The sequence below is a fragment of the Zophobas morio genome, unplaced genomic scaffold (assembly GCF_036711695.1).
Source record: "Zophobas morio isolate AGI-343-1 ecotype UQ-CSIRO unplaced genomic scaffold, CSIRO_AGI_Zmor_V1 ptg000029l, whole genome shotgun sequence".
NCBI lineage: Eukaryota > Metazoa > Arthropoda > Insecta > Coleoptera > Tenebrionidae > Zophobas > Zophobas morio.
This window is the reverse complement of record NW_026972134.1, coordinates 3,588,410-3,655,154: the sequence shown is the minus strand read 5'-3', so window position 1 is coordinate 3,655,154 and position 66,745 is coordinate 3,588,410. Positions and strand designations below refer to the sequence as shown.

At 33.5% G+C, this 66,745-nt stretch overlaps 2 protein-coding genes across 2 annotated transcripts; both read right to left on the bottom strand.

Annotated features, from left to right (window-relative positions):
- Positions 1 to 16,409: 16,409 nt before the first annotated feature.
- LOC135137685 (ATP-binding cassette sub-family C member 4-like) lies at positions 16,410 to 18,305 on the bottom strand. The gene is made up of 4 exons (XM_064067398.1): positions 18,077 to 18,305; positions 17,160 to 17,316; positions 16,508 to 17,114; positions 16,410 to 16,449 (listed from the first exon to the last, which is right to left on the bottom strand). The coding sequence occupies exons 2-4, from the start codon at positions 17,207 to 17,209 to the stop codon at positions 16,429 to 16,431; spliced, it is 678 nt and encodes a 225-aa protein (XP_063923468.1). The 5' UTR covers positions 17,210 to 17,316; positions 18,077 to 18,305; the 3' UTR covers positions 16,410 to 16,428.
- A 9,314-nt stretch (positions 18,306 to 27,619) lies between these two features.
- LOC135137709 (ATP-binding cassette sub-family C member 4-like) lies at positions 27,620 to 34,155 on the bottom strand. Its single transcript, XM_064067428.1, has 10 exons — positions 33,980 to 34,155; positions 33,707 to 33,931; positions 33,227 to 33,657; positions 31,100 to 31,256; positions 29,783 to 31,051; positions 29,397 to 29,727; positions 29,194 to 29,344; positions 28,918 to 29,145; positions 28,001 to 28,871; positions 27,620 to 27,725 (listed from the first exon to the last, which is right to left on the bottom strand). The coding sequence occupies exons 1-10, from the start codon at positions 34,054 to 34,056 to the stop codon at positions 27,620 to 27,622; spliced, it is 3,846 nt and encodes a 1,281-aa protein (XP_063923498.1). The 5' UTR covers positions 34,057 to 34,155.
- Positions 34,156 to 66,745: the final 32,590 nt, after the last annotated feature.

Genomic DNA, 66,745 nt, shown 5'->3' with positions numbered 1-66,745 from the left:
TGTCAAATGCGAAGAGCAAAGAAAGTGTTACACACAGTATAGAGATATTTGTACTGTAGGTTCAAAACTAAAAAACAACTGAATAGTTGAAAATTACATTGAAATAATTTAATTTGTCGAAATTTGGTTAAACTGTTTCAATAGTTGCAACAAAAATGACACTAAAGTTGCATCAACATGAAAATATTCGTGCTAACGTTAAGGGACAAAGGGTGGTCACTTCAACAATTTGCCAGTTTTACAAGGTTTTCAAGTTGGCTTTAGACAGACGTTTGTAATTTGCAGACCACAGTTTATCTTGCAGATTGGCACTTAAAAATGTTCAAACCACTCCCTAATTTGGTTTTTCCTTATTTCTCTACACGTGAACTGCTGACACCAAATTTTAGGGTGTTTCGAGAAGCCCTTAAAAACCATTCTCAGAACAGACTTGCAGACTGTGGCTTAAAAATACTCTAATCAAGTTAAAATTCGACACTCGCTAGTTTTTCAATATGAGATTATCGATGCAAAATTTCAGCCTTTTCGGAGAAACTCTCAAAAATCATCTCCAAAACAGCCTTGCAGACTGGGGGTGAAAAATACTCCAGTCAAGTCAAAATTCGATATTTGCTTATTTCTCAATACGACGATTGTTGACGCAAAATTTCAACCCGTTCGGTAGAACAGTTAAAAACTACCCCCAAAACAGTTTTGCTGACTCCAAGTTAAGAATGCTGCAATCTGGTGAAAACACTACATTTACAATTTTTTTTATACGAGGATTATTGATGTAAAAAGTTAGCCCGTTTGGAGAAACCCTTAAAAATTATACTCAAAACAGACTTGCAGACTGAGGGTTAAAAATATTCTGATCAAGCCGAAATTTGATTTGTGTTTATTTTTGAATACCAGAATTTTTGGTGCAAAATTTCAGAGACCGTGTGGAGGAACCTTTAAAAACCACCCCCAAAACAGCTTTGCAGACTACAGGTTAAAAATAGTCCGATCAAAGCAAAACTTGCGACCTAGCGCTTTAAAACACATTTATCAAGTGAAAACTTGACATTTGTATAGTTGTTAAGGGTTTCTCCGAACGGACTAGATTTTTCCATCAATAGTCCCCGTTTTAAAAAAAATTGCAAATCTAGAGTTTTGACAACGTTGAAGCATTTTCAACCACCAGTCTGCAAGTCTGTTTTGGGGGTGGTTTTTAAAGGTTCCTCCAAACGGGCTAAAATTTTGCAGCTAATCCTGGCATAAAAAACTAAACCCAAAACGAATTTCAGCTTAATTGGACTCTTTTTAGCTCCTAGTCTTCAAGTCTGTTTTAAGGGTAGTTTTTAAAGTACCTGCGAACGCGTTGAAATTTTGTATCAACAATCTTCGTATTGATAAATGTAAATGTCTACTTTTGACTTTAAAATTGTTAGAAGAGTTAAAAAAAAGATCAAAATCATGAAATGTTATTGACGGCTGAATGTATATAACAAAAACAAATAGTTTTGAGTTGTTGCAATTTTTAATTGAAACTACGACGAATGTACAACATTAGTAATCATGGAAAGATCAAGAAGAGTATATTGAAATTTGTTCTTTACCGCCAAAAGAACGCCACCTCCCCTAGCAACACCCAAAACTCTGAAGTTTCTATCGTTCCTATGCACACTGTAGTTGCTTGAAAAAAACTCATTATTACTAATGTCCTCTGATAACCAAGTCTCAGTGAACGCTATCACATCGAATTCACAAGCTGATACAAAATTATACACGTCCTTGGCTTTTGTGCGTAACCCTCGAACATTTTGATAAAAAATATTATTAGAAATATCGTAATTGGGTGAACTTTTCAGTTTAAATTATTGACAATTTTTGGTGCACCATTGCGATACCGTATTGCAAGATTTTGTTCTCCTTGGTTAATATGTTTATTCATTTCCATCTGTATTTGTTTATAGTAAGCAATTTGCCTTGGAGTACGATCAAATGACAGAGCGATATTTTTAAATTTTTGATGAGTTTTTAATATTTTGGATTTAAGTATGATCTCTTTGGCTGCAGTTTCGTCTTTATAGGTAACGCGTATTGGTCTAGGTTTTACATTCGTTGCAGAATAGTGACCGAGTCTGAACATTTGAAGATTGTCTGTCTGAGTTGTAGGATTGATGGTGATTATGATTTCTTTTATCTGTTCAATATCTTTATTTTTGCGTTGATCATTGTTTAGTTCCTGTGGTTGTTCATCCAGATTGTAAAGTATGATGTTAACTTTCCTTTTTTCCCGCTCTGTCATCTCCTGCACAGCTTCTTCGAAGTTTATCGCCTCAGTTTGCCGACCGTTTAGTGTAGTCTTTAAGTTCGTTATTTGCGATTGAAAGTCATCTTTTAACTGGTTGATAGTAGCAGTAAATTTGGTTTCTAAAGCTGTTACCAAAGACTTGAAATCTTTAAATTGCTGAATGTTGGCATTACAAATTATTGCATACAATTTTAACTGCTTTAGATTTTGAGCGAGTCCATTTGATGTTATTTTCGGTCCTGCGACATGGAGTTGCCCTTGGCATGCATCGCAATTGATAAAGGGTGCATTAGTTTTACCGATGTTGCCACAGTTAATACAGGAGCTCATTACTTACGCAGATAGATATTAATCTAAGTAATTATCTTTTTTTATGAGGAAAGGAATTGTATACCACGGAAAGGTTTATTAATGGACAGATAAGACGTACTCAGTCACTCGCCTCAGCAAAAGGTCCCGTCAGCTGATCGAAAAAGTATTGGCGATACTACTTAGATGACCTCCATAATATCAAATATAGACCTGCTGCATGTAATGCAAAAGTCTAGGATATCTCTAACAGGCTATACCTAATGATGTATTTACCTTTGAACTTTCTCCTTTGCTAAAAATTTCTAATTATATTGTCCACAGCCCATCAGTATTACCTACGAGTAACTTTTCAGCACTAAATCACTCACACCTCGCTCAGTAAAATATGTAATTATAAAAATATTTAAACGGAATAAATGCACAAACTGCACAAAATAATTTATTAGGTTATGTTGCAGGTGCTGGTCAAGTCTTTATTTATTTAATTAGTAGGTAATTCACTAAAGGTTGGAAGTCAATTGATTTTACATTCGTTAAGCAAGGATGGAATTTTTGCCACCTGGAAGCATGTTCGTTACAAGAAATTTTTGGGAGAGAAATGTAGAACATTGACTCATCAACATTTTAAAATATTTTTCTCTATTACGAATGTGTTTTGGGATTCAGAAACTTTTGTATTACTGTTTTATTTGTTTATTGTGTTAACAGCAAAAATAAAAATAATATTTCACAAAACAAAGTTACATTTATATATTTTCAAAGGTGATAAAAAGTAAATCAAATCAGGTGGACACGACGTTTTCTAGGGACCTTAAACAGATGGGATAGAGGAGTTTCAAAAAGCATCATAACAAAAAATTGAAGCCTGAGGACTACTTCTCACGTATAGAGTTCTACGAAGGAACGCTTGAGAGAACCTAGGCTGATGGAGAGTTTTTGAGGAACATTTGTTTTACTGACGAATGTTCATTTGGTCTTAAGGGAAGTTATAATCGTCAGAACGATCAAATTTGAGCAATAGACAACCCTCACGTGGCCCGTGACTATCGTTATCAATGGCGTACAACTGTCAGTGTGTGACTGGGGCTTCCAGGACATTATGTCATTGCACCTTTTTTCATCGTATCTGGATTGAATGCTCAGAAGTAGGACAATATGCTAGCTCTGCAAATACTTCCTGGGACTCGAAGGATGCGGCATCTGCAGCAGGTCTTTTACATGGAGGACCAAATCTCCAGCCATACAGCTCGAATAAATGTTGTTTATTTGAACCAGTATTTTCCCGCAACATTGGAATGGAAAGTTTGCATCTAAACCCCTGGGAATTTTTTCACGACCATCTGTATTTGAACAATACCAGCTATACAAACAGAGACGCGCTGAAACAAGCAATCCAGCAATATTGTTTTCAGATTTCAACTCAAATGCTGATCAACAGGCGTAGCAGTTTTGAAAATCGGCTTACTTACTGTGCAGCTGCTGAGAGCAGTCTTTTTGAGCAGTCTTTTTGAAACATATAGATGATGTAATAGCAAAATCTTTTAGGATGTATGGTTTTGTTTACAGAAATTGTAGCGAGTTCTCAAATATAAAAACTTTATGTAATTTATATTTTGCGCTTATTAGATCTAGATTGGAATATGGTGCTATAATTTGGTATCCCTTATATGATGTGCATGTTAAAAATATCGAAGCTGTTCAGCGTAAATTTCTCAAATTTTTATGTTATTGTGTAGATAAAGTTTATCCTGAAAGGGGGTGTGATCATGCTGCACTTCTGAGTAGGTTTGAATTTCTAGCTCTCCAGGATCGGCGCAATATTATTGTCATTAAATTTGTTTTTAATTTATTTAACAACAAAATAGATTGTCCGAGCCTTCTGGATAAATTTAACTTGGTCGTACCTCGTATTAATTCGCGCCAATCTCAAACTTTTTATAGTCCAGCATATAAGACAAACGTATTACGTAAATCTCCAGTAGTTGTTATGTGTAATAAGTTGAATGAAATATCTACTCATTGCGATATACATTACGATTCGCTATCGGTTATAATCAAATCCTTTTTTTGTATTAGTAAGTAGTAAGATTTATATTTTGTAGTTGAGCTTTTATTATTAATAATGGCTTATGTTATACTTAAGTTCACTGACTTTGGAATTGTATGTTATTTATTTACTGTTTGCGGTTGATTTGAGCCTAAGTTAGTTAAGTTTTAGTTTTCCTTGTTATTGGGTGTAAACCTGTTAGGAATAAAGCCTTATTATTATTATTATTATTATTATAACTGATGTGTTTTTGCGCGGGCATAACAGGCACTAGCCTCTGCCCGAACGCATTTCTAATAATAATAATATTTCATTACTTCATTCATCAACAATTATTAAGTTTTGTTATTTGTAGTTATCTAAATGGTTCATTAAAAGATTCTCTTCAAAAGCGCCAGCTGTTTTGATGGTAAATCTTATCATCACATAATAAGAAAAGCGGGCCCTCGCTTTTTCATCTAATTGCAGTAAAACATAGCATTATAATGAGATTTTAGTAATAAAGACTCGACCAGTACCAGCAACATAGCCTAATAAAATTTTTTGTGCTGTTTGTGCATTTATTCCGTTTAAATTGACCTACAATAATGGTCATATTGGATAAAATAATTCAATTCGAGTCGTTCAATGATTACTGAGTGAGGCAGCGCGAGTACATTTCTAGCTTGACGGGCTCCCAGGACATGTCACAATGCTGCCGATGGGGTTTTGAGGAAGACCAGTTGCTCGAAGTCTTCATCTCGGGCTTTTTGGATACGGCCTGAGTGTAGTTCGAGATCGCTCGTTTGACGGGGTCGCCCACTATGACGAATGAATGGATCAATTTGTGCATTTATTCCGTTTAATTTGTCCTACAATAATCATCACACTGGATAAAATAATTCAGTTTGAGTTGTTCGTTGATTTTTGAGAATAATTTCTAATTACACTTTGAGATCTGGACTTTGCGTGGTTAATCGAAAGACGCGATCGCCGAACTTCGACAGTGCGATGGAACATTTCGCGACAAATCGGATCTGGCGCGAATTTCAAAATGCGATTTTTAAAATCTTTTTACAGTGAATGAGCGCGATGCAACGATTTGAAAAAAAATACTGGCCGATAGCCCTCTTCGACCTCCACAAAGGCATCACTCAATAATAGCTTTAAAGTGATCTGGCGAGATATTATAAAATAAAAACCATTTTGCCACGTTAATTCCCTATGTCCAGACTTGGATGCGGCACCCTGTATAACCTCCATGTGAATCCCAAGGTGCAAACGTTATTTTGAGTTAAAATCTAAAAAACATGGAGAAAACAAAACCGGAAATAATGTGATTTCTCTCTGGCGAAGTGTCGTGCCCAAATGGCAAAATAATCAGAGAACGGAATCATATTTAAACGGCAATAAATTCAAAATAAAATTATCGACTGCAAGGAAATTAAATTAAAATGGTTTCAATTCGGATACTTCCTAAAAACTCATATAAAATATCCGTGTCGCAAGCAAAAGGGTTAAATCCGCAAATTAAGGAAAGTTTGGAATAATTATCATAAAAACGATCGGTAATTTATCGAAAAATCCTCCTAGGCAGAGAGAGTGTATTGAATTTAATGTTGGATATTTGTAAAGTCGCCGTCTCCAAAACATCACAAATGGGTGTGTAAGGATTTAAAGAAGAATTTGGTAAGTTCTTATTAAAGCTTTCAAGCCAGTAGTCAGTTTGTTAGCAAACAAAAACCCTTCTGTTTCGGTAAACAAGTTTGCTTTTTTGAAACATTTTCTTGTTGATGAGAGTTTCGTTTAAATCTTTAAAGACAGAATTTTTCAAGTAGTTGTTTTTGTTTCATTCCAATTATTGTGTTGTCTTAGTTTATTGGGTGTGTGGACTTTTTCGTTAGTAGAGATATTTAAGAGTGTGTGGTTCAAGTTTGCCGTTGCAAGGGCGCGCAATAGTTCGTTGATGTGATAATTTAGTTTATTTTTTTTTTGTATTTCAAAATTCAAAATAGTCTGTTTGGAACTATCACAATGTTACTTATGAATTTTACAGGACTTAAATCCTGCATTATTTTTTAAATATGTAAATGACACAGTTCGCTACGTAAGTTAAGAACGTCACTTCAAAACTATAAACACTTTTAACGATTACATAAATTTACAACAGTACCTCGTTGAAAGTAATAATAATGAAATTCGTTACCTGTGCCATTTTGTAATCTTTAACCGTAAAACTATGACTCACTTATTACTTATCATTTGCGTTAATATGACAGTAAGTGCGTCACTAAAACGATGTCATGGATTTAAAACCTAATAAATGACTTTACTAGACAAAAATGCTGGAAAATTCTACCATAGTGATTGTATTCTACCGGGTTGTAATTATTTGTATAACATTCATCTTAGATCACTGCTTCCATGTTTATAATCTGTCATACCTACAGAAATTTTGAGGTGGGTTCATGTAATCACAAAATTTTTCCAACGATGAACTTAAGTTGACTTGTTATAATTTGGTGCAAGTGAACTAATAAATTAGTTAATTGAGTCCCACTTTTACAAAATTTAGAAACGGGTCGTAGATAGATAAATGTTTTTCAGAAACTTGTGTATTCGATTGTGATGAAAGTAATTAACATTCCATAAGACATTGTCTAAAGAGAGTTTATGATTTTCTATTCCTTCTCAAAAAAGCGTTGTTCTCAAATTAATTAATAATAATAACACATATTTCGTTACTATATTACCATATAAAATTTCACACAATTTTTAGCCAAGTAATTACGTAATTTGAACTGATATTTAATAGTATATTACATATCGAGGGTGGTAAGAAGCTAATTACGAACGAAGTTTATACACGAGCGAGCGTAGCGAGCGAGTGATGTAATATGAGTTCGTAATTAGCTTACCACCAGAGTTGTGTCATATACTTTTTCTACGATCTATAATGAAGAATCACTTTCAGAAGAAATTTTTTTGGGAAAGCAAATATTTATGTTGCTATGGAAACTATTCAAACAGGCACGTAATATATATATATTACGTGCCTGTTCATTCATTACATGCCAGTGGGTGTAACTATGGTTTTACGATGAGGCTAGACAGTTCGTAATTCATGGATTACTATGTGGGAGTAGAAAAATACATTTCTACGTCAATGACACAGAAAATTAAAAAAAATGCTCCAAAGATTGTATAGACAATACTTTTCTTGCTTCAGAAGTTCCGTCGAGCAGCTTCTGGAAAAATTACCGGTGTGAAAGCAAAGGCAGTAACAAAGATCTACTAGTAGGGATGAGAAGGTACAGCTGAATTTTGAATTCTTTGTGAGATTTATGTTTTGCTAAAACAAATAAAAATTTTCGCGATAGTCTAACACCGAGATGACGAAAAAACCAAGGGAGGAACACGCCTAAAGTCTCAGAAATCGACAGAAGCAGAAGGTGTTTTACGTTTATATCTATTGCCATCCGGTCATCCTCTTATCGCAACTGTTTATATCAAACAATAACAATATTTTTTTATGTACCGTTTATTTTCGAATTAAATTTGCTTTTGATAGCTTAGTTTGATACCACACTTTCACATAGGAAGAAGATTTGCGGCATGTCGAACGAAACGGTTGACAAAACGCTCTGTGGTACATACATGCACAAAATTTGCGGTAAAAAAGCGTGTTCTGTGTGTAAATTGCAAACACTATCTCCATAATAGTTGTGCGCAGAAAAACAAAAAGTGTTGCGAACGGCAGTGCTTGATGCCTGAAGAAATAGAAGATCATGAAAATGACACAACATATGGCAGTGTTGAGCTAAACAATACGATCTCAAAAAACGAAATGATACTTACGGCGCTAGAGAATGCTGAATTAAAGCAGCAAAACAACAATCTACGTAAGCAAGTAATTCATTTGCAAGATCGAATTGAAATACTTCATGACGAAAAATTTAAACTTGAAGAAAAATTTTCATCAGAAAATACTGCTTTATCAGTATTTCTGGACCTTAAATTGTCCAATTTTCTGGAGTCGATAAAGACCGAAATATCGGAAAAGATGCTCAAGCTAACGAATGATGTACAGCAGATACAAGACACGCTTCGCTGCGACAAGAACAAATCCTTTGATAACAAATCTAAAAAATCTACAAAAAGAACTGATATAGGTGCGAACCAGGGATACGAAAAAGTGACCGCTAACAACACAGGCGTCAAATCAGCGTCACCCAAACAACCGATGTTACCGGAAAAAAACTGTAGTTTACCATCCTCCAGTATCATCAAGGAAAGTAATTTATTGCAGTTTGGACGAAAGCAAAGCAAGATACAGGATGAAGCTGTTAAATCCTCAACTATAAAGGATTCCGAAACAAAACAGGACGACTCCAGGACACCAATTGATGCTGAATAATACTAGCAGTAAAGACGATGACTGGTCTATAGTCGGTAAGAACAAGCATAAAAACCCCATGATGACGTCCATTAGCAGACAATAAAAAATTGTTGGCCAATTCAAAGAACAACAGACAATAAAAACAGTCCCTAAATTGGCATTTATCTATGTGTCCCGACTACATCCGGACACATTATCAACTAGTATAGAATTATTATTAAAACCTAATTTTCCAGAAGTAAAGTGTATGGGAGAAAATCTGTCCAAATTCCCGCAACATTATGCCTCTTGCAAGTTGTGTTCATCTTGAAAATTTTAACCAAGAAAAGGACCCACTAATATGGCCATATGGATGTCATGTATCAAGGTTTTTTCACAGAAGACTAATGAAAACCCTACCAGTGTAAAAACACATCAATCTGTGAAGGATCTTAAAGATGGTGCTGCACAGCTCCTTCACATATTAATTACTAACATTCAATCGATTAAAAATAAATTAAATGAGTTAGAAGTTATTCTTCATACGGAATATATCTAGCTGGTTGGTATATCCGAACACTAGCTAAATGACTACGAATCAAACTACGTATTTGACTTTGAAAAACTACTCTGTTTCGGCACATTTTTCTAGAAGCAATGATTTGCATGGAGGTTCCATGACCCTTACGAAAAAGAAACTAACTTGTGTACCACTTCCTTCATGTATGAAATATTCAGAAGAAAAAATGACAGAAATTGCTGGCGTGTCATTGCCAACTTTGGGTATAATTTTTATTAATATTTATTGCCCCCCAGCAAGAAATTTAAATCGTTTCTTAGAAATTTTGAGTAAAGTTTTAGGCGAAATTGACATTTCTCACACAAATGTAGTGATATCAGGGGACTTCAATGTCAAATTTAACAAAGATCCTGTGATAACTAGGCTTTGTGATTTTATGAATACTTACGGTCTTATAGCTTTAGTAAATTTTCCAACCAGAAAGGCGAACTGTCTATATAACGTGTTCACAAATTTCGATCTTAAGTATTGTAATTGGAAACCACTGAATACTGTACTTTCTGATCACGACAACGCAATATTACTAATTCTCTCTGTAAACTTAAGTAATCAGACAATCTATCACACGACAAAAATGTATAGGCCGATTACGGATCTCGGTAAATTCAGTCTATATCATTCACTTCATACAGTTGACTGGTAGTAATCAAGATTTTAATGACAAATTTTTATGTTTTATAAATATATTATCTGATCATGTCAATAGGTCTTTTCCTACAAGACTGTTCAATGGTAGCAATAAGCCAAAGCGTGACAAATGGTTTACTGAAAATTTGGTCCGAATGAAAAATATGTTACGAACACTTGTAGATATTGATAAAATTGTTAATAGTAGTGAGTAGAGAGCGGAAAATATGCAGCAAAATTTTGGGAAATATGATCATATGATATGCACCAAATTTATGCAAATATGCAGTAACTTTCTTAATATATGCAGAGATATGCAGCTGCATATGTTCCAAAAACTAAAAAAAAGCGTAATAACCGAACTAAATTTTTTTACAAATTACAAAATTAGTAGTAATCGACTATTTAATTACTATTTTGGTAACAATTTATTTTTAAATATTTTTCGAAATATTCTAACCAAAAGTTTTCCGATGATCCTACTAAAGTATATTTGGTATAGAAAAACTGTGTACTACGTCCACAGATATAAAAATCCTTACCGGTTTAGAGCAGACGCGACAAAACAGTTTCTTCTTGAAGAATAGGTTCAGGAAAAGGTTTAATCCATAAATTAATTTGAGTTATCTTCGACATATTAACACACATGTATCGCTTTAAATGCTTTCAATGCAAACTCACGATGAAAAATAATAGGGTAACGTCCCTTCAACCACCATAACACATACCATTAATACACTTAAGTAACGAACAAAAATATTGGGAATGAACGGTATTTCCAAAAGTAATTAGGGCCCAAATTTACCTGGAAGAATGGCTTAACACCCAATGGATTCTCCAAACTACCATAAAACCCAAACCTTTACTAGTTATTTGAACATCAGGACAATATTTGCAATATGATTAATGAAATTTCGTCTTTCTAGATACATGCCGTTAGAATAACAATCTTTTTTTTTCAAATTGGCACAAAAATTGATAAAAATGCAAAATATGCACCCGTTACGTGAAATATGCAGCAGAAGGCAAATATATGCAAATATGCAATTTTTTTACAGCTGTATTCGTTTTTAATTAGCATGATTCGTTCAGATATTAAATATCAAGACTTATATGCAAAAAATAACGGATATGCAAATTTCATAAAATCCGCTCTCTAGTAGTGAGTCTAGGCAAATAAAGAATAACTATAGGAAAATGTATAGAGAAGAAATTAGGCTTAGTAGAATAAATTTCAATAAACAAACTATTGATTCCGCAAATAATAAAAGTAAAGCTCTGTGGAATATTGTCAACAAATATCGAGACATCACTTCTAGTAAAAATATTGATATATTGAACTGTATTCGAACATGTGATGATTTTAATATCTACTTTACTAATGTTGCATCTAATTTAGTCAATAATCTATCTCCTTCTTGCGATGATCCAATAATGTTAATGAGTGAGAGTATGTTCATTCCTAAAAACTGTAGGTCTAATTTTAGTTTTTGCCAGGTTTCCGGTGCAACTGTTAGAGATGTGATAAATTCTATAAAAAATAGTACATCTAACGATATATATGGTCTAAATTTTACGATCATAAAAAGCATCACAGACATTTTGATCTCCCCTTTAACTAAACTAATTAACATTTGTATTGTGCAATCAGTATTTCTTAGCTGTCTGAAGAGTGCTAGAGTTGTTCCCATACATACGAAAGGTGATATAAACGACACCTCCAACTATAGGCCGATCTCTATTCTTCCACTATTTTCTAAGATCCTGAAAAAAATCTTATATAATCCATTAAGTAACTTTCTCAAAATTAACTACTTGCTGTCACCTTCACAGCATGGTTTCCGGAAGAATCACTCTACGGTTGGAGCAGTGCTAGATTTTATCAGAGAGGTGGGTAATGTTTAGGAAGTGGCGAAATAACAGCAGTGTCCTTTCTTGATTTTACTAAGGCATTCGATTGTGTCCATCACCTGACGCTATTGAGAAAATTATACATGTACAATTTAAGTCCCTGTTGTTGCAGATTATTGTCATCTTTCATAGTGACAGATCTCAGTTAGTTTCCATAAATTCAAAACGGTCAGAGCAACTACCAGTTTTGCATGGGGTACCTCAAGGCTCTGTCCTTGGACCTCTTTTCTTTCTAATGTACATTAACGATCTTTCAGTGTATATGAGGACTCATTGCAAGAGCATTCTATATGCAGATGACACGACTTTGATTTGCAGCGGAAGGGATCTGGTTTCCAGACTATGGCACAATCAAAGACCGAAAGTTGGTTCGTCGCTAACAGATTAACAGTAAATACATCAAAAACTGTAAGAATGTTATTCTCCCTAAAGAAAAGTATACACGTTCCCGATGGCTTTGTAACCTCTAACAAATTTTTAGATATAACTATTGACAATGCTTTGCGATGGGATGCTCAAGGTGATGTACTGGCAAACCAACTATGTAAAATTACATTTCTCCTAAGAAATCTTAGGGACAAGGTTCCGCTGGAAACACTGTATACAGCATATTTTGCACTCTTCCAGCCCCACATAACCTATGGCTTATTAATGTGGGGGCACTCTAGAATTTTTCACAGAATTTTTAAATTGCAAAGGAGAACAGTAAGAATAATGGCTAATTTACCTTACAGGGCTGACTGTAAACACACCTTTACTAAAATGCAAATCATGGCATTGCCAATGTCTAATGTATGTTAAAGTTAATTTGAGTGATTACTTATATCATAATCATATTCATAATTATAATACACGATATTAGTGAACACTTATGTTTAACGAACACTAGACTGACAAAGTCTCGAAATGGAGTTGAATACCTAGGCATTAATTTCTATAATGCTTTACCGCAGATTATTCGGGAGTGAAATGGACAAAATTTTAAATCTGTCATTAAAAAAATTTAACAGGGTTCGCGTTATATTCATGGGATGACTACTTCCATATAAGTCAAAATTTTATGCCTACTTAAGAGTGGTTGTATATAAATGTCATATTTTTCAGGATCTTATGTGCTTTGTTTTTATATTTTATACTTGTGTCTGTATTTCTAAAAAACTAGCTTATGTCGAAAAAACTGTTTTTATTTTATCTTATTTCCAACAAAAAAAAAACAAAAACAATAACTTGTTACTTATAGGATTTTATAAGCTGAAAACAGTGGTCGAAATTGTGTTCCGAAATTTCTAAAAATAACTGAGATATTGAGTTTTAAAGATATATGTGTGATTGAAAATTTCATCAAAATTTTAAAAAGAATGATGATGATACACGGTTAAAAAACTCGTAAAATTCTGGTTTCTAACGCTAAAACATTGCCTCTCTTCTTGAATGCATTTACGGCAGTTGGATACCTAGAATGTTATATTTAATAAGTTAATAACCTTTCGCTGCGCGTTCAATTCATTCATCTAAAGGCATTTTACTAAGAAATATAATATACTTCCCACAAACTAGGGTGTTCGACAAAATTGAGGTTTGCCTAAAATGTGCCAAGAAAGTTAAAAAAAAGGTAAGATTTGACCTGAAAGTCCTGGACACAATATGGACGTTGTGATCGCTCCGAATATGTAACTCGAGTTCTTCCCGCAGAAGTCCGGATCAAGAGTCCGGTTCCTTTGGATCGTCTGGATCGCTTACACTTTCACTTTGATACACACTGCCTTGATCAAGCGTTGGCTTTTAGTAATGCAAAAACGCCTTGGTCAAATGACCGGGTTTTTTGTTGTGTGATGATTCAGATGAATGAATCCATCCGGCTCGATTGGACCCAAAAGGTATAAATGTGTAGGGGTGAATAAAACTCGTGTTGCCCCTTCAATGGTTTAGACTTCTTTAAAAATCAAATAATTTTTTTAGTTTACAATATTACTATAAAGTCCACATTTTTTTACCATCTTATAAAACAAAGTATTTTGATTTTTCAATAAAATTTTGGGATTATCGTATTCAACAATATTACCCTTATCTAAAACTAACACTTTGTCGCAATCCATAACAAATTTTAATCTATGTGCTATTTTAATAACCGTACAAAATTTAAAGTTTTCATCTATAATGTTGTAAATTAAGTTTTCCGTTTCAGTGTCCACGTGTTCGACTATTTCATCGATAGCTAGTATTTTCTTATTTTTTATTAATACTCTAGCTAAACACAATAACCTTTTCTGACTGCAACTAAACCCAAATTTTTTAATATTAGTGTTTAAAGTTGAAACAGTTTTGTTCATTCCCACAGTATTTAATGCATTCCATATTTCTTCGTCTGTATGTATTTGATCTGGGTCTATATTATCGCGTAGTGTTTCGCTGAGCAAGAAGGGATCCTGTGGAATTACAGAAATATTCGATCTAAGAAAACGTAATGAAAGCGTTTTAATATCAACGCCATCTATTGTAATTCTTCCTTTAATTTTGTACAAACGAAAAAGGGTTGAGATAATTGAAGATTTACCAGCTCCCGTGCGGCCCACAATTCCTAGCTTTTCGTTAGGTTTAATGTGAAAATTTAGATTTTTTAAAATGTATGACTTGGAATTATTCATAGACAGGTACACATTTTCATACTTAATTTCACCTAGTTTTGGCCAGTCTTCGATTTCTAACCCAGACTCAGACTCTTTTTGTACGGTGGTATATTCCATTGCGCGCTCCGTTGAAGTCATTTGTGTTTCTAAATCGACCCATTGCTGCATTCCAAAGAAAATTACACTGTTAATTACATATGACTGTGAAATTGCTAATCCTACGTTTCCAGGTAGTACGTCTGCAAATTTTTTTTGAGATCGGTGTTACACAGAACAAGAAAATACCTCTGTCAAAAATAACAAATTGCAAAATAACCACAACGACAAACATAGACGCTAGCATATCTGTCACAAAAACAAAAGCTTTCAAAGTGCTGGCGTGTGAATACGACGCCGAATTATAAAGGTTGTGGTGTGTTTCAAACTCCTCCGTGACAATTTTTTGTGCACCGGAAGCCTTTATAGTTGGCACTCCTTCTAATGTGGCGTTTAGATATCCAAGAACAGGACTTTTAGCTAAAAGTTAAAGTAGAATTTGAATTCAATAAAGCATTACTAGTGTACTTAAAACATCTAGCCTTTTCAGCGGTCTTCCTGTTTTTATATAAACACATCTTATAATTATGAGACTTACAAAAAGCAAGCCGATGGGTAAAAGCAATTCTATTTGGTTGACGAAATAAGCATAATGCTTCCAACAGTTTCAAAAATTATCTAAAACAATTCCAGATTGATGAAAGCGAGTAAAGCATTGTCTACCTATACATTACAGTTATTAAATGGTGTACCGGAAACGGGATACGTTCGTCGACACTATCAAGATCTTTCGAAAATCTATTCACAATATTTCCTAAAAAAGTCATGTCAAAAAATTTGAGAGAAGCATTAACAACGCAGTTCAGCATTCTTTTGTGTAAATTCGTTGATATTTTTCTTGAAAATAAAAACAATGCCCATCCTCTGATTAATGTAGCGATAGATAGTCCGACAACAGCAAGGGTGTAGTGATGCAAAAGTTGATTACGATCTTGTATAAAACGTGAGTACGATATGTTGCCAACGGTATGATTATTTCGTGAAATTTTGTCTTCCAAGTTTACCCTAAAAAAATATATATTGGTATGACCACTAATTCTACAGCATCCACTTACCATGTGCTTATTAATTTATCTTTGTAACTTACTACTAACTGAGTTAGAATGAAGATGCAAAAAATAATAAAGAAAATTGGACTTCCACCTCCCATACGTATATATTTCATATAAATCCCTAGAGGGACTGAACCCGATTTTTTAATTTCTCCATAAATTTTATTTGTTTTTGTTGCTTTAATTAACTGACTTCTTTCAGAAATCGAAGAAGTAGTTGTTGATATAGAATTTGTTAAAGTGTTTTGAATATTTGGAATGATGTTTAAGTCGTGATTTTTTACATTGTCCGACAAATCGTTTCTCCAAATTTTAACATTTCCATTATCTAGATTTACAATATTGGCAGCATAGTGTTTTAAATTTGAATTATGGCTCACGAGAAATACTAATTTGTCATGCAAAAATTTTAGAATACCGTTTTTAAAAATATAGTCAGAAACTAAACGATCCAAACTCGACAGACAATCGTCTATCACATAAATATCGCTTTTTTGATAGATAGCCCTTGCCAAATTAATCCTGCTTCGTTGGCCCTTGCTCAGATTAACTCCACCATCGACTACAACAGTGGAATCACCATTTTCTAGTAAGTCTAAATCATATTGTAAATCACAAACTTGTAGAACCTCTTGATAACGTTTATAATTATAGTTGTTTCCGAAAAGTATGTTTTGTCTAATAGTGGCAGGAAATAACCAAGGTTCCTGTGACGCAAAAGATAGTCTACCTTCAACAAATAATTTACCATCGGATATTTCAAACTCTTTCAAAACTGTCAAAAGGAATACACTTTTACCGCTACCAGTGGGTCCGGTGATTAGAGTTAATCCTGAATTAACATGAAGGCTGACATTGTCAAACACTGTCTTATTGTCGATTATAACTTTCACATTTAAAAATTCGACTTTTGTCTTTTCTGTTTTAAGTGTGCGACACCTTTTTTCGCTTCGCGTTTCTAATGTGTGAGCTAAAGTTTGCATCCTTTTAATTGCAATAATTACTTGCGACAAATTAAATGTCACGTGTGGAAATGCAATTGTTGTGGTAAAAGCAAGAGTTATGAAAGTGCCACTGATGAAGTACATAACTTCTGCCGTGAGGGTCCGACCCGTCCAAATGTTAGTCATCACAACGAAATAGAATGTTACATTGTTAACTATGATACCCGTCGCCACAGACAGAAAGAGCAAAATAAAAATTTTAAATTGGGCATTCATTTCTTTCCTAAAAATGTTCTTAGTTTGTCGCATTTTCCGAAAGATCACTTACTTTCTTGCCAAGGAGATTTTGTTTTCCACGTGATTTTCCCAGACGTACATTTTTGTGCTTCTAATGTTGGAACAAATTTCTTTGAATTCATTCAGTCGTTTATCAGTTTTCTTAGATGTCTCTTTCTTGAGCGAAGCGATCCAAACTCCTGCAAGAACTGTAAACGAAACAAATCAATGCATTGTCAGACATAAAATATTTATAGATACAAATTTTTAAGGAAGAAAGAAAGAAAACACTTGGATAGTGACAAAAATCTATTACCACTGGCAAGATCTTAATGTTTAAAGATTGTGTGGAAAAAATTCTGTAATTTTAAATTACTACTAGTTCCAAAGTATAAGCTTTTACAGCTATTAAAATTTGGCTAATATAAATAAAGTAAAAGTTGTGATAAGGGAATTATAAATATTTACCTTTCTTAATTTTCTAACCAGCGTTTAAATATGGGGACATACTATCTATAAGATTATATCAAATAGGTTCTCCTTCTAAGACTGAAAACGGGTTTGATGAAATGCCAAAGTCTTAACTAAATGAGTTGGTTAAATTCCCCCAGTTCATGTTCAATTTGCTCACATACCTAACGCTTCTACTAGTTCTACAAGCTTTACAAGTTTGCAATAATGATCACTTATTCCTGTACTGTGAACTCTAAGTAACTTTTTAACAAAAAATTTAAAGTTTTCTAAGACAAAGTATGGCGTGTACCTAAATAAAAAGAAAAATAGTTTTGGGCCATTCCAATTTGTCATTTAAATATATTTTTTAAAGTTTACCACAAAAATTATTATTTATGTGTGCCAGTAACTTATTTGTTAAATGTTCAAGTTTAAACCTTGAACGATGCTACCTTATATGAATCACCCATGTGTATAAAAACAATTTATTTGTCTACTACATTAAATCGTACGTACCTTGGAGCGGAATAAATACAGCAAACGAAAAAATTACGACGACAACTGGCCAACCAATACGTCGATATATGTTGTAACATGAAATTACAGTAACGATGAATCCAGACCAAGCGTAAGTAAAGTTAAGGAAGAACTGATCAAATCCACCGATGTCTCTTGTTATCAAATTTGCAACATTACCAAAGCTAATGTAACGTAAACGACTTACTGGAAGCTTAAGAATTTTTCGGTAAATCAATGAACAAAATGCAGTGCGAATCTTGATGATCAAATTTTCTATTAAGAAGATGTAATTTTGTCTACAGATGACGTCAATTATCTGAAGTGCAAGCAAAAATATAGTGTAGAGCAAAGCATCAGTTCTACTTAGACTTTGTTGTCCGGGAGTGAAAAAGAAAACCAATTGGCCAATGATTATGGGACGAGCAACGCTAAAAGTATGAACTAAATTCGTTTTCTGATTTAAGAAGAGAAACTTACTTAAGTACAATAGTGAAGAGCATAGTCACACTAAGTGTACAGTAATACTTGCCATACATTTTCCACAAAACTAAAAACATAGCATTCTTGTCTCGTTTATGTTGATTCCATTCGTGTTCCATATCATCTCCAAGTTCGGACGTCTTGAACTGAGGAAGCACTTCATACAAATCTTTTTCTTCGAGTTCTCGTTTAAACCCTTTTTTAAACAAGTCGCAAGTATACCTTAAATAAAATTATAAAATGTTTGAATTGTTTAGTAGGAGTAATTAAATACCAAAAAGTTATTCGGGAAATTAGATTTGCTGTTTGCCTGGGGTTATTTTGCCTTTCTTCCGCCTTTTCGTCATTCATTTTTAAAACATGAACACCCGTTGGTAAAAAGTTTCTGTATTGGGAGTTCTTTGTAACTCTTTATCGCTGTTTAAGTTTTACATAAAACCTTGAACAGTAGTATAAAATTTGCACTAAATCAAAGAGGTAAAAAATGAATGTGCGTGCGTTAATGTAAAGCGACAAACGTCATAAAAATTACTGTTGTCAAGATTAAGATTTAGTACTTAAAAAGTAGTACAAATTGGTAACAAATTACTACTTTGTTAAATTTCCAATAACGAATGTTAATCTTATAAATGACTGTCAGGAAAATCATTTTGTATGCAATTATTAGTTATGGTTGTTTTTTAATAATTTTAGTTTCCAAACGTGTAGTATTTTTCATCACTTGTTTAATTTTGTTCAATCAGATTATTACTATAATGTTTATATTATTATTATTATTATTAATTAATTACAAAATTAATAACAATAATTTATACTCCTAGTATTTTGGTTTTGTTTATTGATAACGCGTTTTTTAGTTTTGACAAATGTTAAATTTAAGAAAATAAACCCAAATGAACGTTTTAGTTCCGCATTTGTAGCGAGCGTAGCGGTAAGACAGACGTGTTTAGATTGCCTCATACGTATCAGCCATTGATATTATTGTTATTAAGTAAAATGCCGGAATTATGCATTATTTGCAAGAAAACGTGTTGTAGCAATGATAGTGTTGTGTGTGATATAGGTGTCTATCTAGATCGCCAAATCCGATCGACGAATGTAATTATTCATAATCTTCCTGAACCAACAGTTAACTCTTCCAATTACAGGAAACAAGAGGACATAACCAAATTCTTAAGTTACTTAGATGCTCCCATAAGGGATGGCATTTCAGGTATGCTTCAGGTTGGGAAAATTTGAGAATGGACGTAATCGCCCGGTGAAAATTACGCTGGGATCAGCAGATCAAGTTCAGTTTATTTTACGTAAATATAAAACAACTAATAATGTATACATCAATCGTGACTTGACAGTGAAGCAACAGGATTTGTGTTATAGGATCCGTAAAGAATTCAAAGGGCGATTATCTAAAGGAGAATCAAATATTAAATTAAGATATATCAATGGAGTACCGAAAATAGTTATTAAGGAAGTAAAAAAACAACTAAGTATCCAGCGAACAAATACTTTAATACCAACTCTTAATATTATTTACCAAAATGTTAGAGGTTTGAACTCCAAAGTCAATTACTTTTATAATAACATCTGTACTTGTGATGATGTAGATGTGGTCTTGCTAACCGAAACGTGGCTTAGTGATAATGTATCTAGTAGTGAACTTTTCCCTGCCAATTTCAATGTATTTAGATGTGACAGAACTTCAGGACGTGGAGGTGGAGTCCTTATTGGTATAAACGATTTGTGACGAGCCGTCACTAAATTCGTTCACGAGAAAATTGTAACCAAAAAGACTAATAACAAAAATCTTAATTAATTAACACGCATTTCCTAATCGGCATATAGTACCATTCAAATAGATAAACAAAATCAACCATCAATCCCCAAATGCATGAACAAAATTCGCGTATTCGCAAATTGCGAACAACATTGCGCTTGCCAGACATTGCAAATAACTTGTACAGAATAATACGCCATAAACATCGCCAATCGTAATTACCCAGACGCATAAACAGCCTAAAAAAAAAACGCCCTCTTCAAAAATAGCTACAACAGGCTAACCACATGTAGCGATGACGACATGAAAAGCATGACGCAAGTTGAAAAAACCCGAAGATATACGACACACTAACCAATAAAAAACGTCAGACGCGGAACCATAATTAAAAGCTAAACCCTATAAAACAACGAAACAAAACCTAAAATCGCGTACCGAGTACTACACTAATCATGAAGAAATATAGTCCACTAAAGTCGCGGGAGACAAGAATAATGAGTAAAAATCCCTATATAAGTAGTAGCGCCGAAAACGGTTTCAGTAGAAGTTTCCAGTTGTGGTCGAAGACGCTGCCGAATTTTTCGTCGAGATTTTTTATTATTTTTGCTGAATTTTGAAGAAATCTGAACTTAGAAGAATTTGCTGAGCCCGAGAGGAAGATAGAAAAATTTTCAATGCTGCGGCTGTGTAAGTCTACCTTTTAGTCATTCTTGATTTATCTTGCTTTCCATTTTTTCGTCATGTGTTCTCGAGTTCGAATCGTACATGTGTAGCGTTTAATTTATGCGTTTTCTTCGTTACGTTGAGTGTGAACAGTTAGCGCCGGCAAAGAAAGTAATCTTGAGTGCTACCACATGTTCTCGTTTGCAGGTGGCACGTTAGGTTTGCGTCGGTTCTTGATTGTTGGGGAGGATTTTTCGATTAATTACCGTTTGTTTTTATGATAATTATTCCAATGTTTCCTTAATTTGCCGATTTAACTCTTTTGCTTGCGACATGAATATTTTATGTGCGTTTTTGAGAAGTTCCCGAATTGAAACGTTTTAATTTAGTTTTCTTGCAGTTGATTATTTTATATTGAATTTTGCCGTCTAAATATGATTCCGTTCTCTGATTATTTTGCTATAGTATTTGGAAACCTCGCATTTTATTTTACTTTAATCGTCTCGCTGTATTTTAGCGCATCTATGATACTAATTTCTCAATGTTTAGCTTCATTTATAGACTATAGACTGTTCATTTTTGTATGTATTTAACTGTCCTGTAACCGTCAATTTTTCTCGTGAACAAGTGTTGCGCTCGGCATATTTAGCTAATCAATGAATGTAAAAACTCATTTATCTCTTTTTACATGTTTTATATTCATAAGTTGTCGTAGATTTAAGTGCATGATATTAATTCATTTATTTTAGTTGTTCTTATTATCAGTGGAGATTTCTCCGAATCCACTGAATTATTGATTTTATTATTATTTTAGTTGTTTTAATGATTTAATTAATATATAAATGCCCAATCGCAATTTATTAAATATTGAAGTAATTACTCGATTTCATAGTTAGTAGTTTTTTTAAGTTTATTTATCACGCTCGTAATATTAATATTGTTTAGAAGGTATCGCACTTAATTAAGGAATTATCGAATTTAATTTTAAGTTTTGCATGCTGATTTTTTATAGGATTAAATTTAATTAAAAACGCTTTAGATAGTAGTTTTGCATGTTGTTTTTTTTTGTGTTAGGTGTGTAAATTTATTTTTTATGTTTTATTTTTCCGTTCAACATTTACACATTTACTCGATTATTGTTTTGATATGTTTATAATTCTTTCAATATATGTATAAAAATGTTAGAAATGTTTAGTTATTACCTCTTCCCCTACATGCAGTTTAGCTCTTCCATTTCCAAGGAAATGGGCCTACACCCAAATAAATAATTTTGTTAGTGTCCAAAAGCTCGGCCGCGGTCAAAACTATTTGGGCACGACAGATTCCTTTATGGTGCAACAAATCTCATGTCAGTCACTAGTACCTGAGATTGATACAGTTTCTATTCAAATTACATTGCATAGAAAATCATTGTCTATAGTCAATGTATATATTCCACCCTCTGTACCATTACCATTGTATACTCATTTGTTTGAATTTCTGGATGCCTCGATCAACTTTCATCTACCAATTATCATAAGAGGTGATTTTAACATAACTGAGCTTCGTGATTGTATTGAAAGACTTAAAAAAACGCAGTTGTATCATGCTTATGACAACCTTTTAACATTAAATAACCTACTTCAACATAAGAATATTAGGGATATTAATGCTGAAAACGTAGGAATTCATGTTGAAAATTGTAATGAACCACTTTTCCAAACAGATTTACACCATCCATGTCTCTCGTTGTCTGGTCTTGTATAAATAAATGAATTGCCAAATACTCCCTTTATGTATAATAAATGTAATGCAAAATTTGATTCTACGAAAGCTGATTTTAAAGAATTGTATGCTGCAATTTCTAACGTAGACTGGTCAAATTTTAATAATTTTGAAGATGTTGATTTGACTGTGATTACTTGTATAAAAATTTACAAGACTTATTTCTGCTTTATGTTCCAATTAGATCTTACTCACCAAAAACGCAAAACAATTATCCAGTCTGGTATTCAAAAGATATAATATCACAAATAAAATTAAAGAATAAACATTGCAATCGATATAGGAAGCCAAAATTACAATATGATCTTGACAAAACGAAACAACTAAGACAGAATTTAAGGTGGAATATAAAGATTGCACACAATCATTTCATTCATCGAGCAGAGGAGTGTGTCAAGAGGGACTCGACTGACTTCTGGTCGTACGTTAATATGAAACGTCACTGTGACCGAACCCCAGGCAGCATGACTGTTGGAGGAACCCTAAGACATTGTTAACGTGTTTGCTATTGAATTCGCCAACGTATACAAAACTTTTTTCACTAGCAGCCATGACGCATGGAAATGTCGGCTCATTTAGAGGTAGCAAATTCAATTTTTGCGACCACCGGTTCAAAAAAAAAAATTGACGTTATGTACGAAATGTTTGATGTGATTATTTCTTAAAAAATTGGTCTAAAGAGTTTAGACAGTACTTCCCTCGCTGTCGGAAACGTGACGACTGCATGCCTATTATGTTTTTTTTCGCAGTGGATTTCAAAGAATTCGGTTTTGTAGTTCCTGAGTAAATCAATAAAATAAATTTACGCATTCATTAATTTTTTTGAGTCACCCTGTATATGCAAATCCAAAAAATATGAATGGAGTGATAAATTACAAGTACAGACTCATCATATTTTGTACAGTTTAGATAGGATTTATTCGGCAAACTTTCGAGCTGACGTCATCAATTTTTTGGAGGGGATAAGCAAATGTATTTTGACTAAACATTTATTATGCTCTTTATAACCTTAAAACATCTGCAAGATTTCAAAGCATTCGGTTTTGCAGTTCATGATTAAATCAAATAAATAAATTTACGCATTCATTAATTTTTTTGAGTCACCCTGTATATGCAAATCCAAAAAATATGAATGGAGTGATAAATTACAAGTACAGACTCATCATATTTTTACAGTTTAGATAGGATTTATTCGGCAAACTTTCGAGCTGACGTCATTAATTTTTTGGAGGGGATAAGCAAATATATTTTGACTAAACATTTATTATGCTCTTTATAACCTTAAAACATCTGCAAGATTTCAAAGCATTCGGTTTTGTAGTTCCTGATTAAATCAATAAAATATATTTACGCATTCATTAATTTTTTTGAGTCACCCTGTATATGCAAATCCAAAAAATATGAATGGAGTGATAGATCACAAGTACAGACTCATCATATTTTGTACATTTTAGATATGATTTATTCCACAAACTTTTGAGCTGACGTCATCAAGTTTTTGGAGGGGATAAGCAAATATTTTTTGACTAAAGATTTATGATGCTCTTTATAGCCTTAAAACATTTGCAACATTTCAAAGCATTCTGGTTAGCAGATTAAAAATTAAATTTCAAAATGTTGTTTTATAATTTTGATTTTTTTTCCAAAAATCTGGACGTTTCGGGTGAAAAGTCGATTCAGAGTTGTAAACTACATGTGTAGGACTATGTTATTTTATACAATTGAAAACCCATTTACTATGTACAATTTTGAAGTGACGTCATCGCATTAGTGGTGGGGATGATTAGACAAATTTTGGTTAGCGTTTTATCATCTACATGATATTCTTAATATAAGTACAAAATTTCACAACAATCGGTCGAGTACTTTCGGAGATTATCTGTCTAATAAAATCCGGGACAACAGACGGACAGACGGACAGACGGACGGACAGACAGACGGAAATGGGAGACCTATTTCTTCGTCTTCTAGGGGTCATGAAAGATCGAGAAAACGTAAAAGTAGAGAGTCGGCCGACGGACTCGATTACAATACTTCCTTTGTTTACGCTCGGGAAGTAAAAATGAACAAATGTGTGCTACAAACATTACTTGAGTATAGGCATGGTAGGTGGTAGACGGTAGAAGATAAAATGATTAACTCAGCGACAAGTATAAACGGTTTTCTTTGTGTTGAAGATTTAGAGTAAGTTTGATTAGAAATCAAAACAAAATCATGTTGCGTCAAAAAATTGAACGTTTATTTTTTCAGTTTATTGTCTTATGGTTTATACTAGTGAAAAAAATAGTATATTAACCACGGTTGCAAAGCCATTTCTAGACCTCGCGCTTCAGAGCCCTCGACGCTGCGCGTCTCGGGTTCTAATTTGCGCTCGGTCTAGAATGCTTGTCTCTGCAACCTTGGCTAATAATATACTATTCTACTCGCTTGTTAGGTCTAGACTTGTTCTGTTCTGTGGAATCCGTATAAATTACTTTTAGAACAAGTTTCATGGATATTTTGTAAATTTCTGCATTTTAAAATGTATGGTATTTACCCGGTACAACACTGGTGACCAAAACGAATTGTTGGTACTTCTACATGAGACGTCGCTTGAAGCTAGGAGAAAAACGGCTCGATTGATATTTTTACAAAACATAATTAATGGTCGTATTAAAAGTTTGTTTCTTTTATAATTAGTAAAATACTATGTCCCAGGAGTAGGAACTAGAAATATTGTTACGTTTGATTATAATTTACCAAATTCGATCCACCATGTTAATAGCCCGCTCTTATCTTATTTCACCTTGTATAATACACTAGTAAAGTTTGTCCAGAATTATAAGAATTTTATGGACTCCCAACGTTAATTTGTTTCACAGCTCAGGCGTCAATTCTATTGTACAGGTAAAGAGCCTGTCAGGGGAAAGCCGATCTTTTCTGTGCCTGAATTCGCCCCCGCTCTTCAGCTAAACAATAAAACTGACAACAGGGCTGTAAAATTGAATTAACTTTGGGAGTCCATAAAATTCTTATAATTCTAGACAAACTTTACGCCAGCATAACTGTGATGAATTGGATTTGTTCTATCGTGAGTTTGTTAAAATTAAGCATAAATTACTTTTGATATGTTTGTAATACTCATGTATCCACAATGAATCTTGGTTCGTTGGACCAATAAATTCATTATTATCTGTGAACAAATTAGTAAAGAAATTACAGCAAATGCAAGTAAAAACACTTCAGTTAGTAGCAAATTCTATTTGGAAGCAATTCCAATTACTTTGTGACGAAATTACTCCTACCACAAAATTGGACTATAGTTCAAAAGACTGGCATTAAAAATGAACAGTGTAATGATGAATACTATAAAGAAGAGACGATTAAAACAATGTGGAACAAATGCTCTAAACTTATTCAAGATTTATAAGAATTTAACAGAGTCATAGACCCCTTTAAAGATGTGGAATAAATCCTTGCGAGATGTTGGAAATGGAAAGCGCAAAATATTACAAAAGGAAGCGGAAAAAAGAAAACAACATCCTGCAACTTTATCTAAATATGAAATCGTGAAGATTATAGAATGCTATAATGAATCATGTGGATTGCAAAGACAATTTTACCACATTGTGTCATATGAATTAGCTTGACGCACGAGAGAAGGTTCTCAATGTTTAGTGCATTATTTTAAAGAAGAAAGGGACAATGTTGGTGACACTACTGGAAGAATAGAGTAACAACACAAGGTGGTGCACAAAAATGTGCTTGTAGTAGGTGGTTAATCCCAAATACCTATTGATATTTGTCCTATTCGAAACGAAAATATTAAAACTGACAGTGATTTGTGAAGTGAAACATTTTGTGGAAAGACGGGAAGGAGAAATACTGAAATTACATTTCAAAATTTTTACGAAGTATTTAGATTATTTCATTTATTAAAGTATTTAATTAAGTTTATTATAATAGCAGTAATTCTTCAATAAAAAATACATTTTTCTGTTTATTAAAAAATATATATTAAAAATAATGGTCAGTAAATGTGGAGTTCAAATACGGCAATTTTGGCTTTTTTATTTAAAAAATGTTGGACATAAATATAAGCGAAGGACGCAAAAGTAAATTAAAAATATACATTGATGATAACAGACTTTTTCTCGTTGGTTCTCAGCTTTATAGTTATTAATGTACCAAGGGCGTTATTAGGGCCTTAATGCCTGATCTCGAATATCTGCAGCTCAAGGGCTTCCGGCTCCAGGGCTGCACATCGACCGAAAGCATTAAACCCAATCCAAGCCCCAAGCCAGAGATGCAGTCTACGTTTTATGTCATCGTTGCAAAGAAAAGATAAAGAATAATATTTTGTTCTACTTTTTTTTTATTGTAAGTATTTTAAAGCGGCTTGAATTGTATTCATGCAGTAAATGAAGCCGTAATTTTGGGCTTCTTTCACGAACTATCAAAATCTTTTGCTCCTAATTTACTGTGGACAAAGTTTTCAATGCTTCGAGAAGAGCTCGAGGTAAACAAGATGATAAAGAGTACCAAGAAATTTGTACAATTGCAGCAGTATTTGAAGCAACTTGGAAGAGGGTACCAACCAAAGAAGTCGAAGCTCCTTACTCGTCAACAGGTGTTAAAATTTCTTTGTGAATCAGATGAAACGTATTTGATGGTTAAAGTTGCTATATCCATGGGTGCAGTCGGAGCATGTAGAAGCGATTTATTGATGTTCGAGACGTAGAAGAATATATAATCGTCAACATTCATTCATCCAAAAATGGTCAACAAAGAAGTTTCATGATAGTTAAAGAAGACAAATGAATGCATTGGTGCAATCATATGTGGATGACATCGAATGTTCTAAAGGGAAAAACGCTCGTCTAGTTGCCGGCATGGAAAATACTCATACTCTGCTTTGGACAATCAAGTAACACTAACAGAAGACATTTCAGTTGATATTCCAACGTCCATAGCAGCAGTTGATATCTATTTTTACGGAAATTGGCAAACCGCACATTTCAAATTAAACAGTAAATTGTTATATTTTAGTGTCTTAGATGAAGTTCTTTCAGTGCAATGAATTTTCTACTTATCGTTAAAAGTTTGTCTCTTTAATAAAAGATATTTCAGAATAATATTGATTATTATTATGCAGGGCGTTGTTGTTGTACAACTGATATTTTCAACGTGTTTTTTTATAGAAGTTAGAATAATTAAGTAAGATGACAAACACATTTATTTCTTAAAGTAGAACATTATACATCTTATAAAACAAACCATTTTGATTTTTCAGCAAAGTTTCTGGACTATCATATTCAACAACGCTGCCGTTATCCAGCACTAACACTTTGTCGCAATCTAGAACAAATTTTAATCTGTGTGCTATTTTAATAACAGTACAAAATTTAAAGTGTTCATTGATAATATTATAAATTAAGTTTTCTGTCTTAGTGTCCACGTGTTCGACTATTTCGTCGACAGCTAATATTTTCTTCTTTTTTATTAACACCCTAGCTAAACACAGTAATCTATTCTGACTGCAACTAAACTCAAATTTCTTAATGTTAGCATTTAACGTTGAAATAATTTTGTTCATTCCCACAGTACGTAAAGCATTCCAGATTTCTTCGTCTGTGTGTACTTGCTCTGGATCTATATTATCCCGTAGTGTTTCGCTAAGCAAGAGGGGATCTTGGGGAATTACAGAAATATTCGATCTAAGAAAATGTAATGAAAGCGTTTTAATATCGACCCCGTCTAATGTGATTCTTCCTTTAATTTCGTACAAACGAAAAAGCGCTGATATAATTGACGATTTACCAGCTCCTGTACGCCCCACAATTCCCAACTTTTCGTTAGGTTTAATATGAAAATTTATATTTTTTAATATGTATGAGTCAGACTTATTCATAGAGAGGCACACATTTTCATACTTAATTTCACCGAGATTTGGCCAATTCTCGATTTCTAATCCAGATTCAGACTCTTTCTGTATGGTTGTATATTCCATAGCACGTTCCGCTGAAGTCATTTGTGTTTCTAAATCGACCCACTTCTGCATTCCGTAGAAAATTACATTATAAATTGCGTAAGACTGTGAAATTGCCAATCCAAAGTTTCCAGGTAGCACGTCTGCAACTTTTTCCTGAGATCGGTGTTATACAGAAAAAGAAAATACCTCTGTCAAAAATAAATTGCAAAATAACCACAACGATGAAGATGGATGCAAACACGTCTGCCACAAACACAAAAGCTTTCAAATTGGCGGTGTATGAATACGACGCCGAATTATAAAGGTTGTGGTGTGTCTCAAATTCCTTCGTGACAATTTTTTGTGCACCGAAAGCCTTTATAGTTGGCACTCCTTCTAATGTGGCGTTTAGATATCCAAGCACAGGACTCTTAGCTAAAAATTAAAGATAAATTTGAATTCAATAAAAAACTCTTAGTTTACTTGAGACATCTAGCCTTTTCAGCGGTCTTCCTGATTTTATGTAAACACATCGCAAAAATATTAGGCTCACAAAAAGTAAAGCGATTGGTAAAAGTAGTCGTCTGTTGGTCGAGGAAATCAGTACAATACTTCCAACAGTTTCAAAGACGATCTAAAATAATTTCAAATCGATAAATGTATGAAGTGCGCTACCTAAATATTACAGATATCAAATTGTTTAGAGGGAATGGGATATTTTCATCGACACTGTCAAGGTCTTTCGAAAATCTATTCACAATATTTCCTAAAAACGTTGTGTCAAAAAATTGAAGAGAAGCACCAATAACACAGTTCAACATTCTTTTGTGTAAACTCAGTGATATTCTTCTTGAAAATTGAAACAGTGCCCACCCTCTAATCAATATAGCGACAGACAGTCCCACAACAGCACCGGTGTAGTGACGCAAAAGGTGGTTACGATCTTCTACAAGATGTAGGTATGATACGTTGCCAACAGTATGATTATTTCGAGAAATTTTGTCTTCCAAGTTTACCCTAAAAGAAAAACAAAGATACTGTTTGGAAGACTACTTCTATGCATCATACTTACCAGTTACTTATTAATTTATCTTTGTAGCTTACTAATAATTGAGTTACAATAAAAATACAAAAAATTATTAAAAACGTAGCAGCTCCACCTCCCAAGCGTATATATTCGGTGTAAACCTTTAAAGGGACCGAACCCGATTTGTTTATTTCACCATAAATTTTATTTGTTTTTGTAGTTTCGTTCAATTTCTCTCTTTCAGAATCAATGGAAGTAGTTATGTCAGTTGTTATTAAAGTGTTGGGAATACGTGGAGTGATATTTGGATTGTCACTTTCTACATCATCCGATAAATAATTTTTCCGTGTGTTTACATTTCCATTATGAAGGTTTAGAATGTTCGCAGCATGATGTTTTAAATCCGAATGATTATGAAGGTTTAGAATGTTCGCAGCATGATGTTTTAAATCCGAATGATGGCTCACGAGAAAAACTAATTTGTTACGCAAAAGCTTTAAAATACAATTTGTAATAATATGGTTAGAAACTAAAGGATCCAAACTAGACAGACAGTCATCTATTAAATAAATATCGCTGTTTTGATATATAGCCCTTGCTAAATTAATCCTACTTCGTTGTCCTTTGCTTAGGTTAACTCCACCATCGACTACTACAGTGGAATCACCATTTTCTAGTAAATCTAAATCATAATTTAAATCACAAACATGCAAAACTTCTTGATAGCGTTTATGATTATAATTGTTTCCGAAAAGTATATTTTGTTTGATACTAGCAGGAAATAGCCAAGGTTCCTGTGATGCGTAAGACAATCTCCCCTGAACAAATAATTTTCCATCGGATATTTCAAACTCTTTCAAAATTGTCAAAAGAAATACACTTTTACCGCTACCGGTAGGTCCGGTTATTAGAGTTAGTCCTGAAAAAACATGAATGCTAACATTTTCGAAAATTGTTTTATTGTCGATTATAACTGTCACATTTGAAAATTCGACTTCTGGTGTTTCTGTTTTAAGTGTGCGACACGTTCCTTTGCTATGCGTTTCTAATGTATGAGCTAAAGTTTGCATTCTTTTAATGGCAGTAATCGCTTGGGATAAACTAAATGTTGCAAAGGGAAATGATATTGTCATGATAAAAGTGAGAGTCAAGAAGGTACCATTGATGAAGTACATAACTTCCGCCGTTATAATTTGATCAATCCAAATATTAATCATTACAACAAAATAAAATGTTACGTTGACGACTATGATTCCCGTTGCAATAGACAGAAATAACAAAATAAAAATTTTAAATAGAATAGTCATTTCTTCCCTAAAAAATGAATGCTCAGTTTGTCGCTTTTTCAAAAAGAACTCTTACTTTCTTGCCAAAGATATTTTGTTTTTCACGTACTTTTCCCAAACATACATTTTTGTGCTTCTAATGTTTGAACAAACTTCCTTAAATTTTTGAAGTCTTTTATCTGTTTTCTTAGATGTCTCTCTCTTGAGTGAAGCGATCCATATTCCTGCAAGAACTGTAAACGAAACAAATTAATGTGACACCAGACCAAATCTCGTATTTGTTAATAACAACTTTTGACGGAAAAGGTGAAATTAACACTTGTGTGCAATAATAATAATCTCTTAAAAAACGACTGTAATTAAAATTAATTCACAATATCTCGGCGTTTAAAAATAATAATGAACAAACGAAATATTTATTGCGTTTTCCAGCATTTATTTAGTTTAATGTTCTTTGTTTGTCGACGGATTTTTCGTAGCGTATTTTCATCAATATTTTACCTACTTATTATACAGTAATATTAGACCAAGAGACAGAAAACACTTTTCTGGCCCCCGCTTTCAAATAATCTCGTTCATATTCTCTTCTCGATGTTTCGCAATCGAGATCTTTCTCGACTTCATCGCTTCCAGCCCTTTCTTTAGCGAATGTCGCTTGGATAGGCCGATGAATCATACTATATACTAGAAAACCCATAAGCGTCGTATCGGGGCGGCGTATGGATTTATTTCATAACAATATGAACGCAATAATAAATCAAAAAGTATGGAGTGACAATATTTTGCATAATTTAAAGAGGATTTATTTGCCAAAATTTTGAGATGATGTCATAAATTTTTTGGGAGAGGATAAATGACTTTGATTAACAATTTACCATGATTAGGATAACCTTAAAACGTTTGCAAGATTTCAAAGCATTCGGTTTTGCAGTTCCTGATTTGATTTATTCAAAAAAATAAATTGACTCATTCCTTATTTTTTTTGCGTCACTCTGTATAAGAAAATCTAAAAAAATTGGTCGACGGTTACTTTGACAGAACTTTCCTCGTCTCTGAAGTGCAGTCCAACGAATTCCGCTTCTTTGAAAAAATTTAAAAAATGTTTGTTTTCTGACAATGATTATACAGGGTCTCTAGAATGTATGAAAACGGTTAAATATCTTGAGAACCAGTTGTACAAATCCACTGAAATTAGGTATAGGGGTACAAGAAGTTGTGCTCTAATTATTATCGGTCAGACAAACACATCAAATCAAATGGTAACAGCTCTGCAGGCAGGACGATCCCGCAAGTACTACCGGTACATTTTTGTTGTGCAGTTTTTCGAAATAGCACATCTGGGGTTTCTTGAGGATCCAACTAGACAAAGTCATAATAATTCCTCGACTCTTTTCGATAAACGGACGAACCGGCGTCAATAGCTTACGCCCAGGAAGTAAATAGTATATTAAAGAACGAGTTTCATAAGGCAAATATTGAGGCACGAATCCAAGTTTATAGAACGAGCGGCGAAGCCGCGAGTTATATAAAGGATGAGTGCCTCAATGGCTTTATGAACGAGTTATTTATACTATTTTTTCTACCGCACACGTTTTTTCCCAAAATTTACTTGAAATTTGCATTTTTTTTTAATGTGGGGACTTTTGTCGTGGTTGGTGATGAGTTGGTCTAACACTAACCACGAAATATTTGAGGTTCGAATTTTCACAACAACAACTGTAATTCGAATCAATTCGAGTTTTTCTAATTTAAAATTGGTTAAAATGTCTTGTGAAGAAGTTACGCGTTCGGAAATATGGGAAATTTTAAGTTTACATTTGCCACTGACATTCACCTGACATTTCTCGTCGTGGTTGCCAATCTTACCGATCTAAATTACACCAGATCTATTAAAGAACGCCTTTCCGCTATTAACGAACTGCTGTGACGTCATTTGCGTGCGTTAATAGCTCTATTAGAAAACCAAAAAACGTGGGCGGTAGAAAAAATATATTTTTACGCCATTTCGACTTCACTGGTTCACTTTAAACACACTTTTTAAATGTTTTGTGTAACAGTAGAAAATTAGGATATCTAATAATAAATTATGTACGCAAAACGGCATGCATGTTAAACCTTGGGTTTAAACCTTGAACAACAATGTGAATCACCATGTCATACAAAAAATATATTTCATTGGTCTACTACATTAAATCGTACGTACCCTGAAGAGGAATGAATACAGCAAATGCAAGAATTGCCACGGCAGCTGGCCAACCAATACGTCGATACATATTGTAACATGAAATTAGAGTAACGATGATTCCAGACCAACCGTAAGTGAAGTGAAGGAAGAACTGATCAAATGCACCGATGTCTCTTGTTATCAAATTTGCAACATTGCCATAGCTAACGTGGTGTAAACAACTTACTGGAAGCGTAAGAAATTTTCGAAAAATCAATGAACAAAACGCAGTGCGAATTTTGATGATTAAATTTTCCGTTAAGAAAATGTAATTTTGTCTACAAATGACATCAACTAGTTGAAGCACAAGCAAAATTGCAGTGTAAAGCAAGGCATCTGCTTTAGTTAGGCTTTGTTGTCCAGGAGTGAAAAAGAAAACCAGTTTGCCAAAGATTATGGGGCGGACAACGCTAAAAGCAGAAACTAAATTGGGTTTTTGATTTATGAAGATAAACTTACTTAAGTACAATTGTAAAGAGCATCGTTACACTAAGTGTGCAGTAATACTTGCCATACATTTTCCACAAAACTAAAAACATAGCATTCCTATGTTCTTTATTTTGATTCCATTCGCGTTCCATATGATCTCCAAGTTCGGACGTGTTGAATTGAGGAAGCACTTCATACAAATCCTTTTCTTCGACCTCTCGTTTATATCCTATTTTAAACAAGTCGTAAGTGTACCTTAAATAATACTGTCAAATATTTAAATTCCTTCAAATAATTAAATACCAAAAAGTTATTCTAGAAATTAGACTTGCACTTTGCCTGGGATTATTTCGCCTTTCTTCCGCCTTTTCGCCGTTCATTTTGAAAACACTAACAAAAGTTGGTAAAACGTTTCTCTATTGGCACTGCTCGTTCTCTTTGAGTTTTTATCAATGTCTGATTTTTACATAAGACCTTCAGTAATCATTATACAAAACTTTGTACTAAACCAAAAATGTAGCAGTTAAATGAATGTACATAATTGTAAAACGACCGACGTCATCAAGATTATTATTGTCGAGATTATCCGTAAGTACTTAGAAGACATTAAAACTTTCTAACAAATAACTACCTCTACTAACGTATTAAAAGCCACTAAGTTATTATCAGGAAAGTAATAGTCTGCATTTAGTTATGAAAATTTACAGTGCGCTCGTAAAGTCAGTCCCTCTCCCCATGTGACTTTCGACCGCTACGGGCTTTAATTTTAAATTAAATTTAAAACGTGTGAATGAGTAGTCAAATGATGCTAATCGTCATCTTAGTGACATCTGATCATGAAGTGATATTCTGCACATGATACCAAACTTTAAAAAAATCATGGTATTAAGCAAATCTTGGTTATCAGTATCACCTGTAGTTCTAAATGAACTAAAACTATATAAGCTATCGCCTTCACGAGGAGGAGGAATTTGCATGTTCTTAAAAAGTTTAATCTTCAAAGAATTTACCGTAAAGTGTTATGGTAAAAAATTTACCAAAATTGAGCCGCTTAGTATCAATGTCGGATATTGTTCTTACTGAAAAACCAGTGTTGTGCGGCTACTGATTTATTGATAACCTCGTTGTGGATGAACAATCAATTTACTAATATTTGAAGATTTCAACTTTCCTAAAATCTCAAGGCCAAACATGCAGTTATTAGATGATGATAATAAAAATAATACTGCCTTTTTAATAGCGGATATGCTTCTGGAAACCAACCTCATACAAATGGTTACTTCGCTCATTCGTTTCCGTGCTGATTAGGCATGTCCACTTGATTTGGTTTTAAGCGATTCTAATCTTCTTGGTGAAATTAATGCTTGTCTATAAGCGTACCAGATCACGGTATTTTAGAAACATCCATACAATATCGTCAACCCCCCTCTATGAAATGAAACACAACAAAATTTTCGAAACTAAATTATCACAGATTAACTTCTGACTTGACCGATTTTACTAGGGATCCACTCTATCGTTTATACAAGTAGCTGTGCTGAAGCCTGTTATATCTTACATACAAAAACATTACAATATACAAAATTAAATAAATACAACATTTATATATCAGATGTACGATTGGTATTAGTCTTTTGTGTTTTTTATACCGACGTTGGCAATTTGTTTGGTAACACATTAACATGTTTTGAATTATTCAAGATAATCTTTCAGTAGCTCAGAGTTGGACTCGCACTTGGTTAATGTCTCTAAACATTCACAACTGTTATGTGTTTCGGGCAAAAACAACCCCAACACTATATATTCTACTGACAATAATACCCTGCAGACTGTTCACCAAATCAACAACTTGGGTATTATCGTCACACAGTGAAAAAATCTACCACTTGCTGCAAAACACATTTGTAAATCCAAACGAAGATTGATTTAAAACCCCTTTGGTATCATATGCTCGCCCTATCATCCTGCTTTCATAAAGCTACACAACAGCTACATAATTAAAGAGTACAACCTCTGTCTGTATTTTGAAACTGTTGAAAATTTAGAAAATAAAGCGGACGAGGATCTTAAGTTTACTGTTGATTTTTCCACCATCTTTGTTCTTGGTGATAAATTCCACCTTCGAGACTACTCTAAAAAAAAGCTCTTTTATGAAAATTATAAAACGAATTGGGGACAGCAATTCCTAACCGATTGTCTGTTTCAAATTTGGAATAATCTAGATACAGAAATTACAAATTCTAAAACAATGTTAGTCTTTAAAACTAAACAAAAAAGTCATTGTGATAAATGCTTAGTGTAATCTTTACCAAAGAGAACAATCTTTTCTTGGGTAAAAGCAGTAATCGTTTTAGCAGCTGTATTTTGTTCCATGTGATGAGCGTAATAATAAAAATAATAAAAAAGAAAATAAATAATTTTGGCTAGTGCTTGACAAAATAATTGGTATAGTAATTAGACGACCTTATTTTAAACTTTGGTATCATGTGTAGAATGAAATAGGCGCTTAAAAAAAGGATCATACGCCAAGTTTTAAATGTAAATGATAAACCTGCAGCAGTTGAGGTACAAGGGGGGACTGACTTTACGAGCCGACTATATACATCGAAATTAAATTACATAACTTAGAATCGAATGCGATACTGTCACCATTTTTATTGATAACAGCAAAATAATAATTTATGTTTTCATACGAGGTCGTTCGCCCATTTAAAATATTTTATAGTCATTAGTTGTGATAGTCAGTGTACTAATAATTTTTATATACCGGGTGTCTGGAAAATGGCGGATTAACTCTCCGCTACGCTCTTAACAATCAACGGCGAGTCTGAGAAAAATAGTAAAAAAATTCCTTCTCACATTTTGGAGGAGTTATAATGATTTTAAAATTGTTTTTTTTACTACGGTTAACAACTAAACAACACATTCATTATCACAATAACTAGTAATAAGACTTTTAGTTAATATTTCTTTCGCGCATGTCCACGTTTAATTACCACTTCAGTTAGAATGCACAAAGATACGGCTGTGTTGTTTTTGTAATAACTTGATCAAATTCCATTTGACAACAATGTTTGCTTGATATAAAGGGAAGATGGATTTCAGTCACCATCGTTACTAAGCAATCAGAAAATAAGCTGGAGTTATTCACGCACTGGGTGTGTTCAGTGTTGCCAATTTTACTTTTATAAAATTATGTTTTTTTTGGTAATCTACATCATGAAGAATTTTTTTATTATTTTTTCGGGACTCCCGAAACCCCCGTATATAACGTACTGAAGAGTTACTCCGCCATTTTGCAGACACGCGGTATACTCATAAAACAATGTATTTTTTTTGCACAGAATTATAATAATTATAAAACCAGCGGGTGAGATATATTTTTTTCCATTAGGCAAAATAAATTTAATAAAATTAATTACCCTCTCATTTTTTAATTAATTTAAGAACGGGTCACTTCATTTTCTAGAAGATGTTAAAATACCCACGTCTTTATTAAAATAATGATTCAATAAAAATTATAATAATAATAATAATAATTTTTTTCATTAAATGGTCAAAAACTGATCTTGAGAATTTAAACATCGTAACAAGGAAAATCTTCACACAGTATAGAAGGCATCATCCAAAATCGTCGATTGAAAGATTCTCATTACCAAGACAGAATGGAGAACCTAGAAAACTTATATCAGAGACAAATCTCAGATTTGAAGAAGTATTTCTTGAAACGAGCGGAAAGAAATGAAATGTTTCGCACCAGCACAAGAGCAGATTTAAACCACACACCCTTAAATCTGTCCAACACCGAAGAAATCCACACCCCCCACGCAATAGACAAAATAATAAGTGAGCTAAAACAAAAACAACTACATGGAAAATTCTACAAAGACTTAGAAGAAACTCATGTCAATAAGAAGATGTCATTGATTTGGTTAAAAAAATCAAGTTTGTATGCCGAAACAGAAGGATTTGTGTTTGCTATTCAAGACAAAGTAATCAATACCAAGAATTACAGAAAATACATCATCAAAGATCCGAATATAAGAAACGACTGCTGTCGCCTCTGCAAAGCAAAACCTGAAACGATACAGCACATAATCTCTTCCTGCAGCATCCTAGTACAAACTAACTACAAAGCTAGACACGACAACGCCGCTAAAATCATCCACAAAGAATTAGCAACACTTATGAACTTAATCGAAGATACGACGCCCTATTGCACTTGCATTCCATCTCCGTTCCTTGAAAATAACAAATACAAATTATACTGGGATCGCACAATACTTACAGACTTAAACATTACAGCTAACAGACCAGACATCATACTTATCAAAAAACACACAAACGAAGCCATTTTGATTGACATTGTTATTCCTAACACAAACAATATTATTAAAACATACCACACCAAGGTTTCAAAATATCTACAATTACACTAGTTTACAAGGTTTTATATCCAAAGACAAAAATAGTTGAATTTAAAGGATTTGGGTTCGGGAAATTCAAATCTGAAAGCAGAAAAAATCTATCACGTCAGGTTTTTGAGATATTTATATAAACATACCCCGTATTTCTTTTCTTTTATACAACTCTTGTAACGTTTTTATTTTTAAATATATATGAACATATAGTTCTTTGAGCAAATTTGCATCATTTTAAAATATCATTTACGTAAATAAATAACATGAGTGTCAATTTTTCAAGCTACTAGATTATCATCAATGTTTTATTTAAAATTTTTCAAGTATTGATTTTAGAATAATTGGTTGTTTGTGATTTATCTACGGGAAGTGATAATAAAAATGTGAGGTTGGCCTCACAAAGATCTTTTAAAATGATACAAATTTGCTCAAAGAAATACAGGTTTATCTTTAAGAATAAAGAAGTTACAGGGGTTGTATCCAATAAAAGCAACACCCAGTATATATTATAAACATTATGACTGAAAATTAAAAATGATAAACAGTAGCGTTTCTTTTATTGACAGTACTGACAGTTTCCCTTATAATTGACCAACAGTAACACATTTTCGTCCCAAAATCCTTGATACCTTCTTTTTAAGCATATTTGAACAGGTCTTGCTTTAGGTACTATAATTTTACCATAAACGTAACAAAACTGATTTGCACTTACTTTGCACGATCTCGAAGACATTTTTTATGCGACAATGGTGCATTAACATGAATCAGTTTGACACTAACGTGAAGGTAAGAGCAAAGTTCATTATTTTCGATTTATGAAAAAACCTGACGTGATAAGGATAATCCGTTTTTGGATTTGTTATTAGCAAGTAATTTAGAAGTAAAAAATATTTTTTTTATTTTTGGATACGAAAAAAAGTTTAAATTTGTAAACTAGTGTTATCGATAGAAATGAAATCCATGTTGAATCTTAAAAAAAATTCAATTCTACCCTTAGTATTATCTCTAATGTAGGTGTAGTCCCAAATAGCTTAGTTGAGAATTTAAAGACTTTGCATTTGAATGATTCAATAATTGTCAAAATTCAAAAAGCTGTTTTGTTAGGAACATGTCATATTGTTCGTAAGTTTCTCGAACAGTCTGATCATGTCAGTCAGATTAGATTAGCACCAGTAGGTCAGAGTAGTGTAGGTCACTTTCCAAGTGAAGCGCGGATAAATGATCGGTAGTTACGCTAGACTTTTGGGGATGGGGTGAGATTAGAGCAGACTAATTTGTATGCTGTAATTCTAGAATCTCGAAAGTTGTTCTGTTAATCTAATCAATGCATATCATTACTTGGTCTTGGTACCCGTAATGATAGAAGTCTTGCCTGAATGCCGGTCATTTCCGGGTCAGTGGTGGGTCTTAAGAAAATATTCAGAACATTTTGTTCGATTGTGGCTTACTTAATTAATAATTTTAATGCTTTGATTAATTTTTACGTGACATTCTTCCGATGTAGAAACACAAACACAAGTAGTTATTATTGCGGAGAGTTCCCAGTGAACCAGCAGTTTCTCAGAGGTTTAGGTTTCCATCATTTTTAGGGCCCAAAAACTTTATTTTCGCTTCACGTTTATCCAAAAATCGTATCCACATCTATTTAAGTAGCAAAGTTTTAGTTGATGAGATTGTATCCTAATACGCTGTAATTGGCTGTAATTAATGTTAAAGAGAAGGAAATTAAAATTCGACGTTTGCTTAATCCGGCGCGCCGAATTATTTTTTCTGTTTGCCTTTCCATACCCCATGATATTTTTGAAAACAGCATTAAAACGTTAGGGTTTATAACGATTTCAACTATGTCCTTTTTGAGCGCAGCTACAACGAGTACCAACACGTATTAAGTTCTCTTAGACAAATTTACGTTCAATCAAATGACGAAATTCACCTCCCATCAGTTCTTGTATTAAAATATGAAGTTACAAATTACCGGATATTTTTAAACTTTGACGTCTGTTTTAAAAGTAAAATTAGAGGACATTTTGCTAACGGTTGTCCCAATAGTGTTACTTCTCCCCAACATAATGTTACTGCACAAACTACGAATGCTTCCGATTAAGATCATGAACCGATTAATCCGGACGACATTGCAGGCAAAAGGCAAAAGACTGATGTACAACTGTCTGCTCCCATCGATCTGTCATCCTCCTGTAATCCTAGCCTCAGTCGATACTCCAAAAGAATGCATCATTCAGATTCTATTGAGAGTTTAACGCCTACATTGAATTTGCTCGATTTGCTTAGTAATACCGAACAATATCCTCTTAGCTATGACCAGACTGTAGGACTGATGGAGAAAGCCGTTGGAGAGAAAGACATTATTTCTTTACTTCACAAGTTCACTGCTGATGTTGACGGTGTGTATAGCTTACTGTATGAATTATATCCTCTCATGGAAATTCGAGTATAAAAAATAGTTCTAGAAAAATTCAACGTAAAATTAAAAATGCCTTTGACAACCTTCGTAAATATATGTAAAAAATTCTGCAGATATCAATGCCTCGGGGCTATCTCAAATATCTATGGATTACTCCTAGAGCACTATTTTTCTTCTCTTCTCATTTATCTTCGCTATGCCTAATGTTTCTAATAATTCTGTCCCGAAATATAGGATAACCCTGTAGTTTATACCAACATTGCGTCCCTCTTACTGCTTTTATCCATAATAACCGTTCCTTCTGTGCTCTGATTGACGGAAACCTGGTTAAATTTTGCTATACCTGACAGTATGATTGCTTTGTATGGGTATAAAATTATAAGGCGCGATCATGTTGAAGGGGTAGGAGGGTGTGCATATACATTAGTGATCAGATCTTTTTTGAATTTTTGCAGTAAATGTAATTGACCACTGCAAATAAGCAATTACTCTTGTTTCCTTTAGGATGTATCTCATAAAATTTTATGATAATACTAGCTGACCCCGTGAACTTCGTTTCACCTACAATTTAATTTTGAATCTGCAAAACCGCGTTGAAATCTTGCAGATGTTTTTAACATATGATAAGCATAATAAATTTTTATTCAAAATATATTTACTTATCTCATCCAAAAAATTGATGACGTCAGCCCAAAATTTTGCCAAATGAATTCTATAATAATAATATTAATAATAATAATATTAATAATTTATTTGCCCAACGGTAACCCAGTTAGAGGACAATTATATACAATAAAAGTCTTACTAATTGATACAAGAAAAAAAAAACCTAACAAACATAAACTTAAGTATCCATACACATTTTAATAACCTAATTATATAAAAATATCGCTATACAGTTGCTTAGGTAAGATTGAATTAATTTCAAAAATCGTGGGGCCATGCCAAAAGAAGAGAGCTTATTGAGTAAGATACCATGATCAACGGTATCAAAGGCACTTGAAAAGTCAGTATACACAACATCTACTTGACCTTTTTTATCAAGTTCCTGAGATATAAATTGGGTAATTGTTGTGAGATTTGTAATAGTTGATCTACCCGACAGGAAACCATGCTGATCAGGCGACAGATATGACCGGGTATTCTTACATAAAGCTGTGTAGATTACTCTTTCAAAAACTTTAGCAAAGTTAGAAAGTATAGAAATAGGACGATAATTCTGTATGTGAGTTATGTCACCTTTTTTGTGAACAGGTGTAATACGCGTATGCTTCCATATTTCAGGAAAAGTTCCTGTAGCAACTGATAAATTAATAATGACAGTAAGAGGGTATGCTAACACATATCTGGCATCACGCAATAAGAAACTCGGTATTTGATCATCACCTGCGGTGTTTTTATTAGGAAGACTTGACAAGATATCCAAGATAAGCTGTTCTGTAACCATTTGTAAATTAAAAGGTGGACAATAAGAAGCAAGATCTTCAGCCACACTAGTATTCTGAAGATAAATACTAGAGAAATGATCGGCAAACGCATTCACTATCTTTAAGGGAGTATCATAGCAAACGTTATTTTTAAACATAGATCCAGGAATTCTGGTGTAGCCTTGTTTGATACGGATGAAGTCAAAAATTTTCTTTGGATTTTTCTTAATCGAGTCTTCCGTTTCTTGCATGTAAGATTTATAGGCTGACGAAATCAGCGATTTAGTTAGCAAACGAAGTCTCTTAAATTCATTAAGAAAATAAATATCTTTTGTATCTCTCCACTTTCGTCTGTAATATAGTTTAAGTTTTAGATATTGTTTGATTTCCTTTGTAAACCATGGGGGATATAATAATTTAGAACTTCTATGATATGGAACCGAATGCTCAAGTACAGAGTTCAAGATTTTATAAAATTCTTGAGTGGCAAGATTTACCTCAGAAAATTTTTCTAAAACACTCCAATCTACATTTATTAAATCATTATATAATTTGACAAAATTAGCTTTTCGAAAATTAAGTTTACCGTCTTGAGATAGAGGAAAGGTAGTAAATTTCTGTGGAGAAAATACTTCAATATCAATAGCTAAGGCGGGATGATACAAATCTTCCGGAACAAACGGTTGTTGATCTTTGTTTACTTCAATCAGTAGAGGAATGTTTGACAATAGTAAGTCAAGTAATTTATCATGCAAGTTTAAGATTTTGTTGGATTGAATTAATTCTAGTGTATTACAGAAATGAGTAAGTAGTATAGCTTTAGGAGATGATGATTTTGCAGCAAATTCAGGGACATTAAAGTCACCAATTATTAGAACAGGCTTATTGACAAGTAATATTTCCAAATGTTCAAAAAGTAGTTCGCTGTCATTAACAGACAAATCTGGAGGGATATAAACTGATACTAGGAAAAAGGAAAAATTGTCCATAGTACATTTGCAAACAACCAAATCAACCAACGGGATCAATTTTAAGATATAAGTAAAATCTAGAGACTCATACTTAATATGTTCACGAAGACCAACAAGGACACCACCCCCATCAGATTTGTTTACAGATGATAAGTTCCTGTCACATCTAATTACACCATATGAGGGTGGAAAGAGCTCCGCACATTTTACCGAATCATTCAGCCAAGACTCTGTTATAATTATAATATCATAAGATAATTGACAACAACTTGTATAAAACATATGAGTTTTAGATCTTAGTCCTCTAGCGTTTTGATAATAGATGTTAAATGATTTTGAAACATTTTGGATTTGGTTGGGCTTGTTTAGTTTAAAGACGATGTAGATATTATGCGGGGAATTCCATTTTGGTATTTAATGCGTAAGTTTGTTTCACCATTACCTAAGCGATTATTTAATTCAGCTTTCATATTTTTATAAATCATTAACTGCATTGGAGTACGATCTGTCGAAACTGATATGTTGCTAAATTGTGACGTTCTTAATTTATAAGCATTCCGTAAGGCTACTGAAACTTTATCTACAGACGAGAGCAATATTTTGATAGGGCGACGATTACTTTTAGAGGGATCAAATTTTCCTAAACGGTAAAACGACAAGTTGTCTTCAGTGATGTTTAGAGTTTGAAGAATATTGGGCAGATGGTCTTTATCAGCATTTTCTTGGTCTTTGGCTGATGCACTATTTTCTTCACATCCAAAAATAATAATATTATTCTTACGCTTATCACGTTCTGCAACTTCCTGAATTACTTTTTCTGTATCCAATAACGAAACAGATGGGTTTATAGAAACCTGCCGTTCTTCTGAGTTATTTTTGATGTCAGCAATTTGGGCGGTAAGTTCATCACGTAGTTTTACGATATTTGCATTAAACTCAGCTTGCAATGATGTAATTAATGATTTTATATTCTTAAACTGATGAATACTGCCACTACAATCATTACAAACTATTTTGAGAGAGCGTGATTTGGCACGAGTCATTTTTATGTCGCTTTCAGATAATCCAGTACATGACAAATGAAGTGTCCCTTGGCAGCAATCACAAGGAACACTTGTTTTGGAAGTCCCGATAGGGGCATTGCAATTTAAACAGCTACTCATTATAAATATAGTTGATAAATATATAATATGTTATTATGATATGATATAAGGATAAAGGAAAAAACAAGAACAAGAACAGGGATACACAAGTTTCACACCCAGGGGCCTTTCAGGATGACTTTTAATAACACAAATAGGTAGGCCACGGTCAAGGTGACAGATATAAAGGCAAAGAAGGAAACGAGTCTTATCCGATGTACAAAAACAATTAGGTACTATCAGCTGTTTTAGTAATTCAAGTTATTTGAGTTCAGTTTCCAGTAATTTAATCTACAAGACTAGTACATAAAGATAATGTACCTGGAGAATACAATAAGGGCTTTCCACTGATACCAATTTCAATAATTACGTTTGTGTATCCCACTCAATAATTCACAATTAAACACAATTAAACGCAGAACATGCACATGCACGGACACTTTCAACACTTTTTTCATCACATTTCTATCTAAAATGTCCAAAATAGGATGAGACTATACTTGTGATTTATCATTCCCTTCATATTTGTTAGTTTTGCTTATAGGTGGTGTCTCAAAAAAATTAATCACTGAGTCAATTTATTTTATTGATTGAATCAAGAATTGCAAAACTGAATTTTGAAATATTGCAGACATTTTGAAGTTACTGTTTGGCATGATACGTTTTTAATCAAAATATATCTGTTTATCAAGCCCAAAAACTTGATGACGTCATCTCAAGATTTTGCCGAATAAATCCTACCTAAAATGTACAAAATATCATCAGTATATTTTCGTAATTTATCATTGCATTCATTTTTTTAGATTTGCTTTTACAGTGACTCAAAAAAATGTATGGATCACTCAATTTATTTTAGAGAATAACTCAAGAGTTGCAGAAATGAATACTTTGAGATTTTGCAGACGTTTTAAAGTCATTGTAAGCATGGTAAATTGTTAAGAATATTTATTTATTCCCCCCAAAAAATGATGGAACGGCTCACTCGATTTTCGCAGATAATTTTGGGAATACAATACAGTTATTTTTAGTATTACACTGCACCAATCCAAGGTGGTATACGTGTTGATCGTAAATGTTGATTAGGTCATCACAAAATTGTGTGAAGAAAAGACTCAACTCGAAAATGCTGAATATGTTTCATTATACTTTTGGTGCGAAGGAAGTTCTGTCGAAACAACGGTCGACCAATTTTTTGACAATGGTTAATATTAATAATACTCAGTAGATACTCATACTCGAAATACGAAGTATCTACTCGAATATCAAATCAAAATATTTCTAATTTTTCTAGATGGTGCTAATACTTCAACAGGTAACAGTTGATGCTCAAGTAGCATCTCGATACAACAAAAAAGGAAAACAGTGACAGTGTTCAACCATCAAGGCAAAAATCGAGTCACCAAAATATAAGTTAGTATTAGGTATACACCTTGAGATGGGAATCTCTATGGCCAGTGTTAGAAAGAACGCACTGCACAATTTGTGCATAAATAAAAGTTAATTACCTGAAAAGTTTTCGATATTCCCGCTCCTAATGTGTTTTTCAAACTGAATGCACCTTTTGACGACGTTCCACGTTCATGAAAGTCTCCATGTTTAGTCAAAATTCACTCTTACAACGATCGTACTCGTTTTCTAAGCTGCTTTACAGACAGCTCAGACATTTGCCAAGCCGATGCTCATTTTTAGATTAAATGCTCACAAAACGCGTAGATGTTCAATTTGTGTCCGGGGAGATACAATGTTTCCAAGTAGGTACTCAGTACATAGAGTAGATGCTCAGGTATATAAGAGTAATAATGAAGTAGGTACTTCGTACTTCGAATATGAGTATCTATTCAGTTTTATTCATACCACCCAATGTCTCGCTTCAATGTTTGATTATGTTGATTATGAGCACAACGCTGATCAACTTCCGTATCCGAATTACCCATGAATTAAATCATTGCGATTTGCACCTGAGGTAGCACATTTGATTGACTTCGTGGACCTATGTCAGCTTGTGTCTTCTCGGCATTGTAATGAACTTCATAAAACGACACAGATTTAATTTTCACAGTCAATCAAATCTGTAAATTTTGTCTTAAGAATTTTAAAATATTAAAAACTTCAAATTAAATCCTCGAATAACGGTAAAGGTTGAGGTTTTGTCGAAACCAACAAAGTGAATATAGGTAAATAGAATGGCAGATCAAAATTAATAAGAAACTTTCGCAATGTGCAACTAAATTCACTTTAACCAAGACTTTTCTTAAAATAAACGACGTTTTTTTCTTAGGAAAAAACAAAGAACGATTTGAAATGCAATATACTTTTCACAATCGCACGGAAGAAATAGTTTTGTATGACACGTCACTCAGACGACAGGTCCGTCGGGAACGCCAACTATTCAAATTAATTCGAAGTGGCGATTCTCATACAAATTTTTTAATTTTTTTTTATTTTTTAGCTGTTCGTTTTTTTAAAAATTTTCTTACATAAAAACCTTGTCCTGACAATTAGGAACACGTAAAAAAAAGAATCATCCAATTCAATGCAGTCGTTCTGAAGTTATGCGCGTACATACATTTCGGCGATTCATTTTTATTTATATAGAAGATAGATAGATTGAGCTGTTGAAGATGGGATGGAGATGCGGTAAATTTTATTTTTCGCTGATGCAGTTACAGTATTTCTTGAATCTACCTGTTTGTTAATCCAGGATTAGCTTCTTGTAACATATGGTCTATATAATTTTATGAGGTATATTCCAAATGAAACGAGAGTAATAATAGTATATTATATATCAAGAGGCTAAAGTGCACGATATAATGCCGAAAGTGCCATTAGTGCCCGAGCATTAACGAGGGCAATAACCACTTGAGGGATTACATCGCACTTTAGTCTTGTGGTGTATATACTATTTTTTGGCCTCTCGGGACTATAAATATTAAATTTTAAATTGGAAGGAAATATTCGGAATAACCTATCATCAATCGCGATAGTAAACCTTGTCGGGTAACCAAGGCTATAGGTGTAAATAAGACCAGCCATTTGAATTTTTCGATGTGTTTATATTACCACGTAAGTTAAAAAGTGTTTGGTTGTCCCTTGGGTCAAAAAGAGCCACTTTACTCCCGATTTACAGGGACTAAAATATCAATTTCAGTCTCTGCTGATTTTAATAAGACTGAACGCATAATGATATGGTAGCAATCGTAATACAGTATGTCCAAGTTTCTGGGTCATCATATCAATATTAGATGTTTTTTTGAAACCCATCATTTTTAAGACTTCGAAAGGTTGTTTTTTTGGTAACCAATTTTCTATTTCTTCCATATTTGACGAAGTATTTGATATTTTTGAAACTGGACTGAATGATAACTCGCGTTATCTAACACAATTACTGTGGGGGATAGTAATTTTGGTAAGATTAACCAGAATAATTTCTTTCCAATTTAAAGTATAAGGCCCCTAGAAATTTTCATTGCGGTCGATTTTAGGAAACTGCTTAATATTCTTGCACTTTTAGATACTTATTACCTTTGATGAGGATTGGTTAGAAAATCATACTGTACGTACGTTTAGGGTTACTACTTAGAAAATCAGAGCGTCACAAAAACGGAATATTTTTAGATAACCTATACGAATTTCATAGATTGTTCCGCTTTTTCGTTAATTTCATATGTGTCATATATCGTATTCTCCATATATAAACATCTAGTTCTAAGAAATTATTGTTCTAATCAGATTCATTTAGTATTATGTGGAAGTGGAAGTGAGTGAACGTGTGTGTGAAGCGTATTTCGTGAGTTTTATTATTTATATTTTATTACTAGCTGACCCGGTGAACTTCGTTTCACCTACAATTTAATTTTGAATCTGCAAAACCGAATGCTTTGAAAACTTGCAGATGTTTTAAACATATGATAAGCATAATAAATTTTTATTCAAAATATATTTACTTATCCTCTCCAAAAAATTGATGACGTCAGCCCAAAATTTGCCAAATGAATCCTATCTAAAATGTCCAAAATAGGATGAGTCTATACTTGTGATTTATTATTCCATTCATATTTTTTAGATTTGCTTATATAGGGTGACTCAAAAAAATTAATGAATGGGTGAATTAATTTTGTTGATTTAATCAGGAACTGCAAAACCGAATGTTCTGAAATCTTGGAGATGCTTTAATGTTATCATAAGCATGGTAATTTTTTGATTAAAATGTATTTGTTCATTCCCCCTAAAAAATTGATGACGTCACCTGAAAATTTTGCTGAATAAATCCTATCTGTAATGTGCAAAATATGATGAGTTTTTACTTGTGATTTATCACTGCATTAATATTTTTTCAGTTTTACTTATACGGGGTGTCTCAAAAAAATTAATCACCGAGTCAATTTATTTTATTGATTGAATCAAGAATTGCAAAACTGAATACTTTGAAATACTGCAGACGTTTTGAAGTTACTGTAAGTATGGTAGCTTTTTAATCAAAATATATCTGTTTATCAAGCCCAGAAATTTGATGACGTCATCTCAAAATTTTGCCGAATAAATCTAAAATGTGCAAAATATCATCAGTATATTTTCGTAATTTATCATTGCATTCATATTTTTACTTCCCGAGCGTAAGCAAAGGAAGTATTGTAATCGAGTCCGTCGGCCGACTCTCTACTTTTACGTTTTCTCGATCTTTCACGACCCCTATCTGTCCGGCTGTCCGTCTGTCCGTTTGTCCGTCTGTCCATCTGTCCGTCTGTCCGTCTGTCCGTCCGTCCGTCCGTCCGTCCATCCGTCCGTCCGTCCGTCTGTCCGTCAGTGTGTCTGTCTGCCGTCCCGGATTTTTATTAGACAGATAATCTCCGAAAGTACTGGACCGATTGTTGTGAAATTTTGTAGTTATATTAGAAATATCATGTAGATGGTAAAACGCTAACCAAAATTTGTCCAATCATCCCCACCACTAATGTGATGACGTCACTTCACAATTGTACATAGTAAATGGGTTTTAAATTGTATAAAATAATATAGTCCTTAACATGTAGTTTACGACTACGAATTGAGTTTTTACCCGAAACGTCCAGATTTTTGGAAAAAAAATCAAAATTATAAAACAACATTTTGCAATTTAATTTTGAATCTGCTAATCCGAATGTTTTGAAATGTCGCAGATGTTTTAAGGCTATAAGGAGCATCATAAATCTTTACTCAAAATATATCTGGTTATCCCCTCCAAAAACTTGATGACGTCAGCTCAAAAGTTTGCCAAATAAATCCTATGTAAAATGTACAAAATATGATGAGTCTCTGCTTGTGATATATTACTCCATTCGTATTTTTTGGATTTGCATATACAGGGTGACTCAAAAAAATTAATGAATGCGTAAATTTATTTTACTGATTTACTCAAGAACTACAAAACCGAATGCTTTGAAATCTTGAAGGTGTTTTAAAGTTATCATAAGCATGGTAAGTTTTTGATCAAAATGTATTTGCTCATCCCCCCTAAAAAATGTATGACGTCACCACAAAATTTTGCCGAATAAATCCTATCTAAAATGTACAAAATATGGTGAGTCTCTTCTTGTCATTTATCAATCCATTCAAATTTTTTCGATTTCCATATACAGGGTGACTCAAAAAAATTAAGAAATGCGTGAATTTATTTTATTGAGTTAATCAGGAACTACAACACCGAATGCTTTGAAATCTTGCAGATATTTTAAGGTTACAAAGAGCATAATAAATGTTTAGTCAAAATATTTTTGGTTATCCCCTCCAAAAAATTGATGACGTCAGCTCGAAAGTTTGCCGAATAAATCCTATCTAAACTGTACAAAATATGATGAGTCTGTACTTGTAATTTATCACTCCATTCATATATTTTGGATTTGCATATACAGGCTGACTCAAAAAAATTAATGAATGGGTAAATGTACATTATTGATTTAATCAGGAACTCCAGAACCGAATGTTTTGAAATCTTGCAAATGTTTTAAGGTTATAAAGAGCATAATAAATTTTTTACGCAAAATATATTTGGTTATCTTCTACAAAAAACTGATGACGTCAGCTCAAAAGTTTGCCGAATAAATCCTACCTAGAATATACAAAATATGATGAGTCTGTACTTGTAATTTATCATTCCATTCATATTTTTTTAATTTGCATATACCGTGTGACTCAAAAAAAAAACAATGAAATCTACTGCGAAAAAAAACATAATAGACATGCAGTCACGTTTCCGACAGCAAGGGAAGTACTGTCTAAACTCTTTAGACCATTTTTTGATTTGCTTTTACAGTGACTCAAAAAATATATGGATCAGTCAATTTATTTTAGTGAATAACTCAAGAGTTGCAGAAATAAATACTTTGAGAACTTGCAGACGTTTTAAAGTAATTGTAAGCATGGTAAATTGTTAAGAATATTTATTTATTCCACCCAAAATATTGATGGAATGGCTCACTCGATTTTCGCAGATAATTTTGGAGATACAATACAGTTATTTTTAGTATTAGTTATACTGCACCAATCCAAGGTGATATACGTGTTGTTCGTAAATGTTGATTAGGTCATCACAAAATTGTGTGAAGAAAAGACTCAACTCGAAAATGCTGAATATGTTACATTATACTTTTGGTGCGAAGGAAGTTCTGTCGAAAAAACGTTCGATCAGTTGTTTGACAATGGTTGATATAAATAAAACTCAGTAGATACTCATACTCGAAATACGAAGTATCTACTCGAATATCAAATCAAAATATTTCTAGTTTTTCTAGATGATGCAAATAGGTAACACTTGATGCTCAAGTAGCATCTCGATACAACAAAAAAGGAAAACACTGACAGTGTTCAACCATCAAGGCAAAAATCGGGTCACCAAAGTCAGTATGGGGTAGACACCTTGAGATGGGAATCTCTATGGCCAGTGTTAGAAAAAACGTACTGCACAATTTATGCATAAATAAAAGTTAATTACCTGAAAAGTTTTCGATATTCCCGCTGCTAATATGTTTTTCAAACTGAATGCACCTTTTGACGACGCTCCACGTTCATGAAAGTATCCATGTTTAGTCAAAATTCACTTTTACAACGATCCTACTCGCTTTCTAAGCTGCTTTACAGACAGTTCAGTCATTTGCCACGCCGATTCTCATTTTTAGATTATATGCTCACAAAACGCGTAAGTAGATGTTCAATTTGTGTCCGGGGAGATACAATGTTTCCAAGTAGGTACTCAGTACATAGAGTAGATGCTCAGGTATATAAGATTATTACTCTTTCTAGGTACTTCGTACTTCGAATATGAGTATCTACTCACTTTTATTCATACCACCCAATGTCTCGCTTCAATGTTTGATTATGTTGATTATGAGCACGACGCTGATCAACTTCCGTATCCGAATTACCCATGAAATAAATCATTGCGGTTTGCACCTGAGGTAGTTCGTCGCACATTTGTTTGACTTCGTAGACCTATGTCAGCTTGTCGTCTTCTCGGCATTGTAATGAACTTCATAAAAGGACACAGAATTATTTTCGCAGTCAATCAGATCTGTAAATTTTGTCTTGAGAATTTTAAAATATCGAAAATTTCAAATTAAATCCTCGAATAACGGTAAAGGTTGAGGTTTTGTCGAAACCAACAAAGCGAATATACGTAAATAGAATGGCAGATCAAAATTAATAAGAAACTTTCGCAATGCGTAACTAAATTCACTTTAACCAACACTCTTCTTAAAATAAACGACGTTTTTTGTTACGAAAAAACAAACAACGACTTGAAATGCAATAATACTTTTCACAATCGCACGGAAGAAATAGTTTTGTGTGACACGTCAGTCAGGCGACAGGTCCGTCAGGCATGGCCAACTATTCAAATTTTTTCGAAGTAGCGATTCCCGTGCAAAAAAAATTATTTTCCCTGTTTTCCTGCTTTTCTCTTGAAATTTTTCCAGAATTTTCTATGCTATAAACCTCACGGAGCCCGAGACCTTTCCAACGAATGCAAAACCGTGGAAATCGGTTCGTGCGTTCTGCAGTTATAGCGTCAGGAATGTATATACCTTTGTCTAATGTAGGTTAAAGTTAATTTGAGTGATTACTTATGTCATAATCATATTCATAATTATAATACACGATATAGTGAACACTTATGTTTAAAGAAAACTAGACTGACAAAGTCTCGAAATGGAGTTGAATACCTAGGCATTAATTTCTATAATGCTTTACCTCAGAATATTCTGGAGTTAAATGGACAAAATTTTAAATCTGTCATTAAAAAAATTTAACAGGGTTCGCGTTATATTCATGGGATGACTACTTCCATATAAGTCAAAATTTTATGCCTACTTAAGAGTGGTTGTATATAAATGTCATATTTTTTAGGACCTTATGTGCTTTGTTTTTATATTTTATACTTGTGTCTGTATTTCGAAATGTAATATTTTTGACGACCCATGTACTTATATTGTATGCTAAAGGGTAAATAAAATTATTATTATTATTATTATTAGATAATCGCTCAGTTATATTACCTGAATAACTGTCGTAAAACTAGCTTATGTCGAAAAATTGTTTTTATTTTATCTTATTTCCAACAAAAAAAAAAACAATAACTTCTTACTTATAGGATTTTATAAGCTGAAAACAGTGGTGGAAATTGCGTTACGAAATTTCCAAAAATAACTGAGATATTGAGTTTTAAAGATATATGTGTGATTGAAAATTTCATCAAAATTTTAAAAAGAATGATGATGATACACGGTTAAAAAAACTCGTTTGTTGTTTCAAGTTATATTTAAAATTGCATAACAATAAAAGCCGATTTCCAGGAGTTAAATTAAATTTCTACTTAAATTAAATTTCTACTTAAATTTTTAATGCGGCATTAAAGTACCCCGTCGTTAAACGCCTCATTAACGCGTGATTAACTAAATCTCTATTAAAATTCTGGTTTCTAACGCTAAAACATTGCCTCTCTTCTTAAATGCATTTACGGCAGTTTGAAGCCTAGAATGTTATATTTACCTTATATTATTAACCTTTCGCTGCGCTTTCAATTCATTCATCTAAAGGCATTTTACTAAGAAATATAATATACTTCCCACAAACTAGGGTGTTCGACAAAATTGAGGTTTGCTTAAAATGTGCCAAGAAAGTTAAAAAAAAGGTAAGATTTGACCTGAAAGTCCTGGACACAATGTGGACGTTGTGATCGCTCCGAATATGTAACTCGATTTCTTCCCGCAGAAGTCCGGATCAAGAGTCCGGTTCCTTTGGATCGTCTGGATCGCTTACACTTTCACTTTGATACACACTGCCTTGATCAAGCGATGGCTTTTAGTAATACAAAAACGCCTTGGTCAAATGACCGGGTTTTTTGTTGTGTGATGATTCAGATGAATGAATCCATCCGGTTCGATTGGACCCAAAATGTATAAATGTGTAGGGGTGAATAAAACTCGTGTTGCCTCTTCAATGATTTAGACTTCTTTAAAAATCAAATAATTTTTTTAGTTTACAATATTACTATAAAGTCCACATTTTTTTACCATCTTATAAAACAAAGTATTTTGATTTTTCAATAAAATTTTGGGATTATCGTATTCAACAATATTACCCTTATCTAAAACTAACACTTTGTCGCAATCCATAACAAATTTTAATCTATGTGCTATTTTAATAACCGTACAAAATTTAAAGTTTTCATCTATAATGTTGTAAATTAAGTTTTCCGTTTCAGTGTCCACGTGTTCGACTATTTCATCGATAGCTAGTATTTTCTTATTTTTTATTAATACTCTAGCTAAACACAATAACCTTTTCTGACTGCAACTAAAGCCAAATTTTTTAATATTAGTGTTTAAAGTTGAAACAGTTTTGTTCATTCCCACAGTATTTAATGCATTCCATATTTCTTCGTCTGTATGTATTTGATCTGGGTCTATATTATCGCGTAGTGTTTCGCTGAGCAAGAAGGGATCCTGTGGAATTACAGAAATATTCGATCTAAGAAAACGTAATGAAAGCGTTTTAATATCAACGCCATCTATTGTAATTCTTCCTTTAATTTCGTACAAACGAAAAAGCGTTGAGATAATTGAAGATTTACCAGCTCCCGTGCGCCCCACAATTCTTAGCTTTTCGTTAGGTTTAATGTGAAAATTTAGATTTTTTAAAATGTATGACTTGGAATTATTCATAGACAAGTACACATTTTCATACTTAATTTCACCTAGTTTTGGCCAGTCTTCGATTTCTAGCCCAGACTCAGACTCTTTTTGTACGGTGGTATATTCCATTGCGCACTCCGTTGAAGTCATTTGTGTTTCTAAATCGACCCATTGCTGCATTCCAAAGAAAATTACACTGTTAATTGCATATGACTGTGAAATTGCTAATCCTACGTTTCCAGGTAGTACGTCTGCAAATTTTTTTTGAGATCGGTGTTACACAGAACAAGAAAATACCTCTGTCAAAAATAACAAATTGCAAAATAACCACAACGACAAACATGGATGCGAGCATATCTGTCACAAAAACAAAAGCTTTCAAAGTGCTGGCGTGTGAATACGACGCCGAATTATAAAGGTTGTGGTGTGTTTCAAACTCCTCCGTGACAATTTTTTGTGCATCGGAAGCCTTTATAGTTGGCACTCCTTCTAATGTGGCGTTTAGATATCCAAGAACAGGACTTTTAGCTAAAAGTTAAAGTAGAATTTGAATTTAATAAAGCATTACTAGTGTACTTAAAACATCTAGCCTTTTCAACGGTCTTCCTGTTTTTATATAAACACATCTTATAATTATGAGACTTACAAAAAGCAAGCCGATGGGTAAAAGCAATCCTATGTTGGTTGACGAAATCAGCATAATGCTTCCAACAGTTTCAAAAATTATCTAAAACAATTCCAGATTGATGAAAGCGAGTAAAGCATTATCTACCTATACATTACAGTTATTAAATGGTGTACCGGAAACGGGATACGTTCGTCGACACTATCAAGATCTTTCGAAAACCTATTCACAATATTTCCTAAAAAAGTCATGTCAAAAAATTTGAGAGAAGCATTAACAACGCAGTTCAGCATTCTTTTGTGTAAATTCGTTGATATTTTTCTTGAAAATAAAAACAATGCCCATCCTCTGATTAATGTAGCGATAGATAGTCCGACAACAGCAAGGGTGTAGTGATGCAAAAGTTGATTACGATCTTGTATAAAACGTGAGTACGATATGTTGCCAACGGTATGATTATTTCGTGAAATTTTGTCTTCCAAGTTTACCCCAAAAAAATATATATTGGTATGACCACTAATTCTACAGCATCCACTTACCATGTGCTTATTAATTTATCTTTGTAACTTACTACTAACTGAGTTAGAATGAAGATGCAAAAAATAATAAAGAAAATTGGACTTCCACCTCCCATACGTATATATTTCATATAAATCCCTAGAGGGACTGAACCCGATTTTTTAATTTCTCCATAAATTTTATTTGTTTTTGTTGCTTTAATTAACTGACTTCTTTCAGAAATCGAAGAAGTAGTTGTTGATGTAGAATTTGTTAAAGTGTTTTGAATATTTGGAATGATGTTTAAGTCGTGATTTTGTACATTGTCCGACAAATCGTTTCTCCAAATTTTAACATTTCCATTATCTAGATTTACAATATTGGCAGCATAGTGTTTTAAATTTGAATTATGGCTCACGAGAAATACTAATTTGTCATGCAAAAATTTTAGAATACAGTTTTTAAAAATATAGTCAGAAACTAAAGGATCCAAACTCGACAGACAATCGTCTATCACATAAATATCGCTTTTTTGATAGATAGCCCTTGCCAAATTAATCCTGCTTCGTTGGCCCTTGCTCAGATTAACTCCACCATCGACTACTACAGTGGAATCACCATTTTCTAGTAAGTCTAAATCATATTGTAAATCACAAACTTGTAGAACCTCTTGATAACGTTTATAATTATAGTTGTTTCCGAAAAGTATGTTTTGTCTAATAGTGGCAGGAAATAACCAAGGTTCCTGTGACGCAAAAGATAGTCTACCTTCAACAAATAATTTACCATCGGATATTTCAAACTCTTTCAAAACTGTCAATAGGAATACACTTTTACCGCTACCAGTGGGTCCGGTGATTAGAGTTAATCCTGAATTAACATGAAGGCTGACATTGTCAAACACTGTCTTATTGTCGATTATAACTTTCACATTTAAAAATTCGACTTTTGTCTTTTCTGTTTTAAGTGTGCGACACCTTTTTTCGCTTCGCGTTTCTAATGTGTGAGCTAAAGTTTGCATCCTTTTAATTGCAATAATTACTTGCGACAAATTAAATGTCACGTGTGGAAATGCAATTGTTGTGGTAAAAGCAAGAGTTATGAAAGTGCCACTGATGAAGTACATAACTTCTGCCGTGAGGGTCCGACCCGTCCAAATGTTAGTCATCACAACGAAATAGAATGTTACATTATTAACTATGATACCCGTCGCCACAGACAGAAAGAGCAAAATAAAAATTTTAAATTGGGCATTCATTTCTTTCCTAAAAATGTTCTTAGTTTGTCGCATTTTCCGAAAGATCACTTACTTTCTTGCCAAGGAGATTTTGTTTTCCACGTGATTTTCCCAGACGTACATTTTTGTGCTTCTAATGTTGGAACAAATTTCTTTGAATTCATTCAGTCGTTTATCAGTTTTCTTAGATGTCTCTTTCTTGAGCGAAGCGATCCAAACTCCTGCAAGAACTGTAAACGAAACAAATTAATGCATTGTCAGACATAAAATATTTATAGATACAAATTTTTAAGGGAGAAAGAGTAAGTAAAACACTTGGATAGTGACAAAAATCTATTACCACTGGCAAGATCTTAATGTTTAAAGATTGTGTGGAAAAAATTCTGTAATTTTAAATTACTATTAGTTCCAAAGTATAAGCTTTTACAGCTATTAAAATTTGGCTAATATAAATAAAGTAAAAGTTGTGATAAGGTGAATTATAAATATTTACTTTTCTTAATTTTCTAATCAGCGTTTAAATATGGGGACATACTATCTATAAGATTATATCAAATAGGTTCTCCTTCTAAGATTGAAAACGGGTTTGATGAAATGCCAAAGTCTTAACTTCTACTAGTTCTACAAGCTTTACAAGTTTGCAATAATGATCACTTGTTCCTGTACTGTGAACTTTAAGTAACTTTTTAACAAAAAATTTAAAGTTTTCTAAGACAAAGTATGGCGTGTACCTACCTAAATAAAAAGAAAAATAGTTTTGGGCCATTCCAATTTGTCATTTAAATATATTTTTTAAAGTTTACCACATAATAAATTATTATTTAATTTTAAACCTTGAACGATGGTACCTTATATGAATCATCCATGTGTATAAAAATAATTTATTTGTCTACTACATTAAATCGTACGTACCTTGGAGCTGAATAAATATAGCAAACGAAAAAATTACGACGACAACTGGCCAACCAATACGTCGATATATGTTGTAACATGAAATTACAGTAACGATGAATCCAGACCAAGCGTAAGTGAAGTTAAGGAAGAACTGATCAAATGTACCGATGTCTCTTGTTATCAAATTTGCAACATTACCAAAGCTAATGTAACGTAAACGACTTACTGAAAGCTTAAGAATTTTTCGGTAAATCAATGAACAAAATGCAGTGCGAATCTTGATGATCAAATTTTCTATTAAGAAGATGTAATTTTGTCTACAGATGACGTCAATGATCTGAAGTGCAAGCAAAAATATAGTGTAGAGCAAAGCATCAGTTCTACTTAGACTTTGTTGTCCGGGAGTGAAAAAGAAAACCAATTGGCCAATGATTATTGGCCGAGCAACGCTAAAAGCACAAACTAAATTCGTTCTTTGATTTATGAAGATAAACTTACTTAAGTACAATAGTAAAGAGCATAGTCAAACTAAGTGTACAGTAATACTTGCCATACATTTTCCACAAAACTAAAAACATTGCATTCTTGTCTCGTTTATGTTGATTCCATTCGCGTTCCATATGATCACCAAGTTCGGACGTATTGAATTGAGGAAGCACTTCATACAAATCTTTTTCTTCGAGTTCTCGTTTAAATCCTTTTTTAAACAAGTCGTAAGTATACCTTAAATAGTATTATGAAATGTTTAAATTGTTTAAAGTAGGAGTAATTAAATACAAAAAAGTTATTCGGGAAATTAGATTTGCTGTTTGCCTGGGGTTATTTTGCCTTTCTTCCGCCTTTTCGTCATTCATTTTTAAAACATTAACACCCGTTGGTAAAAAGTTTCTGTATTGGCAGTTCTTTGTAACTTTTTATAGCTGTTTAAGTTTTACATAAAACCTTGAACAGTAGTATAAAATTTGCACTAAATCAAAGAGGTAAAAAATGTATGTGCGTGCGTTAATGTAAAGCGACAAACGTCATAAAAATTACTGTTGTCAAGATTAAGATTTAGTACTTAAAAAGTAGTACAAATTGGTAACAAATTACTACCTTTGTTAACTTTCCAATAACGAATGTTAATCTTATAAATGACTGTCAGGAAAATCATTTTGTATGCAATTATTAGTTATGGTTGAGTAGTTAATAAATGGGGCTGACGTCACACAAGCTCCGTGTAAATCTTATGGACTTCCGGTCTACTGAAACGGTATCGCTCTCCTTGTCTAACACGTGGCGTTTTTGGATCCCTGTTTGTCGTCTCGCTCTCGCTTATTGTTGTAATGGAGAGGTGAGTGTGGTGCGCGCGCAGGATGGAAGATGGCGCCACCGCTGTATCGCGCGGCGCTCAATTTTTAAATTTATGAAAAAAAGTTTTTTTTCCTCGTCTTTATGCGGGAATCGAACGTCGTCCGATCTCGTGCTAACCGTCACCTCGGCATCTCGACTATCGCAGGGACCCTGAATGGAGCGTATTGTCAATCGTATTTATGCATGTGTGTTTGTATGACCTCGAGTGGAGGAGGGGCCGCCGAGTCGGCCTTTTCCTGCAGCTTATCACACACGGTGCAGTTGGCACATTAAAATTTCGCATGCACAGCGTATGGGAACTAAATACTATTTTAAAATAGATTGAATATTTAATAATAATAATAATGGTTTTTATTGCGATTTTATTTTTAAAAGGGTCTATACAAATTATAGGTAGGAAGTCATGTTTTCATAGTTACATATATTGACTTAAATATGAATAGAGCAGTAATTCGTTTCTTCAGCTTTGTCGTTGGATTAAGCACTCTGGGCATTGGTTTTTCGTTGAAGGTGGTCCATCTTTTACATCTTCATGGCAAAAATTATAATGTTCTACACATGGCAAAGAATCCTTGATGTCTCTATCCTTTGCATAAAAATTAGGTAACATCGGAAAGACGTCTAGCAGCTGAAGAGGTTGAAGTTTTAATAATTCGATTTTTACTATTTCGCGTATTTGTCGGATTGTCTCTTCGAAATGAATAGCTCGTTGCAAGATAGCGTCTGGACTTTGTGCCATCTTAATAGATACTAACGCAAATCTTCTGTTGAAATCCAGCTCGTCTGTTGGTTTTTAGGTAGTCCCAACCATTTGACAAATAATTTTTTTCCTTTGCGTCGCAGTACTTTTTCAATGAGAAAGACATCAATGTTTTTCGTTTTTTGTAATTCTGGCTCATAAAAAGATCCCTTAATAGGTCGATCTTGAAAATCTCTCAAAACATAAGTTGTAGGATTAGTAGCGTTTACTTTAGAGATTTTAAATAATTCAGTACTCCATGAAGGTTTATAACCAGGTTCAAATATATGTTTAAACTTACTGACACGAACTATATCTCCTTCCTTGAATTTATGTTTAGTTTCAGCTTTTGGATTAATACCATATAATTTAATTTCATGAGCGTTTTGTTTATTGATGTCTATAGGTTTTTTTCCAGTTATGCGATGTCTTGTCTTGTTATATTCTGCATTAATATTTTCTAATTTATTAGTCCAATTGTATGAAGCAGTTAAAGTAAATGAACGATATAATTTTGATTTTATAGTCCTAATTACACGTTCAACTATAGCCGCCTTTTTTACACTGTACGTATGATAATGGATAATCTTATTTTTCTTCATTAGATCAGAAAATTGTGCGTTAAAGAATTCTTTACCTTGGTCGGTTTGTAAGAGCGTGGGTTTTCTTCCTTTGTTCAATATTGATTCCATAGCTCTACTGACATCAGATGCGGATTTTGTCTTTAAAGGTCTCATCCATAAGAATTTAGATAAACAATCAATAACAACTAAGACATATTTATAACCATGATTTTCTTTTGCATAACTTTGAAAATCGGCTAAATCAGCTTGCCATAGTTCGTCAAATCCATTTATAACCGTGTGTCGTCTTTTAAAATTTTTTCTCGCAAGTTTAAATATTTCGTCTACCACTTGTTTTTTCGTGTCGGTTACAGTAACATTTTTACTTCGAACCATCGTGTATAGTACGAGGACAATGCTCAATTATTATTATTTTTATTGGGCGTTTGTTTATTCGCTTTGCGATCTCTTTATTAATCGAGATAAACCCCTGAATGTGGTTGAGGTCATTTTGACTGCACCGCTCGAGGTTGCAGTCTTTTAATCTTCTCATCAGGCACAGGATCCTTCTGCAATCGTTTCAATCTATTAGACAATTTTTCGTAGTCAGCTAACATCTTAATCCACTTTTTATCGATTTCATCAACGGTAATGGTCATTTGATTATCTAGATCAGATACTTTTTTGCTTAAATCTATTTCAGCTTTCAAAAAAGCTTTTTTCGCATCTGTCAAGACACTGCCGAATTTATCGATTCGTAAAATGGCATTTTCGTGAAGTTTATCGGCATACTTTTTGGTCGTTACGTCCGTTTCTTCGATCGGATCTTGAACATTGCACAATTTACGATTTTCCATGTCGAAATTGCCGTCTTCAGTGTAGCGTATTGTAATTCTTGGATGTTCAAAAAGTTGTCGCTTTCTGTATAGTCTATAAATTGATGATGATGATGAACGACCGAACTTGTCGACACTCATGATTAAACTAAACAATAACATGAAGTTCTCGTAATTCTTCTTCGATGTTTCTAATTTCATTCAAATGACAATCACTTCCTGCTTTCTTTGCAGCATGTAGCAGGTTGAGCCGTTGGACCAGCTCATTCACGTCATCCCAATAAACATATTCCACAGGATAGTTATGAGAAATCTTATAAGCACCACCCCCTTTTTTACTAGATGTGCTACTAGTAGTACTACGCGTCGAGATTCTAGTTCTCACGGGAGTGATTTTAGTAGACTTTTTAGGTGATTTTCTTTTTTTCGGACTGTTTGAGAAAAGCGGCTTTATAACGTCAAGGAATTTTAAACTTGTTCTTTTTTCTTTTCGAAGATTTGTTCCTGCTCGATAAACATTTGCACTTTCCAACATTTGCTTATAATTATGAAAATCATTCTCGGTTACTATGTTCTTGTCGATGTTTTCGGGTGTATTAAATAATAGGTGATACAATCCTTCAGTACCCGTGAACGATTTATCATTGAGTGTAAAATCACTATTTGAGTTAATATGCAACAACGAGTCACCAAAGTAAAAGGTATTGGTAGCTGGATTTATGACTGGTCCAAATAGAGTGTCGCCTTTCTGTAATAATGTTTGCATAACATATAATTGGGCCACGTCAGGAAACTGTTCAATAAAGTTGTTTAAAACCTCTTCCGTAAATTGTTCATTTTTAACTTGTTGGTTCGTTTTTTCTCCTTCATCATTGTCATCTTTATCGTCATCTTCGTTCGTCTCCTCGGGTTTTGCTTCAAATACCTCTTCGCTCATAGGTAAATGTCGTTGAAACAACAAGTCCTTGCGATTGCCTTCACGTCCATAACTTTTGCGACGTTGTCCGTTTGATTCGAATACTTCAGGAAATTCTGTTTCAGATTTAGCAGTAGTACTTCTTGTTGGTAGCACTTCTTTGAGTAGTGGTAACTGCTCTTGTATTTGTTGCAATTTATCTAAATGTTGGCGTTGTTGGTTTTGCTGCTCTTGATGTATTCGTCGTTGTTCGAGAAGTTGTTCGAAAGCCTGCTGTTGTTGTTGGAGCTGGTTCTTTTCTAATTTCATGGAAACTGTCTTTATAGGCTCCACTATAGGTTGAAATAGTTTATTTAGTGATTCATCATGCTCTTGTATTCCCAACTTCAAAGCCCTATGTTTTGTTCTAATGTCATCAGATATTGCAGTAAGGCGTCGCTTTAGTTTAACGTCGCTCATGATACCTATTCAAATTGAAACTGGATCGTTGAAATTAATGTTTCTCTCTTTATATCTTAATGAAACTGTCAAATCCTTTTCGATATCGTCCGCTATTTAGATTGTTTTCTTTACTTATTACTAAAAATCCAAATTTGTCCTTCCAACATTCTTGACAAATTTTGAGAAATTTATCAAACGTCATGTCTGTACCCACGTGATCTCGATGAACATGTCGCAGATTCATTTCATCTTGTTGTAGTAATATTAAAAAATTTGCGTTGTCGCGTATCAAATGCTTGGGAATCCGAGTATAGGTCTGACAAAGATAGAAGCAATCTATATTTCTATGTCTACCCATACAAAAGTAGCATCTTATAATATTTTGCTTATCACATGCTACGTCATCAAAAACGAAAATCGAATTTGGTCTTGCATTAAAAGGATCCACAATCTTGGCGTCTTCATCGTATGGGAAATATCCTATTCCTTTGATTGATTTTAAAACCGTCTGCAGCAGCTGATACTTTTGTTGAAAAAGCGATTTCGAATAAACATACACATTTTCAAACTTCAATCCGTTTTTATCAAAAATCAAGGATAGCAGAATATTAGTTTTCCCAGAACCCGATGGTCCTGCTATAATTGCACGAATGGTATTAGGAAAGAGTTCCCCATGTCGTGATGGTTGTAGTTTTGTTTCAGAAATATCGTGATTCTTCACTGACAGGATCGTGTGCTGCTTAACGATCTTCATTGTTTATACTAACATAAATATATATACAGTGTTCGTTTTTATAAAGATTGTTCAGTTCAATGTTAGTCATCAAAGGTAAAGGACTTGTTAACAGTCTCATTAACAAATTACCTGTCGAATTACATTTACCTGGTTATCAATATTGCGGTCCGGGTACTAAGCTTGCGAAGAGGCTTGAACGCGGCGACCCTGGAATTAACGAGCTAGATAGAAGTTGTAAAGAGCACGATATCGCATATTCACGAACTAAAGATCTGAAAGAAAGACATAAAGCAGACGAAATTTTAGAAAACAAGGCTTGGGCACGTGTCAAAGCATCAGACGCTTCGTTAGGAGAAAAAGCAAGTGCTTGGTTCGTAACGAATGCAATGAAAGTTAAAAGAAAGTTAGGGATGAGTTTGCAACTACAAAGAAAGAATTCGAAGAAGAAGAAACCGCAGACGCAAACAACTCTTCAAAAAGCTGTGTTAAAAAAATTGAAGAAACAAATTAATGACGTTGATGATGTGTCGACCTTATTAAAAACAGCCCGTGTAGCGGTGAAAAAAGCTGGTGGTAAAAAACGCATTCGAATACCACGAATAATACCACTGCCTAAAATAGGTGGTATACTACCAATTTTACCTGCAATATTTGCTGGTTTATCGGCTATAGGTGCTAATCTCAGGAGGGGCCGCAGGTATAGCTAAAGCGATTAACGATGCTAAAGCGGCGAAAAAAGCGTTGGAAGAATCTGAACGACATAACAAACAAATGGAAGCTATAGCAATAGGTAAACAGGGCGATGGTTTATACTTGATGAAACATCTCAAAGGTTATGGACTTTTTCTCAAAAAGTTTCGAAAAAACTTCCAATAAGGCTACCCAAAAGAGCACTCACGGACTTTGATCTACGGAAGTACGCAAAACTCTTAAACATTCCACATTTTCGAGACGTTTTCATGAGAGATGATCTGCCAAAAGATGGTCCTCGAAAACATGAATCTGGTATTGTAAATTTGGATTCAAAACATGGATGTGGAACTCATTGGGTAGCCTATAAGAAATCGAACAATATTATACGATACTTTGATAGTTTCGGTAATCTGAAACCGTGTTCAGAGCTAGTAAGTTATCTAAATAATTGTAGAATACTATATAATCAAGATAAATACCAAAATCTAGGATACAATTGTGGACATTTATGTTTGCAGTTCTTGATTCAATAAATTTGTAAGCAAAACTAGTTTTTTATTTAGTCATGAGTCGAACCTTCACACTAAAAGGTCACGGTAGCTTCCTAGAAGCTGATTTATATCCACCTGTGGAATTAAATCCTAATTACGATTATTGTTTGGGATTAATAGGATTATTCACATATAATAGCATACCTAACGTCGAAACCGGAGTAAATGATAAACTTTATTATTATTATTCTTCATCGTCGTCAAACTCGAAAGAGAAAGAAGATGTGGATCTAAAGAAATTAATTATTCCGACAGGTAGCTATGAAATAAGCGATCTGGAACGTTACATCCAAGAACATATCAATGGATCGACTAAAACATCGAGAGATCAAATTTTTTCGTTGAAACCGAATAATAACACATTGAAAGCAGAACTACAAAGTATCTACAATATTGATTTTGGTAAAGAAGGGACCCTAGGAAATTTATTGGGTTTCTCTAAAAAAGTATTAGTAGCGAATACAAAACACGAGTCTGATATGCCTGTAAATATTATTAAAGTAACGTCAATTCGAGTGGAATGTAACATTATGACAGGTTCATTTTACGCTGGCCTACCTTGTCACACCCTCTATGAATTCTCTCCAACAGTAGATCCTGGATATGCCATAAATATCGAACCAATGCATCCTTTATATTTGCCATTAATTAACAAAAACGTCATTGATAAAATAACCATCAAACTGATCGATCAAAACTCAGATCCCGTCAACTTTCGTGGTGAAGAAGTAGTGGTCCGATTGGAATTAAAAACTATTAATGGGTCTTACATTTCGCAATAACACACGTAATATAAATAAGAAGTCATTTAGGATCGCATCTTTAGTTGACAGATATTCGCCAGTGAAGACACTATCACCGTACAGCGTTTACATTCTACGTTCCTTGGGTTACAATGTCAGAAATTTTGGATATCTATCAATCCCCCTCAATAGACCAAAGCGTAGATAGAGAAGAGGAACGTACTTATTATCCTTACGTGCAATCGTTTAATAACAGTGATGAGATACAAATTGACATTCATCAACCTGATGCATTTATTTGCATGAGTGATTCGAAACTTCGCATTATTGGCGAACTAAAAGAAGAAGCAACTACTACAATACCTGTTGCTATAGAAAGTGAAAAAACAGAAACCCCTGTTGCTGGAGAATGTAAATTAACAAATAATGCAGGTCTTTACCTGTTTGAATCCATAATTTACTCTTTTAATGGCAAAGAAGTTGAAAAAATAAGAGATCCTGGTACTACAACAACCATTCATAATTATTGTGCTTATTCAGCAAATCAGTCTAAGAATCTTATACAAGCCGGTTGGAATCCAAATGCAACAGGCCATACAATACTTACCCAAGACGAAAAAACCAAGAAATTTGAAATACGGGTGCCATTTAGTTATATTTTTGGTATATTCTTTTACTATAGAAACGTTATGTTTGGACATCATTCTATACGACTTGTACGCAGTCGCAATGATGATAACGCGTATATGGTCACTGGAAGTGCAAAGAAAGCAACCATAAAAGTGCATAGCGTGTCGATACAAGCAAAGCACATTTATCCCAGCGACAAAGCGAAAATAACGCTATGGCCGAAAATTCAAACCGATAAACCTATAACTATAGGTTACAGAAAATGTGAACTTCATGAATTACCAAAGTTAAAAACAGGCACTGACAAAGAAATTTGGAGTATTAAAACAACGACAAATTTGGAAACGCCCAGATACATCGTCCTCGCATTCCAAACAAACATAAAAGACAATCATAAAAAAGATGTTGCGAAATTCAGCCATATTAACTTGAGAAAATATCAAGCATGGGTGGGTTCAAGTGTTTATCCTTATGCAGATCATAGTCTCGATTTTACATCTAATCAGTATCTATCAGCATATACGGCATATATGAATTTAGTGCAACAGTTGACTGGAAATTCTGCTGCCGATCCAATAATTGACTACTCTACTTTTGCCAACACACCTCTGTTTGTAATTGATTGTTCAAAACAACCTGAACCTCTGAAAGCGTCAGTGGTAGACATAAAGTTAGAATTTGAAAGTCATGAAAATTTTCCCGAATCGACCAAGGCTTATTGTTTAATTATACACGATAAGATAATTGAATATAGACCTAAAAGTGAAAAAGTGCAATTCTTAATATGAAAAAAAGTGTTAGTTTCTCTGAAGCACCTCCAACTATTCATTATATGTGTCATTGGTCATACGCTTACTCTCAAGCCAGAAGAGGTGATAAATGGATACAATGTGCTGCAGATAGAGATAGATTTCGTTTACGTATTCTGAGGACTGAACAAATTTTAAATCCTGTATTAAAAGTTGAACACAGATCGAAAAAATTTATCAGTCTTGGTTTGACAGTCTGAACAAGATGAAGTTTCTGGTAATAGATATGCAGGGATTTTGTATTCCTGAATTTATACCG

Excerpts from the sequence above, each read along its gene's own strand:
- LOC135137685 (XM_064067398.1), bottom strand. The coding sequence starts at position 17,209 with ATGTACGTCTGGGAAAATCACGTGGAAAACAAAATCTCCTTGGCAAGA. Across the intron at positions 17,115-17,159 it reads AAAATCTCCTTGGCAAGAAA|GAAAGAAATGAATGCCCAAT; the intron begins GTAAGTGATCTT and ends GAACATTTTTAG. Across the intron at positions 16,450-16,507 it reads GTTATCAAGAGGTTCTACAA|TCGATGGTGGAGTTAATCTG; the intron begins GTTTGTGATTTA and ends CCACTGTTGTAG.
- LOC135137709 (XM_064067428.1), bottom strand. The coding sequence starts at position 34,056 with ATGAACGGCGAAAAGGCGGAAGAAAGGCGAAATAATCCCAGGCAAAGT. Across the intron at positions 29,728-29,782 it reads GATAAATTAATAAGTAACTG|GGTAAACTTGGAAGACAAAA; the intron begins GTAAGTATGATG and ends TTTTTCTTTTAG. Across the intron at positions 29,345-29,396 it reads CTCTAAACAATTTGATATCT|ATCGTCTTTGAAACTGTTGG; the intron begins GTAATATTTAGG and ends AAATTATTTTAG.